General features: G+C 41.7%; 4 protein-coding genes across 10 annotated transcripts; 2 read left to right on the forward strand and 2 right to left on the reverse strand.

The window, feature by feature from the left end:
* Nucleotides 1-6336: 6336 nt before the first annotated feature.
* Nucleotides 6337-10988, reverse strand: copz1 (COPI coat complex subunit zeta 1). Its single transcript, XM_082518695.1, has 9 exons — nt 10856-10988; nt 10343-10411; nt 9643-9724; nt 9462-9553; nt 8046-8101; nt 7876-7953; nt 7737-7788; nt 7616-7654; nt 6337-6988 (listed from the first exon to the last, which is right to left on the reverse strand). Exons 1-9 carry the CDS (start codon nt 10871-10873, stop codon nt 6941-6943), a joined length of 534 nt encoding a protein of 177 aa, XP_082374821.1. The 5' UTR covers nt 10874-10988; the 3' UTR covers nt 6337-6940.
* Nucleotides 10989-15776: 4788 nt separating this feature from the next.
* Nucleotides 15777-21456, forward strand: nfe2 (nuclear factor, erythroid 2). Of its 7 annotated transcripts, none has more exons than XM_082519585.1 (5): nt 15777-15918; nt 16479-16544; nt 18086-18164; nt 18284-18421; nt 19852-21456. In XM_082519585.1, exons 3-5 carry the CDS (start codon nt 18117-18119, stop codon nt 21130-21132), a joined length of 1467 nt encoding a protein of 488 aa, XP_082375711.1. In that variant the 5' UTR covers nt 15777-15918; nt 16479-16544; nt 18086-18116; the 3' UTR covers nt 21133-21456. The 7 variants fall into 7 exon arrangements, with proteins under 7 accessions (XP_082375711.1, XP_082375712.1, XP_082375715.1 ...); XM_082519586.1 differs by lacking the exon at nt 15777-15918 and adding an exon at nt 15958-15979; XM_082519589.1 differs by lacking the exon at nt 15777-15918 and having other exon boundaries at nt 16285-16544; nt 19852-20057; nt 20139-21456.
* Nucleotides 21457-22200: 744 nt separating this feature from the next.
* Nucleotides 22201-24948, reverse strand: hnrnpa1b (heterogeneous nuclear ribonucleoprotein A1b). The gene is made up of 10 exons (XM_082519591.1): nt 24817-24948; nt 24175-24291; nt 23919-24065; nt 23630-23840; nt 23387-23539; nt 23259-23312; nt 23057-23173; nt 22839-22973; nt 22683-22750; nt 22201-22510 (listed from the first exon to the last, which is right to left on the reverse strand). Exons 1-9 carry the CDS (start codon nt 24829-24831, stop codon nt 22695-22697), a joined length of 1005 nt encoding a protein of 334 aa, XP_082375717.1. The 5' UTR covers nt 24832-24948; the 3' UTR covers nt 22201-22510; nt 22683-22694.
* A 544-nt stretch (nt 24949-25492) lies between these two features.
* cbx5 (chromobox homolog 5 (HP1 alpha homolog, Drosophila)) lies at nt 25493-29059 on the forward strand. The gene is made up of 5 exons (XM_082519592.1): nt 25493-25658; nt 26191-26367; nt 26720-26945; nt 27159-27259; nt 27836-29059. Exons 2-5 carry the CDS (start codon nt 26237-26239, stop codon nt 27975-27977), a joined length of 600 nt encoding a protein of 199 aa, XP_082375718.1. The 5' UTR covers nt 25493-25658; nt 26191-26236; the 3' UTR covers nt 27978-29059.
* Nucleotides 29060-51849: the final 22790 nt, after the last annotated feature.

A 51849-nucleotide genomic window follows, 5' to 3' on the forward strand; every position in this document is an offset into this window, starting at 1 on the left:
TGCTGTAAAAACATATTTCAGTTTCAGAGATCCTTGGCGATCACTGCCCTGAGAAAAGATATTGATAAGCCATTAACTTTATGTTCCAAAGACCAGAAACACATGGGAGATTCTGTAGTGTGAGGTTATCAAGATGCTAAGCTTCAACCGAACCGTTTCCATGAACTCCAAACTGTAGACTTGATAAAAGAAGCCTTTTACATATGTATATATTACAGAACAGACACAAATAACATGATCCTACAGAAAAGACCTTGTTGTTAACTCTATACAGGTATATTTGTCTTAACCCCTTCCAACACACACTCAAACAATCCATCACTCCTCTGAGTTCAGAGGGATCATGTCTCTTTAAAGATGTAAAGCCTGTTTTCTTTCACTGACATGGCACAATGTCAGAGGGCATGCTGTGTAACCCCAAGTTATCGAGTTCAACAGAAGGTCTTTTATGAAATTATGCAATCCCACTTGACAAGGCAAAACCAGGGCTTTCCTCAGTCTCTTTATTTTCCAACAATTTTCCACTTGAGCAGACATCCTCAAGTGTGAAGTGAGAGAGTAAAGAGAGGGATTTGATTTCCAAGGGAAACGGTGCATGAATTCACTAGAGGTTGATAGACGGAGCAGGGGCAGTCATGCTATTTACCCTTAAGAGATTTCCGTGGGTCAAGGCTGTTACAGGGCCACATTCTCAGTCTTCTTGATCTTGTCAGGATTGACTGTCAGGCTGATGAAGAGATAGGCTGCAGATAGATGACGGTGTTGCACGAACACTGGGGCTGCAGCGAGCAGATATAGTAGTCAGACTCCAAAGTGACTTTGGCAGTTTGCTGCTGGTGATCAGCTTAGCGATATAGTGATTTATTCCATCAGTTATGATCTTCTGACCCCTGAGTCACCTGAAAATCTGCTCATTATTGGATGTGAGAGATGTCTAATGAGAGTAGAAAGAAAACAGCTTAAACAAATGAGGTGAGAAATAAGTTTATTTATTCCATATTTGTTTTTTTATGCATATTCAGGTAGGAAAACATCAAATCAGAGGCAGGAAGATTAAACGAACACTTTACCTGTTAGCAGCCCAGTTTGGGACATACCAGTTATAGAGATGGCTGCCTTTGTTTTTAATATAACACAACCAGAGGGCACTCGCCTTGCTCAAAGCACTATGTCTAAATAGAAATCCTGATCCAGTTACTCAAAAGAAACCCAAATAGTAGCAACTCGCAAAGTAGCATGCAGCTTTCTAACATTACAGCTAAGCTGAGGGGGACACCCATCAATGTTTACATCCTGTCATGGTGTCACAGCCTCTAACCACGAGTCGACGCACCCTTCTGTCAGCAGAGTCATGCGGTTGATGGGTGTATTTTGGTAGAAAAGTAAATGCTCACAGCAAGATGTTTTGTTTTTTTTGACTAACTAGATCTATATTTCTAGAAAGAGACACAGTTCATCCATCTCTTTTGTTGCGCTTATCTTTGGCCAGTTCATGAGGGCAGCAGCCTAAGCACAGAAAGAGACGCAGTGGAATTCAGTTCCATTACATTCAATTCAATTTAATTATACTAATAAAATATAAATCATAATAAAAGGGGCCTCAATGTGCATTATGTTGTAGGGTAAAGATGCTACAATAATACAGAGAAAACCCAAACAAACAGACAACCCTCCCATTCTGCTTTTAAATATCCAGGAACCACAAGTAAGCCAGGAGTCTGAGGGTGAAATGCTCTACTGGGGTTGATGTGGTATTATGAGGTCTTAAGATAAGATGGGGCCTGATTATTCAAGACCTTGTTTATGAGGAGAAGGATTGTAAATTTGATTCTGATTTAACAATGAAGAGACGCCATTATGGGAGAAATATGCTGTCTCTTTCTATTCCCTGCCAGGACTCTTGGATCACCGCTGCTGGGTTTTTTCTTTCAAATGTATTTTATTGGAATTTGAACACAGAGGTATTTAGTTCACGCATTCATATTCCAGAGAAAGCAGAGAAATCTACACCCAGAACCAGGCCGACTCACAACAAAACAGTACACGGCAAAGGTAAAATATGTAGTTTCATTTTGGAGTGAACTATCCCTTTAAGTATATTGCTTTGTGATCTATGTAAATCATTTTCAATAGAAATTTAGTGGTCTTTTTTTTAACCATACCACACATTTCTCTGTTCTTCCTTCTGTGCTCACAAGAAAGTCTCCTCTGCTCTTATGATGTAAGGACTATTATACTCCAGTGCCACCTCCCTTCAGGGATAAGATTTTACGATTGCAACCTGACACCGTTTCTGTGTCCTATAAGCGACAGAGCTGTAACTCACTTCAAAGGCAGGAGGCATCAAATCACAGTGCACCTATAAATTAACCTGTCAGGTCTTGGCCAATAAGAAGGCAGCATTAAATCTCAGCTGTCACGCTGGCGGCCAATGGAAAGACGATGGCAGTAAATCTGTCAGGGCCGCTCTGTTAACGGTGTTGTGGTGTGGTTGGGGAATCCACGGGGAAGGGAGGGGAGAAAGGGTAGATGACAGAGGGAGGAGGGAACAAGCTGGGGGTTTAGAGGTATGCCACAGAAAATGCTTTTTCTTTACATTCTTGAGCTCCTGCACACTCACACACTTACACTGTAGTACAAGAGAGTGGATTATCCAGAGGATCCTCTTTTTTCCATGCAAAACAAGACTAAACATGAACTGTAAGCCATGTTTAGTCTTTGACGGATGCGGTGGGAGCTGAATAACACCAGCAGAAACGCTCATAAACCGTTACGGCCAGCATGCCGGAGTCCGATGTTGACAAGTGAAAATGACTGATGTTCCTTCTTTAGCACAATTTTGCATCATTTTTGGACCAAAATGTAGTGCTGACTGTTTGATAGCCGCAGTAACCCAGTAACCTCTGACTGGTGTGACACAGCATCACCAGAAGCATGTCCTCCAGAGTGCACCCTGCCTGCAAGGGTCTGGAGGAGGCAGTTGAGCACATCCTCTTACCAGATGTGAGCCAGCTGTGCACCTTTACAGGATGGCGGAGTTGACCCAGCCGCTCAACAAACTTGAACAGCCGTGCTTGAGGATTTTGAGTTTTTGTTGTGCAGCAACAAAGAAACACAATGCGATTGCTGGATGGACGCAGCAATCCTGCTGCATCCAGCCACTGGCAGCATTTTCGGAGGATTTTCACCATCACTCTTCTGAAGCATGCTTTCAGTAGAAGAGTAATGCACTGCTCTGGCACAAGAGAACTGTGGGAAAAACAACAGAGGGAAAACACATCAGGTGGAATATTTCCTCGATTAACAATGCCCTTGGTGGTGCACTTTCATTATCCTGTCAAAGTTGAACATTTTCATGTAATAAATCTTACAGGTATCATAAAGTAACCGGTCCTGCAAAGGCAATGCCATTCCATCCCCAAGAAAAAAAAGCTTTCCCTTAACAAACCTCACAATTTTTTCACCCAGTTGTAACAGCATCCAATAAAGCAGACACATTTGTGGTGACAGTTTTATTTTACATCAACAAAAAAAAAATTAAACATTAGCATCAGAATTTACCGTCATCTTATGTCATTACTATGAAAACTTTTTTTTTTTCCTTGGGAAACACAAATAGTGGGCTGACTTATGGCTAAAGCAGGCAAGAGTGCAATGGTGGAGGTGTTGTTTTTGGCTGGCTTTCCTTGAAGTGGCTATGATTCTCTGTTCTATGGGAATCCATAAACAGACCCGGAGAGGGCAACTGCGGTCATAAACCACACCAGGCTGCCACAATGCTGCTGAGGCAAAGGGAGCAGGCCCGGGCCCATACCTCCTCTTCTCTGCATGCACGCATTCACACATGCAGCCGCACGTGCTTCGAGCAGCCTTCGATGACCTATTTCTAAATGCTGCCTTTGCAGCGATGCTATAGATTTTTGATGGTCTCTTGTTATTATTTTAAACACTGGAAATGAAGGCATGTGAAAAATGAGCCAGCGAGGGAGTGATTTCCTTTCATATTATTTTATTTCAAAACACTAAAGCAGCATCATTATGTTAGTAATTTTATATACTGGGTGGAAATGTGAAAGCAGTAGAGGTAAAATGGCCTTGTTAATTTTAATACAGTGGGTCATCCAACATCATTTGGTCTTGCCCTTTGCTCCGCTCAGACAGTATAATGGCACTTCCTTTAATACATTTACTGTACTGCATCCAACATGCTGTCATTGTTTTCCCCTGTGTTGTTTCTGGTTAGCAGGACAAGCCATTGGATGGGTGCTTGGGCCTATTGACTATGACATAAAGAGTCTGTAAGCTTACAGATGATGATAATTTATAGACTCTAATTCAGAAAGTCACTCACACACACACACACGCTGAGCGACTCTTTCACTGTATGCATTGATCAATTACAAGGCTCTGAGCCCACACGTCTCTGACAATTTTACTGCATGTTATGTACAGCATGTCAAGCCATGGCGTTTCAAACTGTTATACTCATTCCTATATAATTAATATAAATTACCTTGCTGGTTTTTATGATGGTGCAACTGTAATTAGTGGATGAAATCGCGTCACTGAGCTGCCGATGGTGCTGCAGGGCTATCTAGATGAAGAGTGAGGGTCTGGACGGGCACCTTGGGTGGGGATCTGGTTTAACCCTCTCTTTTCCGCATTGTGCCCTCACTGGGATTTCATCTAATTACATTTACTGCTGTCTACTTCAGCTAACCTCATCCTCTTTAACCTTCATCTCCCCACCCCCTCCTCCTCCTTCAGTGAAACCACACACAGAGACATCAGCTGTCCTCATTATACCACCAAACCGCTGCGATAACAGTAAACTGGTGCAATAATGGAGTCCATTTATAATGATTACCTTTCCTTTTCTTACTGCTTTTTATCCAGTAAAACGCTTAATAATCACAAGTAGCATCATCATGGTCTCCATTCAGTCGATCTGTGCAGCTATAAAGAGCCACAGATTCAAGGACTGAAACAAACTGGGGCAAAGTCAAGACACTGGGACCACAGCTCACACCCAATAACCGTTTTCATTGACTGCACTACTCTGTTTAGTAAAGACAACACACATGCATGCATCCAGGCAAAAACACACGCACACTGTTGTTTTTTTAACAACCGCTGTCACGAAGCCTAATACACAGTATTTTTGATATGTTTCAGGTGTTTTTTCCTTTCGTTTTTTTGAGCTAAGGAAACATAAATATTTTATTTCTAACATTGAATTAATCCAAATATCACAATTGCTTCTCACACTCTCGGGTTATTTTCTCACGAGATTTTTTTTTCCACAGGAGGAGGTATAAAATTTTCCATGGGGCAAATCAAAGGTGGAACGCTAATTTACCTTCTGGATTCCAACATTACCACAAATGTGTGTGATCCTTTCAGCAAACTCCTCCAGGCCACAGACACCTCTACATCAAGAGCATTTGCTCTGTCAGTTTCTTACTTTGATGTCTGAGCAAAATTACTTAGATATCCAGAACAGAAACATTGGCAAACTTCTGACATATGACAGCTTGTGAAAAAGCCTACAAACAGTAGCTCGATGACCTGAGACCTGTCACAGCATGCAAAGGGCTTCAGGATAATTTATGTAATCTAAAGTACGAGGAGAGAAGAGACTCTAATAAGGCCTGCTACCAAACGTGGTTTGGATTAGACATGGATATAAGCACATGGTTTTCAGCACAGCCAACACAAATCTCTGCTCACAAAGAGTACTTTGAAAAGATCAGAATTGGAACATATGGGAATACCTCGCTGGAAGAATGCAGATATATCATTTTCTTGTAATATGCATCAGGTACCAATATGATCTAGTGCCTATACTCGTACCCATTCCTCTCTGGGGGGTTTCCTTCATTTGCATTCAAATGAGCACAAGCTCAGCATATGAAGGTGGTGGGGGGGTACATACATGGGAGCACACAATTCACGGTGCACATAGCAGCTCTCAGTAGTAAAGAAATGAATCAGGGGTTTCTCCATAAAACTTCTCATGTCACAGTACCGAGTACTATGCAAGTTCCACAACAGACCTGCATGGATGAGTCTCCTCCCGTTCACAGTATTTTTGCACTTTGTTGCCAACGCCAGGAGATGGAGCCCTTGAGCTTCTGTTATGTATTTAGGCGTTGAAGAACAAAGAACACTTAAAATGTTCAACTCTGAAATGCAGAAGCTGTTAAAAGCAAGCTAAACTTGAAGGTGTGAATATTTTTAAATAACAGAATTATGAATGTTAACAAACAGTTCGCGACTCTTAGTCTATGTGCAACAGAGTACTAACTAATATTAAAGCCACACCATACAAACAGGTAGTGTTTGGACACATCATGGCTTTTCCCATGCCAGTGTCAGATATTTATTAACTGTATCTGCTGATGGAAGATCCCATACAGAACTTAATGACTACAATAATACTTTAATCACAACACCCACGTAAATGAAAGGGACAGAAACTGACTGGATTGTTTTACAGTAATGTGGAGGAGGTGGAAGGATGCAGTCCTGAATGACACAACTGTTATTGTAAGGAGACACGTGGAATGTTGTCACAAGCTATGATGGTGTTTATTAACATCTTACATCTGTATACTGTTTTTATAAACAACCAGCTTCTTTGATGAAGACAAAAGAAAAGAAAAACCATAACAGAAATAAAAACAGGACAACCATTACTGGAATGTACAGCACATCTTATCCCCACATTGAGCATGTTAAACAATGCACGCCTGTGCAAGAAAAAAAACAGAAAATGAAACTTTGTCAAGTAGTCCTGGGAGTGTGACTGAACCAGTGGTCAGTACTGTCACAGCGTTAACTGAAGGAGTGGAAATCAGAGGAAAAGGAATATGTAGATCAGTGCTGTGAAATCTTGGCTATATAGTGGCTCGATGGTATTCTGGTGCAGCCATGACTCTTATCGCAGAAGGGACCACTTGATCTGTTCTTTGGCAGACTGAAGTACCTGTGGAAAAAAACACAAGCTTGACCAAAGAGATCACATTGACTAACGTCCGACTTTACTGGCCCAGAAAAGAACGGCTACCCTTAGGAGAAACAGTACCAAATAAAAGTAAAAGAAAAACACAAGTGGCACGACCAAGGAAGATAAAGTAAGCACAATTAAAATAAAGTTGAAATCCTGAGAGAAAAAAATGATGAGCAAGTGATATGAATGAAGGAAAATATGCAAGAGCTCATTAATCATCTTAATCCACTGAAGGAAAGCCGAATCATAACCATAAAGCATGGGGACTGGGCACAGCTATTAATCATGGCCAAAGGAGGGGTGGTAGTAGCCAGTCTCAGGCCTCTTAAATGACAGCATTAATCAAGAAGAGCTCACACACACATGTAAGAGCTAAAAGACAGGAACCACCGCTGGCTACCTACCACCTCACCACTGAACAAATGAGTAGTCATGTACCCTGACGTGCATATGACACAATGCAAAATGCGAGCATGGATGAGAATGAGTGCAATGACCTTGCATTTGCAGGTTTTGAAGAAATTAGTTTTAACAGTCAATAAACTAATGGAGCCTTAAAACTTTGTGGGAGAGAGAAGATCAGAGTTCGAATGTTTTTCTCACCTGGGTGACTGTCTGCTCTGTCAAAGGCACATCATCACCCTACAAGAACAATTACATTACTTTAGCAGCAGAAACAACCGATGTCAAAATTGGCTGAATGTTTCAGAGGAGAGCAACTTACTCTAAGAGCCACACGATGCACAACCTGCTGTGGGTCGCTCTCTAAGATCACCCTGCAGGAAATGCACAGGAGACAAAGTGATGTAAAACTCTAAAAGATGACTGACAAGAATCAGAATTATCAGGTTAGTTTTACTCACCCGCCATCTACAATTTCATCCACAGCCAAGAAGAGTCCCTCCATATTCTCCAACAAAGCTCTCCTCTCAACATTTTTTCTGCAGTTAAAAATATACACGTTAATTTTAGTGAAAAAAAATGTGCCTTAAAAAAGTTTGTATGTTTGTAAATAACTGCTGCAAAAACATACCTCAACATCTGACTGAGCGAATCAAAAAGGCAATTTAGAACAGCCATAAGCATGAGCTGTTGAAAACAAAAGAACACATCAGAATCGGTGCACTATATAAGCAGTTCTTAAATTACAACAGTGTACAAATAAAAGCCACTTTTTATTGAGGCTAAAACACTTGATTCGTTACTAAAGGTTCAACAGTTTCTTTTATTTATATTGGTTTACTTAGGACATATTTGCTAGAGTCGCATATATCGTGTGAGAAAAAACAGGGACACAAAATACTACTAATACATTTGAAAAGCAGCTTATAGCCAAATCATGATAGCAAATTATACGCTTCTACAATTTGCTTTAAAATTCTATTCGGTAAGACAAATACAAAGTTACATATGAGGAGGGGGGGGGGTTATCCTGACACCAAGTTGGAGGGAGTGAAAAACTTAAAATTCAATAATTTACTATATAACAAAAGCTGAACTACAGAATGAAGATGGAAATTAAGGCTCAGCCTCACACGTGTGCTGTAGCCTTCAACTTTTCTACCCTGCGACGCGCACAAGTGAACGCAAATATCACGTCATCAGACGATCTTTACCCACCAGGTTACCCACTGAAGTCTGTGTCAGAGTTATTAAACTTTTATATTTTTCATTAGTTTTAATTTTTTATTTCATTTTTATTTTCAATTCAATTTAAATAGATTCAAATCTATTTAATGTAGTTCTTTTGGTTTGTAAATCTTCAGGTTTGTTTATCAGTTTAATAACAAAAAATAAATACAATTAAAAGATTAAATAATAATAATAATAATAATTCAGGGGTAAGATTTATTATTTTGGGTAAGATTTAAAGAGTACTATTGTATTGTAATATTATCAAGTTGTTAACTTATTAATATTACAATATTAATAAGTTAACAAATAAAATGTGACTACCCTTAAGAGTAAAGCTGACTTTTTTAAGTTTAATTTAGTTAGCTTTGTAAGCAAACACAATTTTTTCAGTTAGTTTCTGTGTTTTTCAAAAGCCCCCCTCCCTTTTTTTTTAAGTTAACTAAAACATTTTCTCCATGCGTAGTTTTAGAACTGTTTCAATAATGAGGAACCAAATGACTGTTTATTTCCAGTTGTCTGCCACGTGTGAGAAAGGGCAGCGTTTCCACTGGACTCACCTGGAATTTTATGGACTTTACTTGTGAAAACTTCTTATGTGGTTTAGTGCAATTATAAGGTTCCAAGTGCAAAACAATAATAGTCAAAACTTGCTCATGTACCGTGATTCACACCATTACTCAGGCTATCACAGACTGGATGATGAGGCAGGATCCATATTCGGCATGTGCTGTCACTTTCCTCAGCACAACATAAGCAAGTTTCAACTCCTACTTAAAAAGGATTCATTACAAAACTTTATGGTCATTAAACTTACCTCATTTTCATGTGAACTTCCAATCACGTAAAAGAAAAGGTCTATATTGCTCTTGTAGACGACAGTGAGGCCTTCAAGTAGTGCTATCTCACCTAAAGAGGCATAAAAAAAACAACCATGCTCGATATTAGGTATGCATTGAGGCAAAGTAACTGTTTTTAACAGTGTAAAGACGACTTACTGTCTGTTCTGTGCGTTTTGTTGAATATGTTCTTCTCAAATGCCTTCTGCTCCTTCACTGTCGGGTACGTGTCATCATAATACTGCAGAAATTAAGTCACATTTAGATATTAGTCTAAAAATTACATCCTTTTCACTAGTTTTCATTTTTATTATTAGATGATGACATTTTCTTGCAAACAATCAACCCAAAATGAGAAAACGAGACAATAGTGAGTCATACATGTTTTAAAGGTTTACACTTTTCTAAAGTAACTGGGAGCTGTTTAGCACATAATTTTTAATCAGGAAAAAAATACAGCATTTGTTATGGACTGAATTTTGTGTTTAATGTAGCTATGTGAGAATTTACAGAATCAGGCAGTGTTTTTGTTTTTTTTGGTGGGGTTTTTTTTAGGTGGCAATTAAAAATTAACTTCAAAGCAAGAGTGTTTCCATGATTTTTCTTTGAGTTCCTGTGGGCCCCTCCGCACAAACTCAGAATATTTAATCAGAATTAAAATTAGTGCAGTCTCAAAATAACTTGACACCATTCACAAGAGTTTGACAGATTATAGGCCAATAATTAATTTACATGCGTTTAAATATCAGCAGTGATTTTTGTCCAGTATTCACTGTTTCGCAGAAGATCACTATTTGGCATTTCACCGGCGTTAATAATAATGAAGTATCATGATGGCACAGATGTCTGAAATTCATACCTTGGCGTAAAGCCGGTCTCCATCGTTGTCCAGAATGAGAACAGCTTTGACCGTGTATAAGGACGGTTCCTGTGAAGACAGCACACGTTAGGCATTGTTTATCCTACCCAGGAACGAATTCGCCTTAATTCTTTAAAAATGTGGCAACTCGTATGTTAAATAATAAACATGAACTATCAAAACTATGCAAGTAAATTGAATAAATTGGGTGTCGACTGGCGTCACAAAATCAGTCTAAATGTTATTTAAAAGACTTCTAAATCACCAAATCGTGAAGGAGACATGACAGTTCCACATCATCAACAAACGCATATACGAGCTAACTTTAAAGATGCTAGCTCCTTAGCTAAAACGGCCAACCCGTTTACTGTAGTTAGCACTGGGATTATTCGCCTGACTCTACAAAACAAAACCGCGAGAAACATTTTGCTAGTAAATACTTATGTGAAGTACCAATGAGATAACGCTGGTGGCTTTTACATCGTCAGAAATGAATAAATGGGCTAACATTACCAGTATGGGAGAATCCATCTTCTTTCCTGTTAGCAAACCAGCTACCGGGCTAGCAGCATTAGGCTACGTAATACGTACAGTAAATGAGTCTCTTTCCTATTGGCTGACGCGGTGCCGTATGTTGTGCGTGCAGGGCAAAGATCAGTTCACTGCAGAGCAAACAGCCTCAAAAGCGATGTGGTTAATAAAGAAGTACTTTCAGACTCGCCTGTAGTTATAACACATTTGCCCTTTAAGTCGGAAAAGTCTGAACCGTTTAATGGCCCAAACGTAAAGCTAAACAATATATTAACTAACTTTATTACTGTAATTTCGGACTGTCTCCTGTTACTGTGTAAAACTTCAAACTATGAAGATTACTAACTACAATAGAACTTAAAAATTCATTTGTGGTTGAAACCGTAAATCCAAACATGTAAATGCATTTAGTAGCTCGTATGAGCTTCTTAAAAAACACGTGTAAGTCAGGATGTTTATTTTAGAGTTCACATCCCTGCAAAGCTTACTGTAATTAAACCTAATGACTAAAGGTGGTTGCTGTTTTTGTAGGACTTAGTGGTAAATCTCTCGTTTTACAAGCCATTTTAGCTTGCTCGTACTCATCAACATCTTTTTTCAGTATCCTCCTACATTTAACCAACTCCAATTATCTTAGTTCCCACTTCTGGGAAGCATTTGGAAACACAGGCTGATGGGGATTTCCCTCTATCTAACTCCATAAATTACATCATTGTTTGGCCTTACTGTAGGATATTTTTGGGCTTCAAATATCACTGAAAAGCAAATAATGTCCAGCCATTATTTAACTGCAGAACGTGTATTGTGATGAGATACCAACTATTCTTATGCGTGCTCACAAGAGGACTGTGGGAAACTATGAAATGTTGCAACACTGCAGTATGCTTGCACAAATTTAGCCACTACGATTTCAAAATTGCCTTGACCAGAGAGGAAACTGTATACTGCCTTGAACTAGCTCATACTAAAAGGTTAAATATCGCCTGATATTGTCATGCCATCTCATCCGCAAAGTTAAACTTATTTTTATTCTTTTGTGTTTGAAAAGCATCACAGTGGTGACGATGACTGGCAAAGCTGGCTGATGTCTGAAAGTTGAATGATGAATCAACACATACAATGAATAAACAGAAACAAAATACCTACTGTATATAATGACTGTAAGTTTTCTGGATGGCATATGGTACTGATTCAGTTTACCTAAAAAAGAACTGGATTGATTATTACAAAAAGTAAGTGGTATTAAACATATACACCACTACTCTGTCATGAAAACATCCTAAATAATAAAGTCTGCACCGGAAAAGCATGATGTGAGGAAACTGATCGCTAATAATCTCTCTTCAGGAGCTTTTTTCGAGTTTCATCAAGTATTTACCTTATTTTTTTAAATTATCAGCAGTGTTTTTTTACGTAAAAGATTAAAACTAGAAAATAATAACATTGCATTATATAAAAGTGAAGTATTTTAATAGTATGGGCTGTTTCCCTCTCGCCACAACATGCCAGCAACCACAGCAGTTAGCAGTTCCCTTCCTATGAATCAAGTGCTCCTTTTATCGGTGTAAAACAGAGCTTCCGCCAACCAACATCCTCCTTTCCCTGCCCCCCCCCAATATGTGTTCATTATCAACCAGACTTGACTTTCATTCTGAAGAGCACATTGACCGAAAGAATACACAACCTGTTTCCAGAGGAATGTGATGCACTGCCTAAATAAAAAGAAAATTGCAACCAATTTAAACATTATAATGAGTCGAATATTAGAAGTTAAAAATGAAAAATGCTCTTATGCTTATTTTTTAAAAACAGATGGAATATCTCACAACTCACACAGATTGGTAATAAGTAAGCAACATAGAAGATGCTCCCAGAGAGTCTGAGTGTTTAAGATGAAAACTGGAGATGGATTCAACACTCTGTGGAGGCTCAGTAGGCATTTGCTTCAACAGTTTGAGAATTTCTTTTGTTTAAGAATTTGCATATCTCATCTTCTACCATGGTAGAGATCATATAAAAGAATCAGAAAACTCAGAGAAAGGCCAATATTAAAAATGACATTCTGCAGTGGATATCACTGGATGTGCTTGGAGAGACTTTTGAAAAAACATTTCCAGTAAAGTCAGCTTGTTGTGCATCCAAAAAATGGAAGTTAACATACTACCATTCAAAAAAATAAATAAATTTTAAAAAAAAATCCAGAAACAGCAATGTGCACCATTTTCTTTCTGCTTGTTATCAGCACACAGTTCAAATAGATATATGCAGGTTTTGGAGAAACATATACGGCCAGTGCAGCTCCGTTTTTCAGGTACATCTTGTTTATTTCAGCAAGACAATGCCAAATCACATTCAGCAACTATTACAAAAGCATGGCTCCATAGTAAAAGAGTACAGTTGCTAAACTGGCCTGCTTGTCCATACATGGCACATAAAATACTTACTGTATTATTAAACAAAGAATAACACAAAGGAGGCTCCAAGCAATTGAGCAAATGGAATCATATATGAAGTAAGAATAGAAAAGCAATTCATCCCCTCCGTTCCCAAGAGCTTGAAGAATCTCTTGAAGAGACCCGGTGATGCAACACCCCGTCGAGATATTTTTGGAAAAGCGTTGCTTTGTATTCTTCAGCAGTAACATTTCTCGGGTTTAGTACTTGAAACTATGTCGTTTTTGTAACGTTTTCAGTCAAATATAGATGTGTACAAAAACTGCAACACATTGCATTCGCTGTTAGTTCACACTGTACAGGGCATGTCAACTTTTTTTTTGAGAAACACGCTTGCACAAAAATAAAAGAGGCTCTCAATAAATAATCAGGCAACGCAATACTGCTGTTGCAAAACATTATCTTTATCTGAACATCTTGAGATAAGCACAGGCACTATTGAGACATTCAGAAGAATGATGCTGCATGTTCAGGTTCCTCATTTTCTCGTTCTTATGTCTGGTAATGTGTGACCATCGTGACAAACAGAGCTACTGATGCTGTGTGAACGACAGACCATTGCGCTTCCAGTTAATTTCCAAAACGATTATTAATCTTTCAACTTTCATGCACATTTTTTCATTCTGTCTGCCACATCGGTATCAGCGATACCTGTGTAACAACATCCTATAACATGGGTTGCATTTTCAGTCAGATACCGATCTGCATATTCCCACTAACGGCTGCACACATTACCTGATACATGTCACCCCTTTTGTAATTTTTAGCTTTTTAGTTTTTTCTCAATCAATATAAAAAAAGAAAAAACTTAAACTGCCCTCTCTATTTTTTTCCCTTCCCAGAAACTGCCTCCAAAAATATTCCCCTTTTGATACCACAACCCATTGCACACATCCATTTTTTTTTTTTTTTTTTTTTTTTGGTCATGAGGCGGTTTTTCCCACTCATGTTTGCTAAAGCTTTCTGAATACTACAAAAAAACCAGAGATACCACAAATCCTTAATTTTTAATGAACATTTTAACGACCACGTAAAGAACAGCAGACAAATCATTTCAGATTAGCGTCAATACAAAACGTAACACACATGAAGCAAATCTAAGCCTGAGCGACTCAACTGTGGGCAGTTCCCAGCCAGCACCTCTGGCCTGTTTTTTAAGCACAGTTGTTTGGAGAACTGAGCTACACAATAAGTAAACTCTGACAGCCATGAAAGGTTCAGGCAAGCTGGAAAGCAGAGATGTCAAAGACTAATTGAAGCAAACAAACACAAACAGGGAATGTGGGCGTTGACCTGGGAACTGTGTCCAGATTCAAAACCACTGTGGTTGCAGTAATAACAGGGTGCTCTTTGGCATGCTGTGGCAGTGGTTGAGTCAGGGGCTGGGTGCTAGGAACTTGGGTTGGGAAGTCCCTTCTTTGATTCCTGGTAGACATTCACCTTTCTTGACTTAGTCAGCCACCTAGTTTTTCCATCTTAGAACAATGAGAAAACACTGTGATTTATGTCTCAGTGGGATGTGATATTATATTGGGCCATACAAAACCATCCATGTTCCCAAAGCTTGTGAATGTACAGCTGAATAAAATTTGTAACTGTAGCCCATCAGTGTATATTTAATGTTATATTAATTAACTCAAATGTAGTTATCATCACATTTACAACTTTTCTCTGGATGTTTGTGCAGATGTGTAAAATTTTCATTTTCATTTAAAATGTTTTGTACGATGATAGATAGACGTGCGTGTGCATGCGTGCATGCGTGTGTGTGTGTGTGTGTGTGTGTGTGTGTGTGTGTGTGCATGCGTGTCTGTGTGTGTTTTCCCGCTTTCTGTTTAACAAGTTAATTCAGCGACTACAGTTCGAGGAAAGAAATGACTGTGACATCGGTTTTCAGATTCACATTTCTGAGAAATTCTGCGAGCAGTTCTCCAAGCATGTGTTTACTTCTGCTTGCTTTAACAAATACTTGAATCCTATACAAAGTATTAACATATGCGTCTGACACAGAAGCTGAAATAACAGCTTCAAGTGATTTGGTGCCATCGATGAACGAGTGAATCTAACCATTGTGTTGTACACAATGTACGCGGCAAGGGGTCTGCAACAGAGGAAGAAAGATGCCAAATATTTAATATGGCCCAGATTGGTTCCAAAATCATCATTGTCACTGTGAGGCTGCCAGTGCTGTACACACACTACAACACAATAAATATGAATTACTCTACAACACAATAAATATGCATCTCTATCATCGGGAATTGTGTGAAAAGTTTTGCACAATGGGGCAGTTTCTCTATAACACACAGCCTTTGTGAATTCACTGTTCACAGTGCTGCAGATCAGGGCAATGAGGGGATTTTTTGTTAAGGATTGTAATGGTCACTTGCTATGTAAGACACGCTCCCCTCCATTCTCCCCCGGCTCCTCTCTCTCCCTTGGCGGTTGCTCTGCCAGATAGAGGAACAATGTAGTCTTTCTTACCTGTTGGAGGGTGTGCATTCCATCTCTGCTAAACTAAGTCTCAATCCTGCCTTCAAGCCCACCCCTGCTTTAACAGGGCCCTCACTGCAATGCCGGCTCTGACTCCAGGTGCTCCACATCACACTCCTCATACCTTTCCTTTGGGAGGATTTGAAAGGACATTGTTCTTGTACGGTTTGGCCGGGACAGAGATAATCATACGGCTAGTTTTTCTCTCACATTTAGTTGTTTAATCGGATCCTTTTATGTGTATTGTCATTACACAATTAGAATCAGAATTGCTTACATTGTTTAGATATATATTTGTAAACATCTACCTACTCCACTGTGGACTGACAGAATGATTGCCGTGTTATGTGCCAGACTGTTGGTTTGTGGTTTGTCATGTGGGCAAAAGGGAAATTTGGAGGTTGGGGTGCAAGTGTGCTATTAAGGATACAAGAGTGCAAAAAATTGTGGTGTGGGTGCTTTACAGGAAGATTGCGTTTGTCTGCACTGAGCCATCCCATTTATGCCGGTGGCTGTATGTGTAGCTGAACAGAAAGAGAGACTCACAGTTGAATAAGAGATAGAGCGGGAGGCCTCATGTGTTTTACTTCTTGTGATCTGTTAAAAGTGAGTAACACCGCGACAGCAGCACTCAGTACTTTTCTTGCCTGTAATTCCAGGATTCTTCTTCACATCTGATTTTTTTAAACTCATCACCAGCTGAAGTCGCAGAGAATGTTGCTCAGGTAAGTTCATTCATATCTTCCTTTTGTTGATTTTTTAGACTTTGCTTTTTTAAAGCTTTTTCAAAGCGACGTTTGGAGGCTGTAATTTTCCTACTTATATTTTTTGCGATTTATAAAAAGCCTAACATAAAAAAGTGCTATGAGTGTATTGCATTAATGGTAAAACTAACATTCATTGAAGCAATAAAGAATACATTTACAGTAAAATAAAGGTTTTTCTTTATTAGATTTTATGTTTTTGACATTTTAGATAATATTTTTGCTTTTCATTTAGTTCTTAATCTTGAATTTAAACTCCTTCTGTACATGAAGGAGCCTTAAGCAACTCACCACCAACAGAGGACTGGATAAAGCAGAATACGATACTTATAATTCCATGTTGCAGGACATTTACGCAATTGCAAACAGACTTACTCAGACTCTCCAAACATTTTTTTTTTTTGCATGTTAAATGCATGTGGTTTGATTTTGAAGGTCAGAAACATTATATTAGATGTTTCATTCAAATAAAAAAAGGAAAATGAAGAAAAGTCCAGCAGATGAAGAAAACTATGAGATTATATCACATTTGGACTATCTAAGTAAAATTATTTAATGCAGGGAATTGCAGATCCTTTGAAGGCTATATCTAAAAGAAATAAACTGTGATCTGCGGAACCTCAGACACAGCCTAACTTTTTTCATTTTAAATTATTTAATTTTAATTAGTAGTATAATTTCCTGACCACTTTCTATAAGGATGTGAGGATGACAAATGGATCTCATGTCATTCTTTAATTGATGAAAAAACTGCTGCTTGCTCAAAAATACTTATTTTTATTCATAAAAATGACCTTTCAACCGCATGGATGAAATAAGATGATTATCATAATTTTCACCCACAAAAAAAGCCTTAAGTCATCAACCACAATGGCAAGGAATATTCCCACTATAATTTCAGTATTTGTGTTTTAAACAGGGTCAGCACAGATACAGATTGTTATATAAAAAGTCTCAGTCAACAGATAGAGACTATAGTGGTCTAACAGAAGTGATGTCCCATTCAGAACCCTAACTGGGTTTTGAATGACTGAGCAAACAGCTATGAAACATAAAAAATGACCACAATGCTGTCTATCCTAATTAAAAGAGTTGAGAGAACCATTACTGGAAGCATGTTAGCCCTGCACCAACATTTCCAAAGCTGCCACCAGGCCCCCGTTACTCTTATAGAGCACGCTGTTTTCCCGCAGATTGTCTTATCAGCAGTAGGCATAGCTGCACCCTGAGACAGCTGATGGGAGGAGTCATCTCAACTGAACTGAACCTTTTATGTAGCCCAACAGAACCTTTACAACACCCCAACAGTCGTCTGTTTAGCACATACGTGTAATGTGCTAAAGACTCATCGGGAATTTGTGTTTGAAGGAGTGGTGTGACTAAACGGTTCGCCTGTACACACGAGTCAATGGAGTAAATGCGTTGTTTGTAATTTTTTCTGAATTTCCTTCTTTTTCAGTGTAATATTTCTTTCATGACATGCTCTTGTCTTTCTCTGCCAGGTTGAATTTTTGCAACAAAAGCGTCTCCTGAATGTGTTCCACAGCCAACTATGTTCTCCCTCTGAGGAGACCCTGTGAGGTAGGTCTGTCTACAAGGCATGAAAACACAAACCTCAACATGTAAAATAGATAGGTCCATATAAATATAATTTTTTTTAAATCCACAAAACAAATCAGAAATTCTTATTTTTCTAAAAGGTAGCAGCCACATCAGGCAAGTTGTGTGGGGGAGTGCCCATGCCAACTAATTTCCCTGGAGTGAGATCTCATGGAGCTCCTCAAGACACAGAGATGGATGTGGCTTGGCAGGAGCTGATGGCCATCACAGAGCTGCAGGTAACTATAGCACCAAATACACTGGGAGCACTGCAAAAAACAATGCTAAATTTTACTTTACCCATTGCGGATGTAGATTTCATCATCACAACTCTTTATGTTACATTATCATAGAGTTTCGGGTTTAATTTTAATAAATCAGTCACTGAATAAATAAATAAATGAGAACATGATATAACAGAAACTCTCACATTATTTTGCTTTGATTATCTTCTCTTATTAATTGGTTGTTTAAAGTGAAAAGAACCTGATGAGATATCTGAACTCAAGAAAAGACCAAAATAGCTGAACAGTCAGGTTCACTTATTTGTTAAGCTGTAGCTGATACAAGCTCAAGCTGTAACCTTTAACAGTATGGGCTATTAAGTGTCTACAAGCAGATAGCTACAAAGATGTCAGAGGAAGTCAAGCCCACAGCTGTGTTTAGGGATTTACAGTAGCTGTGAAAGGTAGAGCAATAAAAAAGAAAGTGAAAACTTTCCGCTAGAACGCCTCTTCTATTGAGTACAAAATTCCCGTATGACTCTGAAGAGGGTGCAAGCTTAGCTGTTGCAGGAGTGGTGGTGCAGCATTACACTTACAGTGTTTAAAAAAGGGCCTTGGCAGAGTCATCAGGAAGGAAGCATTACCTGCAACCTCATCACAATGTCTCAACTCAGTGTCTATAATGTACAGAGCAACATCTGGAAAAGCCAGAGTTGTTCTTAAAACAAGTGCTGTGGAAAGATGAATTCAAATTGAGCTCGTTGGCCACAGTCGCCAAAGGTATATTTGGAGAAAGTGCTGCTTCAATGAAAAAAATCCTCTGCCAGCTGTTTAGCTCTGAGGAAGGAAAATATATTTTGTTGAGGCTGTGTTGTAGTCAGTGGCATAGCAAGCAATATAAGGATCCCACTGCAACTCCGTGGGTTAAGAAAATAAATAATAACCCTCTCACTACAGGAACAAGTGTGCATCTTTTCTCATTGTAACACACGGACGTTATTCTCTGTGTCTAGTTGAAAGTAGGACTAATGTGATTCATAGATGACAGAATATCTTTGTTTGAACAAATTTCATGTGACACTTGTTGAAAAACTAATATACATCCAGGTGAGATGGGCAACAATGGTCTATTTGAGTGATGGCAGGATAGGAGGATTGTGAAAGGGGGCATGCTGTGTATTGCTAGTGGCCGCCTGTACTGCACAATAGCCGTTCTGTTTCCAGGTGGAACCTGATCACATCTTTAAGAGCCCTTCATATTCTATGGGTGGTAGGTTGAAGTGGGGGCAAACTTTCTTGTATAGCAAACCAGATAAACTTTAAAAAAACAGACAATGATTGTCTCATGGGGTCTTATTTAAATTTAATTGGTTTTAGTCATTTCACTGTTGTGAGTGTGACATATCTTTGAACCTGTCAGTCATGAGTGGGTGTTTGTCTTACAGGAGTTCGAAGTCCCTACTGAAAACCCCTATGAGACAACACAGTACCAAACCATGGAGCCCATGGCTTCTGTGGGAGAGTATGGGATGGCTCAGCCCCACTCGGAGCCCCCTGCTGCTTGTGAGCTGAGAACCGCTGAGGCTTACAATGGATTTTATTCCGAAGAGGTGCCTACCTGTCATCGTCTAGGCACCTCCACAGAAACAATGTATGGAAACTCTGAACCTCAGCTCAATCAGAGAATACTCCCGATCTCCTCTCACCCACAGCAATCTTTTGTGCCCCTTAGGGAGCAAACAAATATGTCAGGTGTCAATCAAGGGCACAGGAGAACCAATGCGTGTCTCACTCAGGGACTACGTGGGCACATGCAGTGGACTGTACATGGACAAAATGCACACACTCGCTCCGGTGATGACCTGGAGTCCGACTCTGGTCTGTCACTGGGTTCCAGTCCACCTTTGGCCTCTCCAGATAATCCTGTTGGTGGCGCACCAGGTTACCAAAGCGTAGACATAGGAATGGCATATAGTGATGGCGAACCAGACAGCATGACTGAGCACACAAGAAGATCCCACCTCCATTACTCAGCGGATTACCAGAATCATACTCACTCATATTTACACTCAGGTGCACATCCATCTTATTTTTCAGCCCAACCCATTTTATCTCAGCCACAGCCGAGTACTCCAACTCCTCGATCAATGAAACACCAGGGTTCAGCTGCAGCCTTGAGTGACCTATACAATGATTCTGCAATGTCCAGCAGAGGAAGCTCACACCTTAACATGTACATAAAACCCCAAGGAAGCATCTCTACCCCTCCCCTGAGCAGAGATGAGCGGCGGGCCTTAGCTTTGAAGATCCCCTTCCCCATGGATAAGATTATCAATCTACCTGTCGATGACTTCAATGAGCTCCTGACACAGTATACTCTGACAGATGCTCAACTGGCACTGGTCAGGGACATTAGACGAAGGGGGAAGAACAAGGTCGCAGCTCAGAACTGCAGGAAGAGGAAGCTCGAAAGCATAATTCACCTTGAAAGAGAACTGAATCAGCTCCAGGCCCAAAGGGAACACCTGGCACAAGAAAGGCTCGAGTTCCAGCGCAGCTTGGCATTCGTTAAATGTCGTCTTACAGATCTTTACACCCAAGTATTTTCTCATTTGCGAGATGAAGATGGACAACCATACTCGATAGATGAATATTCTTTACAGCAGACACCAGATGGTAAAATTTATCTGGTACCTCACACAATGCAGAAGAGAGAGCCATGCTGAAGAATTGGGTAGTTTCCTTACTCTGGAGAACATTCGACCCGATTGTACCGACGTTGACCGAGTCACACAGGAAGTTGTCATAAGAATGACGTTAAGCTTCACATAAATGTATTAATGGACACTGTTCATGTTCTTTTAATGAATGAAACCAGAGATTTGTTTTTATACAAACACTTTATTAAAAAAAAAAAAAAAGGTTAAAAAAAATAAAATCTGCACAGCAGCCTTCTTAAAATATTTTGAGCACCAGCATGAATTTTCAGCCAACCTGTGGGGAGAAGAGAAAACTACATTAATTCAAATGTATTATTAAAAAATAAAAAATAGATGTGTCTAGAAGTAGTAATGTTAGTACCTGGCAAAAACCATTGTCACAGAAATGAGGCCAGGTTTTGGGGTCCATGTCTCGTTACCTTACCTACCTACAAAATAGAAATACTGTAAGTAAAACAATACCCCAAAAATACAAAATATTTGCTCATTTCATAGCATGCAATATGTTTGGGCCTCAATGCACAATTGGAGGCCAAATTAAGTCAAATAGTAGAATGGTCATAAAACTTGATTAAATTATTACTGGGCTACATATCTCACTACCAGCTACATGACAAAATGCAAGATATACCATCAGTAGTTGAGAAGTCTGGTCTTACCTACAAACAGCACTTAAGCCTTTTGGTAGCTGCTGCCTGCTAGACTCAGGCCTCTGTTCTCACTCTCCCCTGCTTCAATGATCCTGGCGATGGTTTTGCTACTTCTCTCCCTCAGCTTGCTTCCATGGCTAGCCTCATAGACTTTGCATGTAAGCTAGCATTCTCCAGGTGATCTTTGCAGAAATCAGGGCAGAGCTTGTACCAAAGTGATGGGCTTTTTCTGATGATGGCATTTGCGCACCATTTCTTTGCCCGCCCTTTAACCAGTATTGCATATGCACTGACCTGAGCCAGCATGTAGGAGACACTGATATTGACTTTCCCCGGCCACCTTGTGATGTATATGGCTGAACCCATTTTCACCTAATAGTAAACCCTCCCTTTCCCAAAACCACTGAAAAGGCTAACGAGACTGTTAAAAAAACTGAAAGGTGTTTATTTCAGCTTGATTTGATGCAGTTACAAATAAAAACCAGACTTGAAGATCTACACAAAACCTCATTGGAATGCTTGCTTTCCATTAACACAATTGACGAAAAAAGAAAAACATAAGACAAAATGTTTAAATGAAGGCCCTCCATGATTTATCTACTGTACATCTCTTCTTGCAGCAGCTGTAACCTGCCACAACTCATAGGCTGAGCAGATTTAGGAGGTAAACCTGCAGTTGCCCTGTCACTTCGCTTGCTCTCCTCTCCTTGCTCTCCTCTCCTAAGTACTCAGTCCTGTTGAACAATACGGAACAACATTGTTAACTGTGCACTGACTTTGTGACCTGACATCCAGAGTGAATTTGTTTAAAGGTTATCTGCACTCAATGATTCCCTGCTCACCACAAGCTGTTGTTTTACATTAAAAAAAAAGAGAGACTCTTAAGGCATGCTCTCAAGCTCTTACCACTTTGTCATTTTAAAATCGTCCTGGACGTCCACCATAGCCGCTGTTGTTTGAGCCTCCGTATCCACCTGGAAGCAAAAAAAAACAAAAAACAAAGTCAAAACAAGAGGTCAGCATACATAAAAGCATCTACTTGTGAAGTCTGGGAACTCATACCAAAGTTCCTGCCGCCGCCGCCACCACCACCAAAGTTGCCCTTCATGGGGCCAAAGTTAGAGGCCTGGGGGTCGTAGTGGCCCATGTTGTTGTAGTTATTGCCGCCACCGCCGCCTCCACCACCACCACAATTGCCTGTGATTACAGAGTTTGTAGGATTGGTCAACCTCAAGCAAGTTACAATTCTAGTAAAAGGCAGTGTAATGGCATTATCTTACCATAACCATTGCTGTCATAACCGTTTCCTCCATATCCACCACCCTGGTTGTAGCCCTGATTGTAACCACGGTTACCTCCATTATAGCCACCAGGACCACCAGGTCCACCTCCATAGCCTAAAAATATAAGACAGCCTTAAAATACACTGTGGAATTTAAGAAATGCAAAGAAAATAGGAAGACACGACAAAACCATGCTCACCACCATCACCCCCGTTGCAATTGTAAGGACCATCTCCATATCGCCCCCTGCCACCTAAATAAGATAATCATATGGTTTGCTATCGCACAGTATAACAATCACTCCACTATCAACAAAATAAGCCGTACCTTGATTGAAGCCCCGGTCGTAATCATAGGGCCTGCCACCAGTGTTGCGACCTCCTCTCATTCCCATACCCATTCCTGCACTCTGCATTTCCTGCTTTGTGAGGGCCTTCCTCACCTCACAGTTGTGAGAGTTGATAGTGTGGTATTTCTGGACTGTGGAGAGAATTTTTTGTAAACAAGCTAGCCAACAATCAAAAGTCTGACAAAACAGTCTGGGGGAAAAAAGTCAACTTCTGCACTTACTGACAATCCGATCAACTGAATCGTGGTCGTCAAACGTAACAAAGGCAAAGCCCCTCTTCTTCCCAGTGTTGCGGTCAGTCATGATATCAATGACCTCTATTTTGCCAAACTGCTGGAAATAATCCCTCAGGTGTGACTCCTCTGTGTCTTCTTTGATGCCTCCAACAAAGATCTTTTTCACAGTTATGTGGGCTCCTGGTCGGTTTGAGTCCTGGAATCAAAGACATTTGTTATTGTTATGCGCCTTTTGAATGCAAGAACAATTGCACCTCATCCAGTTGTTACACACCTCCCTGGAAACAGCTCGTTTCGGTTCTACCACTCTTCCATCGACCTTATGGGGACGGGCTGACATGGCAGCATCAACTTCCTGCACTGATGAATATGTTACAAAGCCAAAACCCCTGGATCTCTTGCTGTTGGGGTCCCTCATGACCTGAAAGACAAATGCTTTTGGATTAGCCAGTAACCAACGTGCTCTACATTATTGCAAAACCATGACCACTGAAACATCATGACTACATCTTTAATGAAACCCGACTTACCACGCAGTCTGTAAGAGTCCCCCATTGCTCAAAATGAGCACGCAGGCTTTCGTCTGTCGTCTCGAAGCTCAAGCCTCCGATGAACAGCTTGCGGAGCTGCTCTGGCTCACGTGGGACCTATACAATAGACAAAGCAATGCAATAACATCTGATTAGCTTCTCCAATGTCGGCTTTAATGTAATACAACCATAACTTTAATGTGATAGTAGTATTAATTAATGCTGTTCACCGTCTACATACATCCTTCCCTGCTCCCCTTATTTATATTCAGGGCGTGTGGAGGAGGGACACACCGCCGCCATTAACGTTAGCAAAGCCGCTGAAAGACCAGCGAATAGGGCAAATATTTTAAGTACTTATTTGTCAGAGTAAGCCGTGATTTAAACGAGTGTTGCATTTAAGCGTGATTTCCCATCGTAAATGTTGATTCAAAGTCCTAAATTTCCACTGCAGCTCACCCGCAGGAACAAAAGGCCACGAGGCCTGGCTGCTATAAAATGGCGGCGTTTCAATACAGCTACGACCCAAACCGGAGACTGTACTACGAATCAAAAGCATGCCGCAACTTCATATTTCCTACCTTCTCTAACATAAAACAACGCATGCAATAACAGAGCAGTAGTCCCGAGCCCAGTACTCACACTCTCTCTCGACATGTTGCAGATTTAGCCTTGAAGACGTGTTGTGTAACTTGCGAAGAGCCGAGATCTGCGTCAGACGAGCGTAGCCTGCTATTCAACAGTACAATAAATAGCAACGGTACCGCCCCTGTCGCACGGCAATTGGGCAGCTATTCCCGCTGCAGTTTGTCGTCCGCAGTGATTCAATTTTGATTGGGCCATATAGAATCAATCATTACCAACATCCAATCACCTGGTGTACAATGACGACAATGAAAAAATGGATTACGGTTGTTGTATGTGAAAAGGAAAATTTGAAGAAGGTATCGAGTCTGTCGTGTATAACGGCTTTAAGTCAGTAAGCATACAGTGGGCACAGCTCGCTAAGTTATGTTCCTGGAAAACACAAGGAAGATGGTCAGTTTTTTAGATTAAACATCATACGAACCGTAAATGATTCCTTTTTTGATTTGTGGGCGGAAGCACAGCAGCCTTGTACAGCAATAGCCCTACCTCCCACATTAACATACACACCTTCTTATCAAAGAAAAATATTTTCTATACAGAGTGCACACGTATTAAGATAAAAAAAAAATCCAAATTGTTACAGAATAAACTTAAAAACACGATAGAAGCACATTCAACCACTTTATATGAAGATCATCAGCTGACTGAGGGGCGGGTCAGTTATTGTGCGCTTTAACGCGCGCTTTTTTGCGCACAGCACCTTTGTGTGTATGTGTATGTGTGTGTGTGTGTGTGTGTTGTGCTAGCTGCTAAAGTAGCTGAAAGGTTGGCCTCGCCGCTCCTCCACAAAGACAGGGTTTGACGGGTACAGATCGACGGTTGGGACCTCCAGAAGAGTAAGACACTATTTTTTGCAGTTTCATGCCGCTGTAGATATGGGCGCATGGTTTGATAGCATAGTAGTTTAGCTCGATTTAGCGGTTGCTTGCAGGCTACCTGCTGTAGCAAGTTTTCATTTGCTTTGCTGCTAGCGCCATTCAGCTAGTAGCCGTCGTCCTTGCTATTTGTACGTTTTTGTAGTAACAGTGACCGACTTTTCACCGATTTAGCGAGTAGATTGCGATCTGGATATTTAGCTGCACTGTTTAGTTGGTCTTTTTAACGTTGCATGTTGCAATTAAACAACTATAACGATATTAAGCCTCTCGTTGAAATATGATAACAATCTTGCTAGCTGTGGCTAATTAGCTAATGTTAAAGTGTTACCGATCTGTAATTTGTAGCTGCTTTGCGATTGGAGTGATGTGGCTGTGTAGCCATTATTCTTTTTAAAAATTGGTGCGGTTTTTTTTTATTAACTAGAGCTAGTGGGAGAGCGATCAAAACTCAAATATCTTTAACGCGAGCTTTTCCGTTCTTTCTAAACAGGGAAGTGTCACCTGCAACCGCGTTGTGTTAAGCACCAAACTTTACCATGGGCAAAAAGTCTCGCGGAGAAGAGTCTTCATCCTCTGATGAGGAAGAATATGTTGTGGAAAAAGTGCTGGACAGGAGGGTGGTGAAAGGAAGGGTTGAGTTCTTCCTAAAGTGGAAGGGATACTCGGAGTAAGTAATTAAATAAATGTACTAACAACGGTCATAGCTCCCATAGTCAAAAATCTTTTGAATCTCTATTAAAATTAAATGTTGTAAACAGTTGGTCACATTTTGGAGTAGGTAGGTTATTGGAGATTGCTATTCTAACACTCGGGTCCAAGATGCACCCAGTGCACAACAGAACAGCTCTCTTAGACACAGATGCTGTCATCTAAAGCACAGTAATGACCATGAAAGGAACATTAGATTATAGTGTTTTAAACATTGCAAGATATCAAATTTTTTAGCATATCTTGCAGTTTCCAATCCAAACTGGTGCATTAAGGCTGCACTGATTTTTCTGTTCTGTGCTCTTTCTCAGCAAGCACAACACATGGGAACCAGAGAAAAATTTGGATTGCCCTGAGCTTATTTCAGAATTCATGAAGACCTACAAGAAAAGCAGTGGCGGGACCTCCACACCCAGCAGTGGGGCCAGCAAATCAAACACGGCCGCCTCTGGACGCTCCAAAGATTCTAGCAGCTCAAAGAAGAGGAGCTCGGATGATGACGAGGAAGGTGGAAGTAAGCCCAAGAAGAAAAAAGAGGTAAGAACTATTTTTGGCTGCAGAAGCAGGATGTCTAGAACTTGAAATGTGCTGCATTTGGCTTCCTTTTTCACTTGACATTAAGTTAGCACAACACATTTATCTAAGGTGTGTGGAAACTGAGACTGTTTACATTTAAAGACAGCTGGTGTAAATTCAAGAGTTTAATACAAAATCCAGATTTCTAAAGTAATTTTGTTCGGGGTCTTTCAGGATGACATTCTAGTCGCACGCGGCTTTGAGAGAGGACTTGAGCCGGAGAAGATCATTGGAGCAACAGACTCGTGTGGAGACCTCATGTTTCTTATGAAGTGGTAGGTTCTGAAAGTCTTGATTTAATTTTGCCTTTAGTTTTTGTGTGAAATCGATCAATAAATGCACCTAGTGTTAGAAATCTTCTTATATGCACAACCATTCAGATGCAGGCAGTTCTTCTGCTGTATGCAGGCTGTACTGACATAATTCTTCTTACACTCTGATATTTCTATTTGTAAATTGCCTTTAGCAGCATTTATAGCTTAGCTGGCCTATGGTATGTAATTGCATATTATCTTGAGGGATAAGGGTAGTACACTGTTGTTCATCCTTGGTCAAGCCCCGTTTAAGGGTTAATGTCAGATAATAGTTGTAGTAGTTTAATTTATCACAGAAAGCTGTACAGTTCAAATTTCTTTTTCTTTTAATTTCTTGTAAGTTATTTTAAAAATCACTTGCAGCAGATGGAATTTAAATGCACTCCATGTAATTAATGTAATGTGTGAAATCTTATGCTACATTTTAACTAGTTGGACAAAATTTGCATGTTGCAAGTGTTTTGAAAACGGAGATATTATATCTTGGTTGTGCAAAGACACAAACCCAAGCGGTAATTTTAAACTTTCTCTTTCCAGGAAAGACTCTGATGAGGCTGATCTCGTGCTCGCAAAGGAGGCCAATCATAAGTGCCCACAGATTGTCATAGCCTTCTATGAGGAACGTCTCACCTGGCATGAAGACAGTGACAAGAAGGAGAAGGATGCAGTCAGTGCGTGAGTGTATCGCCTCAGGAGGAAACGGGACCTCTTCACTGCAGGGACAACCTTGAGTCGGACATTTTTCACATCCTAAACTCCCAACCTTCAATTTTTACCATGTCCAGCAATGACACACACAAATTTTGGACACTGTGTTATCTCCATCCAAGCCTCATTGGAGCACACGGGCCCAGACTACTAAAAAGGATCCATCATTCAGGAGGAGAAGCTGTAGTTGACATGGGTGATATGCTACTGGGGAGAGTTTATACTATTCTGTCTTTGTATTCTTTACTTTCTTCAAAAAAAAAAAAAAAATTTAACACATTGTTTTAGTGCTTACAGGATACGATTATGTTAGTGTTGAAAATCAGAGTTGGTAAAGGCTGTGTTAACCCAGAGTGTGTTCCATTGTGGGTTCACAACTTTTAATTTGCTATAAACGGTGTACCTCTTCTTTTTAAGAACCCAGCTGACACCACAAAGATGGAAACATTTTTTATTTTTTAAAGTCAGGAAGCCGCCGCCGCACTTTCCTGACTGCATAATCGCTTCCTTTTAAAAGGAAAAACTTCGATATCATAGGTTTCTCATTTGTCTTGCTGTAAAGCCTGCCAGGATGGATTTACTCAGTTTTTTCATAATGTAATTCATAATGTAGTGGTGGGTTGTTTTTTGTCTTGTGTGTGGGTGGGTTTTTTTTTTTTTAAATAACAAAGTTTTATTTTCACGTTCAAATATACCGGTCTATACAAATATACATTACCACATCAACAGCTAACCCAAAGGACAGTAAAACCAATTATGCACATTTTTTTTTTCCCTTTTAAATAAGCGTTTTTGTTTTGTTTGTTTGTTTTGGGGTTTTTGTGTGTTCAAGTCTGACAATCTTCTATGTATCCAAGTGAAATGAAGCCAGGGTTGTGCCTGTCATTAGGGTCTGCCACCTTGTGGCCAAAAGATGTAAACCTTGAATGTGTGACCAATCCCTATGACAACCCTGTGGTTTTAATAGTTGTTGTTAGTCATCTTTTGATTTTTATGTTAAATGGTTATTGACATTGCCATAATTTCAAACATTAAAGCAAGCTTTGAACTGAATTGGTCACATCCTGGGTTCTCTTGTGTTGACTCTATTTGTTCTTAGCTTAAGATTTCTTTTATTTTACTTACATTTTTTTTCTCTTTCTTTTCTGGGACCTGAAAAGCACCTCCAAGCTTTTATACACTAGATGGATGTCAGCTTTGCAGTTTGATCTGTTGTGCTCCAGCGTGGACTCTTGGGACCAAATGTTTCGTGTCTACCGAATAAAATCTGTTTTATTTTTGATTTAAATTTTTTTTTTATCAATGTTTTTAGCTTTAATTGGCATTGTGAATGAAGGCTGTGCACCTCTCCCCTTTTCATATGTACCATACACAAATTATGTCCCTTGATATTAACTTAGATGATCCTTCTGGTGTCGATTCCTTTAATAACAAGTATTCGGTTCCTGAATTATTATTTTTTATTTTCTTTTATTTTTTTGCCAGTGCAGAATTTTTAAAATGTAGACTATTTCTTGTGTGAATGAAATGTTGTGAGTATGTGTACAGTAGCACCCTTTAATAAACATTTTCAGTGTTAAAGTTGCTGTCGGTTTCATTTTAGACTGAATATTCCATTCACAAAGCATTTAAGTCAGAAAATAGTACTAGAAATTTCTTGAATATAATTCGTAAGAACTGTTATGGAGGCAAACTGTAACTTAATATCTGGAAGTTTCCTACCTGAGGGAAAATCACCATCTTGGCCGGATAACATATGATGGGTATCATTACATGGGCTTGTTTCTTTTCAAAGTGAAACGACTTTTTATCCGTTAAAGGTTTAAAGCGCAATGGGTGCTCTTCCCCAGCAGATGGTGCTGTTAATCAATAGCAATCCAAAAGTAAAGGTATTTTTATGCAAGTCATTCACAGTTCAAACTCTTAAAGTTGCTCACATGAACAAGTCATAAATGGGTGTTTATGGATTTTTATGCAGCTTTTTGAGGTCCAGGGATTCACAGTGTGTTTACCATTTCTGCTGAAGCCATCCATATCTCCCCAACTCATAGAGCTGATTAAAACATCTGTTAAATTAAATTAAGATACTTTATCTATATCTAAAGTGGCTCACGACACATAAAACAAAAATCCAATACAATTAGTCATTTTTGTTTTGGTGCTCATATTAATGTTCAAGAAAGACAGATGAAGGAATAGCACACAATAAAGGTTAGATAGAAACTTCAGTTATTATGGCTCATTCATGGTTGGTGCCTTAAACCCTTAGGCCACTGAAGCAATCCACTTCAATTTCATGATGCAGCCATAAAAACAAATATGCATCGCTGCAATATGTGGGTTTTTTTTCTTCTACTTGAAACTCAAAGAAAAACACAAGCAGGGAGTTGAAGCTATGCTAAAACCAGACTCTAAGCATGTGAGAACAAATTATAATTCCCTTTATCTGGCAACCATAACAAATTATGAAATAACTAAGTGCATTACAATACGAGTTGTTAATTTTTATTAAAAAAAAATATATGGTATATAATATAAGGTAAGAATAATGTCGCTCCTATACGGACCAGCTGCAAGATTAGTCATAAACCGCAGTGAAGGTGTAGTCTTGTTCTTCTCGCACCACCATCTTTTTCTTTCTTGCTGCCCTTTATAGCAACTCTTTTTTACATGCACACACACACACACACACACACACACACACACACACACACACACACACACACACACACTGTGCTGCTTGGCTACGTCTAAAGTGATGGAATTTTCCTTGCAAAAAGGCTTTTACACTCCAAATGGAATGCAAAGGTCACTAGTAAATATCCAGCCCCTGGGACCATTAAGCTGGGCAAAGAGAGGGAGCAGCAGGCTGTTTTATGGAGCCTGGAGCTGTCTGCTCACAAACCCAGGCCAGTATGGGTTTGGTTGGGAAAGACACTGTGCATTAACAAGAGGCTCTGGTGACTATGTGTGGCAAATGCAGTACAAAGTAAAGGCGGCGTAGAGGGTATTTGATCAGAAGGATGTAAGTGTAAAGCTCCATCAAAGCTTGAAATGCTTAAAAAGTGTTGGCTTTTCAGGACACAGATTTTTGACGCTGCAAAGAAGTACAACTTGACATTTGTAATATATAAAATTTATAAAACCCTTAACGCTGTTTTTTGCCATGGGAATCATATTCTGGTGTAAATGTATTTATTTATTCGCAGCAGCCTCTCTGCACTTCAAACATACTTCCCCCCGCTAGTAACTTCTAGTGCAAATGAGTTCCACAGGGTACTGTCCACAGCAGAGGTGGGCCGTCTTGCTGCACACTGCACAAAATGAGCGTCGGGGGAGCTACTGTGCAGCTGTGGTGAGGAAAGGGACTGCAGCAGTGGGGCCTCATCAGAGTTACAGCTTGCTCAGGGATGCCACAAACAAATAAACATGCGCTCGTGGAGATAACGTGAGCACAAAAAGAGGAAAGATTCACCTTCCTCTGTCAGTCTCAGCAAAACTACGAAAAATTGTGGGAAAAAAGAAAAAGCGTCGTGAGTCACAAGTATCACACAGGCCGGTGTAATTTGATGTGGCCTTTACTTGTGCTGTGATCATGTAGACACAGCTGCGCCTCCTTGATCCAATCAGATAAAAATGTCTGCGGCGACGACTGCATCGGCGTCGTCTCGAAGCGCACTGATCTGTGTGAAGGTGATTGCGGCGTGATGCTCTAATTTGGGTGCCCATCACACTTAATGCGCAGTAAAGCACCACAGACAAAGCTTCTTCCTTCTAAATGCCCCCCCACCCATTTGCTGCTCCACAGCTCTCACCACCAACCTACTGCTGGCTGTGTTTCCCCTTCACCGCCACCACCACCCCTTCACATCCCCTCCCCAACACTCCTCCCTTCATCTCCTCTCCCCACCAGGGGGAAAGAGTTATAGCTGCCATAAAAGGCAGGTAATGCATTGTTAACTAATTCTGTCTGCTCAGAGCTGATATATCCTCTGCTCTAAATCTCTGTTCCTCCAATAAAATGCAAATGCTAATGCTTGCCCTCCATGAGCTGATATCATTTTTAACAGGCCAGAGGTAAATGCTGGAGAAGGGTGGGGTAAGCCAGAGGTAGTCAGTGACATGGCAGGGCTTTGAGCTTTCAGGGTACACGGCTTGTTATAAAGGAGACCTGCTCCGCATACCTCCGACCAGCAAGTATGCTGCACATGTGGCCACAGGTACCACTGTAAGACCGCAGCGGTGTGGTGCAGTGCATCGAGAGGCCGCGTGCACGCGTCTAAGCAGCAGCAGCAGCTAAGCTTCTAATAGTTTAAAGCTAGTGTTGCATCTTTGTTATTTAGAAGCTTATCAGTCAGTACTCACTCACCGTCAAATAGAAAGAGGAGCCAATTTGCCTGTGGATGTAATGCATCATATTTCCATGTTAATAGTAGTGTCATACTTCGTGTAACCTTGGGCTTCTAAATATTGATCCACTTCTAGATTTTCAATTATCCTGTGCCGTTTTTCTGCCATCTGGTAAGGACCAGTGATTTGTGTTCCTTCATATCTGGAGGCTTGTCCTGTAATCAGACCATAAATTAATTTGCAGAGAAGAGAGAGAGAAAGAGAGAGCACAAAAGATTGAAGGCATTACGTGAGGCCTGGGTTGTTGGAGACAGAAAATCATAGGAAACCACAGCACAGTGTTTTATCCACTATAGAATAAGATTTTTTTTTTTTTTTTGGGGGGGGGGGGGGGTTCAGGCATGTGTCACTTTTTTTTCTCAGCTTTTTAAAAACCATGCTGCTGCTAATGATTGCTTGTAAGTCACTCCTTCAGTAAACTGCTAGAGATCATCCACTGACATAATTATGCCTAATTGCTCGCAGTGCAATAGCAAAATAATAAGGAAAAATTGAGAGCATTACTGTCAAAATGGATGTGAAACTTTGAAGTGAAATCTGCTGTGAACCCATCAGTGGATTGAAAATGACCCCCTCTGAAGGCAGGCAACAGTTACGTGCTTCGAACTGAGTTCTTATTTACAGCACAGCTTAAGTGGAGCTCCTAAAAAAAAAGAAAAAACTGTGCATTTTTACTGATTTTAAATTGGTAGTATAGGCTCTCCTGCAAGATTATCTCATTGTCCCCTGCTGCTAAATTACACATAGAGATTGTGGCTGTCGCTGCAGAGTGTTTGAGCAGTGCAACAGCAGCTCTCTTTGCCGTGCAGAAATTCACATTAGACAAGCCTAAGTTACTCGCTTGAAGCAATTAAGAGAAAAATTGCGTAACACAATGGGCTTCACTAGGGGTGCAAAGTGCTGAATCAGCAGGGTCTGAGTTTAAAACACTGTATGAAGACATAATCTTAAGCGGTTAAGGGTAATGTGACAGTAGGCTGTAGAATACTGCATTGCTGTACCTGCTCTACATGATACCTTGGGTGCTTTAAAGCAAGGCCACAGCTGCCGGCATGCTCTGATCATATCTTGCGGGGCTCCAGAGGCAAGGTCAGCCAACACAGAGCCCACCTGCTCCCCCATTCTCCATCACGGAGTCCCTCAGCCCTGGCCTCCCGGAGGGAACATGCCTGACTGCCGTGGTCGTACAGACAGCATGTGTCCCTGAATTTATGATGGCGACTTATTGGCGGCCTTTCACGTAAAAAGTCATCTTGAGTTTCCCAGTCTGGCTGTATGTGTGGTGAGCGTTAATCCATTAACATTCAGGGCAAACACGTACTGAGCCTGGCTTTCTGCCAGCTCAGAGCCCTGACAGTCTTTGACCCACCGCTGACCACAACATTCTCCCAGCCTTAGCCAGTCTTGACATAATACAGAGCCATAAACTATCTAATGTTACCATGTATATGAATGTGAAGCATTATATGCCTGAGGTAATAGAATGCAAGGCTTATAACCAAGTGAAAAGGGCCCAGCTGCAATAGGCTCATTTTCTTAGAGTAAGGAAAAAAATCACATTTGTCTACCGTAGAAGTTTACACATATTACAGTGAGCCAAATGATCATGAAGTTTCAGTCCTTTCTATTTCCATCAAGGATTAGAGTTCAGAGAGGCCATGAAATCCCCACAGTTTCCACAGTAGTATTTATTTCAGCAGGAGATGTGGAGGTTCATATTAACTGATCCACAAGGAACAGTTCTGGCAGAACTTAAAATGCTGCGAGGCTCAGGCGGGCCTTAGAATTGAGAGCTTTCAACAACACGGGCTGCTCTGCTGCTGGAGGTGGCTCCTGAACTGATTGTAATTTTAGTGGCTTATAAAGGCTCGATAAATACTTTATAAAGCTGCGTTCCATAACAAATCTAACATATAAAAGAAGGCATAGATGTTACGCCACACAGGATAAAGGGGCTCTTGACAGGTTCTTGAATAGGTTTTATAATTCAATATTACAACCACCATCCTTGTAAGGACCCTGTCATCTCCCAAGGCTCACAGAATATATAAGTTAAACACACATTCAAGTGCTCACGGTCCAGTCCATTACACTGATTAGCAGTAAACACATTTGTAATAAAACTAAGTGAAATAGAGGTGGACGGACTGCACACTGATTCATTGCAGAATCTTAGTGAAATATAATGTGTCCCGGATGTCGTACTTCTGAGGGCGCAGTGATACAGGGCTTTACTTGCGGGATCTGTAACGCGCACGGGACAATTTATCCTAACAGCTCATGTCTAAACATTGAGTCCTTCATCTCAACTGCTGGCCAGAAATAAACCCAGGCAGAGCAGCGTGACGGGGGTCCAGTCGATGTGAGAGATTCTAGAGTGCAGAGCAGACCAAACAGATGTCTCTCCACAGCATAGGCTGTTTGTTCTGTCTCCCTACTTTGTACTGTCTGTCCACCACTTTACCCCCCCCCCCCCCCCCCCCCCCCCCCCCACACACACACACAAATTCATTGTGCTTGTGTTGCCTGGTTTGAAATCTGTTTGCCATACACTGAGCTACACATTACATAAGTGTTATTGGAAGGTTTAATGGTCTATTTTAGTGCAGATGTTTTTTCTTTCTTTCTTTCTTTCTTTCTTTCTTTCTTTCTTTCTTTCTTTCTTTCTTTCTTTCTTTCTTTCTTTCTTTCTTTCTTTCTTTCTTTCAACCAGGCAGCAATCATTAATGGAAGAAGAGCAGGAAAAAAGAAAGAAGAAAGAGTGGATCATGTGTTCCCACTTTTTGACCTCTCCACTGCAGCATGTGCACACCTGGTTCAGTTTAGATTGCTGTTTCTGTGGAATAGCTGCCGGCTAGTGGTTTCATCTGGGGAGCGGAGGTCTAAAAGTCTACAATATGCTTGCTCAGAGGTTATTTTGTGAAATGTTCAGTTGTCATGTCTGACACGACCTGAGGTGTAGGTGCAAAATCAAAGGTGTGTCAGTGCTAAGCCACGAAACCAGTGGTTAAGCGTCAAAGCTGAACTCTGAAAAGAATGGCTTCACCTTAGGTAATCTTCTTTTAAAAATGGTTTTGTTTGGATTTTAACATTCCATGAAAAATAACTTTTGATAATATTTGTTAATAAGGCTGCATTACTTAAAAACAGCATCTTTAACGGCATGTTTTAGCCCCAACTATGTGAAAATCTATGTCAGATGTGTTGCCTTGATTATGGGAAGGGCAAATCACGGCCACCTCAGACTCTGAGCAACTCATCTGTTTCCTATTGGAGGAAGTGATCCTGGCAGGAAGGTAGAGGCAGTAGATGAAGGCAGGCTGGGATAGAAAGACAGTAAAAAGAGAGCAAAGGGGTAAACAGGAAATGACAGTGTGACCCACAGGGCCCACTTACTACCTTGCCAGAACCCCCTGGCCACAGCTAGCCTACTGGGCCAGTGATTTCCATCACCTGCTGCTTTTGGTTCCTCCACATAAATCCAGGTGCTCCTAAATAAAGCTCTCTTTCTCCAGGAGCCACGGGGAGCCAGAGAGGAGGCTGAAGGCTGGAGGGGCTGTACCACTGAAACAATGAAGCCCTGCCTCCCTGTGAGAACATGGCATGGAAAATACTGCTCCAAATAAGGCCAGGCAGAGAGAAGTAGGGAGCTGGGAATTTTTTTTTATCGGTCTCCTGCAAGTTAAAAGCTCCATTTCATTAAAGCTGTCTTCTAATTAAAAGAAGGGGGACCATTCAATACAAAGTTGCTACATTTTGTAATTTTTTATTTATTTATTTAAATACCTGCCCGATTATTAATATAAGCCTAGTCCAGTGGGAAGGAGAATCTCAGCACTTTCCAGCTCCTCACTGCCCCCTGGCAAGCTGAATGGACGCTGCAGCCACTGAACTGATAAACCTAGAAATCATTTCCGACTCCAGCCAGAGCTCTTTACAGTACCTTCAGCGCTCCCTGGTGATGGATTAATGCACTGTTGTTGTCATTTTATTGCCATTTTATTGCCCTGGTGCAATTTACCAGGCTTTATGCGCCTACGATGGCCGGAGAAGCAACGCGCAAGCGCAGGCGACCGACATTCCGAGACAAAAGGCCACCTCTCACCCGATATACGCGCATGCGCATTCTCCTCGCCATGGAACACACACGCGCGCGCGCGCGCGCACACACACACACACGCACAATAAAAATAATAAATAAATAAAACACAGTTCATTTGTACCTCACATGTGTGCATCACTATGTGAATCATTTGCAGCTTCACATTCACTGCTGCTGTGTCCTACTCTCACCAGCTGGGGGCAATGTCACTCAACAGCTTCGACGTGAAGTAACAGCACCCCTCCGTCAAACAATACTATGCATTAAAATATAATAAGAATAAATGTTTCTGTGATTCAGAGCGTCTCTGTGCTTTCCATTGGTGCAGATTTAAGCGTCACTGCAAAAAATGCAAACAAAGCCTCAGTTAAGCAGCTCAGTTTATATGAAGGAAATTTTGACGTTTCAAAACTCTGCAGTGATTTTTTTAAGCTGTTAACATTTTCATCGGCCACCATTGTGAAACACAACAAAACACTTTTCACGTGTTATTGCTTCCCAGCTTTTTAAAGTAAACACGCTCGCCCACAGACGCACCGCACAGCAGCTGCTGATCGTAGGTCCTTGTTCAAACATGTGGAGAGAGGCTTTGTGAAGTCTCCTGCCAAACTATTCAATTATCTCTCACGCCCTGGAAACCAGCCACAGCCAGGTCGCTTGGATGGGAGAGGCTCGTGATTTGCATTCTGTCTCGTCTGTTGTTATTATTGGTGTAATTACATTGTTGTTGTTCCACTTCTAGCAACGGTCTTAAATCAGCACTAGATAGATTTTAATAGCTACAAATTGTTACATTTGTCACCTGGTTTGTTGGTATTGTCACCTATTGTTTGATACAACAAACGGGTCGAGTGTAAATCAAAATTTTTAAGAGCTACTTTTGAAAAAAAAAACCCAGAGTTGCACGTTGTTTCAGAGTAAACATTATTATGCGACCATGGCAGGTAGCGGCCACCAGAGGGAGCACGGATGCTGTCAAATTTAGGGGGGGGCTACCTGACAAATAAGAGCATGAAACTGCAAGAAAAGTAAATGCATACTATTACTCCTTTAAATCACTGTCAGGTGTTATAAAAATATTTCAGACACTTCCATTTCCCCCCCTTCTGTGTCAATCTCTGCCGTGAAAATTTACTCATGTTGCATGTTTGGTGTAAGGTTGTGTCTATGCCTCTCACATTTACAGCGTGGAGCACAATCTACACAAGGACCTGTAACCTCAGAGTCTCGAACGCCTTGAGAGCTACTGATCCATCACCCTTAATGGAAGAGGATAAGTTTCAGCCAGTGAAAGAGAGATCAGACAAAGGCAGGACGATTTATGAGAGACGCAGAAGTGGAACTCCTGACTGTGGGCCTTGATCTGAGCTGGGGTGGCTAGGCTAGTTTAGGCTACGCCCTAGGCCAGGGTCACACACACACACACACACACACACACACACACACACACACACACACACACACACACACACACACACACACACACATTAGTAGAGATCAAGAGAGCTTTAGTCTCCATACCGCATCCCCAAATCCAAACCTTTCTCCTCGGCTTTTGAAGTTCTCTTGCCCCCTTCTTCTGGACTCACTTTTGCATGTCCGTCTTTCCCAGTGAATGTCGAGCTCTGGGTGGTGAAATATGGAGTGGAGACCTGTTACATGTTAGCTTAGGAGATAGCCAGGGTATAAATTATGTGGGAGTCTCTAGTCAGCTTTATTTATGAGAGGCCTGTCAGGTGTTTAGGTGTTGGAGTGAGATGTGCGGCTTAAATCGTTTACTCCACTGTAAATCAGGTCACACAGGCCACATCTTTTTGGACAGTGTATGTTTACGTGTGTGCGCCTGTGTTTGAGTCCTTGTTTTTAGCCAGAAGACCAGGCTGCGTGAGGCCCGGTTGTGATAATGTCAAGGCATAGGTGTTAATGTGTCGTTGTGAACGTGAGAGTGTGCGCATGTGTTTTTAAGTCTGTTTTGTCTGGAGGCCATCGGGGCTATGGTACAGATGGTATGAAGCACTTGCTATTGTTCAAGTTATTAGGCTGTCAGACTAACAAAGATACCTTTTATAGATCCCCTCAATACACACACCTGCTGTTGCCATTTTTAAATTGTGAGCAAATATGAAACCTATTCAACACGTTTCATGCTTCTTTTGTGATGTCCCCTGTTTGCTTTTATCCCAGACATATCATGTAGAGGTGGATAGACCATGTGAATGTAGCCCATCTGAGGACATCAGGTATCACTCAGCAGGTAGTTAGACCTGTCACCGGATGATGTATACAGGCTCTCAGACAGAAGAACTGCAGCAAACAGGTTGTATAGACAGTGTATTCATTACCATTATTCCCCCAAAAGGCGATGCATGGGCAATGCAAAGCGAGAGATTTGTGTACCCCTCTGGTTGAGCTATTGTCTGTCTCCTGAATCAGTCTCGTCTCAGCCCAACAATGGCGTTTGGGCTTGGCTGAAGGGTTTTGTTCATCCTAAGTGGGAAGAGATTCGCTTCTTAAAGTGAGACCAAAGGGGAAGGGAGTGTAGAAAGTAGAGTGGAGGGGAGATGAACTGAGTTAAGGTTGAAAGGGGTTAAGAACATGAGACAGGGAACTCTGGAGAGAGATCGAGAGGATAAAAAGAAGGGGTGGAGAGGAGTAGAATGAAGGAGAGGAAGAGGGACAGAGGATGATGTGCTGGAGGCAGGTACATCTGCATTCTCTCCAAACACAGCATAGGCCTGTCTTAGGTGTCTCTATCCCAGCAGTGCTCACTGGCAGATTTATGGCATCCCCTTGTGTGTGTGTGTTGTGTGTGTGTGTGTGTCTAGCATGTGTGTGTGTTTGTGTGTAGGAGAAAGAGAGATAGGCTGTGTGAGCAGAGGCGAAGGGCGGCAAGCAAAATTTCAGCAATGTTGCATTCCATCGATATCGCAGTCCCGGTTTCTGCCGTATTTCATCCTTCCTCTCTCCCTTTATCCTTCCCTTCTTTCCCTCTCCCTCTCTGTTTCATCACCCTGGTCTCCACTCACTGCTCTTGGACCCTTCCATAGCTCTGCTGGGTCCCAGGCATTATAGCCTTCTCAGGGGGAAGGGTGTAAATCTGTCTCCCTGTCTCTGGAGATTTCCTGGGGCTCAGCAGACTCAACAAAGCCGAGCCAGTGTGGAGGACTAAATGTTACACAAACACACACACACATACGCACAAACGCTCGCACTTCCATCTTTTCTCGTTGACATAAATGCATTCTGTATCCCCTTACCCTAACCTTAACCTAAATGTAATTCTATCCTAAATCCTATCACCTCAGACAACACTTTGAAGGTGTGTCGCACAGGCAGGACCAGCCTAAAATATCCACACAAAGGCCTCACTCCCACTATTTCAAACTCAGATTGGTCCTCACTGAGACATGCACATACACAAACGGGCAGAAAATGTGATATTTGCTCGGACAGGCTTGGCCTTGTTTGGAGGCTCCCTTGATAACAAACAGGCATGGCTCTTTCTTGTCTAGCTGAGCGCCTGGGAAATCAATGTTTGTGTTTGTGTGCATCCACAGCAGGCCCAACCCCCCCCCCCCCCCCCCCCCTTGCCCCCCGAAAAAAAAAAACCCATTTGTTTGCAGGCGCTGTCCAGACGAGCTTGTTGTCTCTGCATTTTGTTTTTCTCCCACCCCCCTTTAGTTCCCACTTCCCTCCCTGCTTTATTGCACTTGATTCTAAGCGCGTCCATTCCTGAGATGGCTCAGATAGCAGCTGAAGCTAAATTGCCCATCATAAAGCATCTGCAATAGCAATGGAGCTCTCGGGGAGGGACCACTGCAAAGGGGGTACGAGGCGGTTAGGGCTCACTATGAAAATACAAGGTCCTCTTTTTAATCTTTAAATGTGGAATATGAACTCTGTTTCAACATCCACAAATCATAAGGCCCTTCCTTAAACATTAAACGATTCTGTTGCATGATCGATTTCCTGAGTGCCTCCTAAATCAGTTTTATGCATATAATTTTCAGGAACATTTGGCCATTTGAGTGTGTGGGTTTTGGAGAAAAGTGACTGAAAATCAAAAGGAAAATGATCTAATGGTATTTCGGGACGCCAAAATGCTTCTGCATGATACTACTAATTACTCATACAAGACAAGCTAGTTAGAGTGAGATGCAGTGATTTATGGGAGAGCCATATATTTGGCTGTACTGTGTTCCTGTCAGATGGTTGACAGATAGATGACTGCTGAGCCGTAATTGGCCTTCCTGTTTGTATCTTTTCTCATGTAACAACAAAGGCACTTCCCGGCCTTGACTGTAGAGGGTGCACATGTGAAAGTGCAGCCCTGTGTCAGTGTGACAACAGCAGATTTTTTTTTTCACAGGAAGAAGAAACAAAAGAGACAGGAAGGATGAGGAAATCGCGTTTAGGTGGGGAAGACACAAGGTTATTGGAGTTCTTTTTCTCCCTTGCCTTCCCTGCAAGCAGTGTGTGTGTACAAGCAAGTCAGATCAGCTATGTTCCTGCAGGCCTTTGTATTGAGTCATATCTGATACAGAGCATCTGTGTGTGGCATTTGTAGTGAGAAATGTCTCACCACCGAGCCAAAAATAATCTCTAGAGATGCCAGATTGATATTAACAAAGACTTTAATTTTGCAGTCAACACAGCCCCGTGGCCAAAAGATGAAGCGATAAACACGGAGAGTTGCACTGTAGGCATATCGAAGTGGGAAAATCCCTTTCTTCCGCATAATGCCTTGTATTCTATCACAGCTGTACTATTATTGCTTCGTGAATGACAAGAATTCCGTGGGACCACACGAGCAAGACAGGGCCAGCAGCCTGCCTGGCATGAGCTCCGGTGTGATCATCATCTATGGGCGGAGTGCCGCCCCTCACTCCTGCCTCCCAGCTAGCCCTGCCCTGTGACAGATGAGCCCAATGACAGCAGGACGCAACAACCTGCAATTGAACATTCCCCTGCGATCTGTCAATGTCCATGGCGGTGTTTCACTCTCAGGAAAGCACACACGCACTTTCACACACGCCCTGGCATTAAGTCATGCCGCAAGTATTAGAAGAATCAGCGCCAGAAACGCCTCCTGAACGGTTGTGAAATGTTTGAGATACCTGTTGCAGGTGTCTTTTGAGGTCTGGGTAGTGGCGTGCACGCCTTATTTTGCTGATCTACATTAGATTCTTTTGCTCTGTCTGAATTTTCCGATCTGTTTCTGCAGGACGGAACTGCCCGGGCTGCACATTATATCAGCTGACCTTCGTTTAAAAAACAAATCTCAGTTGAACTGGTGTTGCAGTTTCCAAGTTTGACCACAAGGTGGCACATTGCTCACAAAGAGCACTGTAGCTTCAAGCCTGATGGAGGGTTTATTTTCCGCTTTGGTGGCAGTGCCGTGGTGTATCACGGCAAAATGAAATAGGAAAAATGAAAATAGGACATAAATGTGTTTGCCGCATACAGAGCTTAATGAAGTCAGCCGTGCCAGTACATTAGGAACAAAGGCAGCAAAGAGAAAGGCACTGAAGGACAACTCACAAACAGGTCCAAAATAAAAAGGGAGATAAAGTATGAATGGTGAGTCTCCTCAATGAATAGTAGCTTAGTGCTTGTCAGAAGTGGAGATTTATTTTCCAAGCAACTGGCTTTTTATGGTCAAGCTCCTCCATACTGGCGAACAGCAGTGCGTTGTAATATGGCATGTAAAGAATGGTATTCAATAGAGGCAGTCATACATTTGTCATATTTAAGGGCATAGAATAATGACCATTGGCTGCTTTGTGCTTGAATCGCTCAAGTTGGCTTATTTTGTGTGTAAAATGGCGGATGAAGACAGATGGACTTTATACATGACAGTCTGAGTTATCATATTATGTATAACTTAAACCAATAGCCGGTAGCTTATCATTATCCTAAGCCTGGAGCAGTAGCTGGTTCTTTGCAGTGTTTCTGTGGAAATTATGAAACACTCCAGCTGTCCTCACTTGCTTGTTGCAAACTAATGATCACTTGGCTTCTCAGCCATAAAAGCACTGTGCAAAATTAATTGTTTCAATCAATCAATTGGTCAATTTCATAGCCATCAAGCTTTGCCCAAGATCATGTGCATTCTCTACCCTTCTCCTTCAGGATGGGCCTGGAGAATGCCAGATAATTTATGGCCTCTGCGTGTGCTGCATACATATATGAGTACTATACACACACACACCGACAAACGTACACGCTCGAGAGGCAAACACACAGAAACGGATGCACCCACGCACACATGCCACATGTGCACATAAACATACATGTTAGCACGTACATACACACATTCCAAGAAGATGACTCACAGCAGGGGGTGGATCGTGTGAGGAAGCACAGAGGATGAACACAGAGGGAACTCTTCACTGTATGCTAAGTATGCTGCTGACACATACAGCTAAACATAGCACATGGAAGACAATCAGCAATATGAGAGAACGCTCTTCAACGTATCATTGCATGTGGCTCACATGTGTGAAGCAACAAGCTAACAAATATACTAAAGCGACACATCCCTCTGTCTTAAGGCAGACAACTATGCATGCCACCTGATGTTTCTGCATACATGCATGAAGTTTGCACATGTATGCAGATGGCTGCATGTGTACAAAAACACGCTCATGCATGCATGCACATATATGCATGCACAGAGCCGAGTGCAGAGGCTTGTTGTTAGCGTGTTGTTCCTGTGCTGTGGCTTGTGGGCCTGTCTGCAGGGCTGATCGATGGTCTTTTACTGCTTCCCCAGGATTATCGGTCGAGTTCACCGGGAGGGGAAGGCAATTCATCAGAACACAGCGGAGAGAGAGAGAGAGAGAGAGAGAGAGAGAGAGGAGAGCAAAAAAGAGAGGGGACAAAAAGAAAGGGAGAGAGGGACAGAGGTAGAGGTGCGGAGGGGGTGTCAGTATGAAAATGGAAAGAAAGATAAGGGAAGACAGAGGTAAAGGTGTGAGGAAAAACATAAGGAGGGGGAAAGAGAGAAAGAGGCTGAGAGAATAAGGAGAGCACGATGAAGACAGGAGAAAGGGAGGAGATGCACAGATGTGATACTGCATCATCTGGAAATGTATGAAAAAGATAGAGCGGCAGACATAGATGAATATCACAACACAGAACGATGGAGTCGCGGGGCAACCTCAGATTGAACCCTCCTTTTACTGTATATTCAACATCAAGCAAATATTTGACAGCACACTGTCTGCAGCTATAAGAACCAGTCGCACAAGTAAAAATGTGAGAGCTGTTGTGCTTTTATTGGAGTCGGATGCTGTGTTTTGCCTCTCGATTTATTTATTTCACAGTGGAAGAAAAATGGTCATTTGAAACCGCAGTAGCTTTTCGTAGAGTTATTGTTCTTCTGGTTCTTGAAAGATTGTGGAAATAATAATAGACTATGTAATAGTCTTACATCACGTGTATCAAACCCTAAATTAAACAATCAACCTATAGCTGGCACGACATGCTGTCATTTAAGTTCACATTTAAAGCACTACTGGAATCACCCTGTGGAAGAAATATCACACAGATCAGCCCTGTGCAGAATCTTGTTTTGCTTGATTAACAAGGTTTCTAAGAGGGAATAATCTTGCCACACTGGATGACCTGCAGGAAAAAAAATGTGTAGCCTTCTGATCCAGTTCACTTCATCACAGAACTGCATTACTACTAATCACATTACTAACCGATAACAACAGTAGGGAGCATGTATATACGCATCAGTAACACTGCATAGAGAGTACCATTTATTCCTATATGAACCTCAACATGTGCTTGAGCCGCCTACGTGCATGTGCTGTCTAAGACAGGTTTTTAATATTCTTCTCTTTGTGCCTGTCTAATGCCTCTTTCCCCTTTGGTTTAAGAGGTTCATGTTTGCAAGTGACGACCCATGCCAATTTTTCTCCTTCTCCTTGCGTCTCTATCTCATCTCTTCGCAGATAGACTGCCATTTCTCTCTCTTTCCCTCTCTCTCCCTCTCCCCATTGATGGATGGACAGATCATGTATATCCAATCTAGCAGTGCTCCTGATGCGGTTAGGGGCTGTGACAAGTCTCCGGGCGGGGGAACCGAGTAGAGCGGAGCAAAGGAACGGGGTGACGAAGAGGACACGACATCTGGAGAAAACGCAGAAGAAAAAGAATGCAGCAGAGAGGGGGACTGCATGAAGTGTCTGCATAGCGCTGTGAGTGTGCGGAAAAGCAAACATACCCTGCCTTCTAGGCAACAGTGTAAGTCTCTCATTGACAGTACTAAAAAGGCTCATGTGCTTCATGGTACCCAAAGATAATGATGGACAAAAAATGAAACAGGCCGCTTGCTCCTGATAGCATTGACATATTGCATCTATCCGATGGAATAGGCAGAGTGTTAGATCCTCTGCTCCATAGCTACTGTACGGACCACAAAGTGTTATGGATGGAGATTGATTGTGCTGGTGTCTGTTGACATTCACTCATGAGTTTCAAAGTGCAGTTGCAAACATTTGCCACTGGGGGGTAATGTTATCCTCACAGTATTCAAAGGAACCACTCAGCTCTCCAGTGAAACCATGGCACTTATCTGAGGCAGAAGTGATTTCCTGGTTCATATTGGCAGCAGTGTTGATGAAAATGTATTACCACAGGTGGCAATATTGCAGCATATGGTGATGTGCGCCTGGGCGGTGGTGGGTGGAGTGGTCATCTCCTCTGGTCCTCTGTTCAGTGTGCACTGTACTGTAACAGCATGCCAAATCTGAAAAGTTTCTTTAAAAAGAATTCCTCCACATTCAAACTTAGGTCAACATAAATAAGTGTAAGTCAAGGGAAGTTTTCCGGTTCAGTGTAAAATGGTTAAATGATGTCAGCAGATTTTTTCACACTGTTGAGCAATGTAAAACAACTGCCCCTAGGTATGAAAGGACACAACTCATCAAGGTGAGGAAGTGGTGCTCTGAGCTAACCTGTCTGACCTCTCAAAGGCAAAAAGGCCAGGGGTCAACTCACTTGACCTCCCCAAACCATATCAACCCCTTTGACTACATACTACACAGAGGACTCCTTTCCCGCATATCTTTACTCTCCCCACGCGGGTTGTGCACAGTCAAGGAGAGAAACACTTTCTCCTGTGACCCCAACACACCCACAGAATCAATAAACAAAAAAAAGTGGAAGCATGTCAGACTTTCACCTCCCTTCCCCTCCCTCGCCTCTCTCTGTGTCCCCCAGCCCCTGTAGCCCCATCACCTCAGAGCACACTAATAAGAAAAACCCACAATAAACAAATGCTGTATATTTCAGAGCAAGAAAAGTCAACGTCATTTGTATTCCAACTCCATTTCAAAGACACTGGGCAAAAACAGCAGTCATTTTCTAAAATGTGGAATCGCCACCCCACCCACCCCACCTCTTGATACTAATCAAATTTGGTCTCATCTTTTCATTTTCTCATCTCTCATCCCCATCTGTGTGGTGTAACTCCTCTCATTCTCATTCTCTCCCTCATCATCCCTCACTGTCACTCTGCAGCTCTGAGCCATTGACCTTCGACCCCTAGGCAGGTTCACCAGCGGGTCAGGAGCCAGGCGGGGGGAGACAGGGAGAGAGGAGGGGGCAGGAGGTCTGTTAGTGGGGGATGCCAGCTTCCTCCTTTGGCCATGGATACAGCCTTCACTGCTGCTGCCATAGCAACGGGACGAGACGGCAGAGAGAGCAGACTGCAGAGAGCCGCTGGGATGGAGCTCTCGCTTCTGTGATCTGGCTGTAACCTCCATGGGCACTTGCTCATGTTCACACACACACACACATAGACACTCTCATATTTTTCTAGACATTATGACAAACTGGCATGCGTACACAATCCCATACGTGCCTGCAAAATTTAATCAAATTTCTTATTTGGACTGCCAGGCTGTGCTGCTGGAAAAGACTTTTTCAAGTTGGAAGATTGATGGGCTTTCTATGTTGGCTGCAATTAATTGCTGCATAATTAGACTTACAAGTTATTTATTGAAGCAATTTGGAGAATACAAGAGCCTGGGGATATATAAAAACCATTTGATCACGAGCCGCATAAACTTTAAAGATGTCCTCTTACAAGCATTATTTGGATAGAAATTAGCGATTGGATCTCCCCAAAAATGTTTCCCATGTTAATAAAAAGATAAATGGTAATAAATCTGGAGCGAAGTGAATGGCACGCCCGAAGTCTCAGCAGGTCAAATAAAGGTGAAAGGCGAGCGATGCAGATAATAAAAGTAGTGCGATGGAAGAAGAAAACAGCATTTTTCTGCACATTTTTGGTATAGGCAGTTGTGTCAAGCTGTGAACCAACATGCTAAGCTTGGAGAGCCTCGGGGGCTACAGGGCCTCGGTCCAGGTGGTGTCCCACTACAAACAGAGGTGCTAAGAATCTCTGTTGCTGCTTGCTATTAATTTTCCCTCGTTTGGCACGACTACTTTTTACACATCCACACCCTCTCTTCTTCTCATCTGCCTGTCGCTTATATTTGTACACTCGTCTGTCTTTAATGTCTGTATTTCACTCTGTTTATTTTCTATATTTTCATTCCGTTAAAGATTAATTTACTTTGCCTAACTTTTTCTCACAGCCTCCTCTCTCTCTCTGGTGTCTTGCTTCTCTCTTTCCTTGCTCAAACAAATATGATAAATGAGGCTATCGGTGTCTCTTTCAAGAATGAGCTGTGATCAGAGAGCCTTTGATGTTTGACAGCTTAAATGATGTATCTTGATGAATCGATATACAGTAATTTTCACATCATGTGACACACTGTTTTGCTATTGAGCACATTCTTGTTCGGGGGCTGTGAGTGAATCTCATTTGTCTGTGAGTGTGCGTGTTTTTTCACCATTTTTCTTGACTTCCATTCCTGCGCCTTGCATGTTTGGTGACAATGTCAGCGCACTTAAGCCAGCAAGCTTATCTCAAGTGCTTCAAGAGGCTCTTATCAGTTTTCTTTGTAATAACTGGATGAATTACTTTCAGCGGCGCGCGCACACTCACTAACATACAAGCTGGCTGGGTACATACACACACTCACTTGCTCAACAGCATACCTCTAGCTTTATGCAAATCATTGTAAGTGAATGTTGGCATTTTCTCACACGTATCTAAATGCATGTTAAGACATAGCATGAGAAAAAAAAATTATGAGATACGTCCATTTAAATCTTTCCCGTTTGACACATGACAAAAATGAAAAGCATTTGGATAATTGTATCAGCAATTTCCATGAATACCGTGCTACCTTTCACCTGCACAGAAGAGCGTACGGCATTAATGGGAATTGGTGTGTGGTTCAACTGTGGTCTGCTTTGTTAAATGTTGTTTGATCTGGCCCAGAGGCTTGATCCCAAACAAAATGTGAGTCATGGAAGTTATGTTTGTTCTGCTCGCTTATGTGTTATGCGCTGACTTCCCCAATAGGTGGGGCTATATACAAGAAACAGATGAGGTTGCTCTGGTCAGAGGCCCTCAAGCAGCAGGAAGAGCTAATCAAATTGCCAGTGTGTCTGTGTCAATTACAGGAGGTCAACTTCATAAGAGGAACAGGCCAAAATCATATTTGCACCTGTATTCTCCGAGCAGTTCCCGAACCAGAAGCAGAATAGAGACAGAGAGGCCAGACAAGCCTCTTAGTATGGCAGTCAGATGCTCTGGTTGGTAATGATATGGAAATGCTGGGTTTCATAAGCACACATTCTTATGAGATATTAGCCATTTTTAAAATTCTTTAGATAAAGATTCTGTGCGGCTGCCTTGAGGGATGAGCTTTGCCATTTGTAGATCTTGGTGAGATGAATAGCGGAGTGAGGCTGATACTCTTACAGTGCCAAGCCACTATCTTATCACTTCCTTTTATCGGACTGATAAAGTAAATGACTTTGCTATAGGTGTGCAACTCTTCAAATTCATTATGAGCCTGCTCAGCCAGGCGACTATCGACATGGCTGGGACTGTGTGATGAATGCGCGACTGTGAAATGTGTGTGTAGGCCGCGGTAGTGACACACTCCAAAAAGAGAGACTGATAGGAGATAAAGATATTTCTAGGGGTGTGAAGTGGAATAGGCAGTGGTGGCTGGAGATTCCTTGAGCCCCCTCAAATTGAATGAAAATGCAAATTTTAAAGACTTGTTGAGGTTAATATAATGCTCAGGGAAGCTGGGATGTTAAACCAGTCATTTACATGTTTTTAATCAAGGAACTTGGAGGGAAACGTGCATAAATGAGCAACAGGATTTATTTGTGGAGCATCTCAGGAGGGAAAACATCACTTGCTTTTTAGTTAGAGGGAGAACAGTTTGGGGGGGCAGATTGGTTCCAGGCTTTCTAATTCAGTACCAATACTTAGTAGCACCCATGAGGGTGTTTTGCAGGTACCAAGGGAGTGAGAGCTGTAGTCACCGTTTGGCACAAAAACGCACATGAAAACACTGACGTTGCCCCTCTTTGAAAGCGCACGCACTCACCTCAGTGTTGTTTTCAAAGGTAGTTAGATCAGCAAAACAGCTTAGTCAAAGAACAAGGTTTGGAGATGTCCCAGGAGAAGCATCCATCTCCATGGTGAGTGGCAGGTCTGTCAATGATCAGCAGGGCAGTAATGCACTGGTATTTGGAGCCCGGGAATGTGTAAGTGTGTGCATCTTCACCATGCAGACATTTGGCTCTTTAAACTGAGGGATGCTGTTATGGAGGATGTTGTTAAGTATAGCTGAATGAGACTGTGTTGCACCCCAATTAGAGCTCTGTCTCCTGTATTAACATTATGTGGAGCCTGATTGCACTTGCCTTCCCTGCCTCTCCACTTTCCCTGCTCTGCAACTTGTAGAGAAGGTATCTCTGTCTCTGTCTCCACTCTGCTGATAATGGTCCATAATCCCTGCTGAGCCGACCTGGCGGTATTGCCGAATTTACAGTAATAATGAGGACTAATAGAAGCAATATCCATCCATTTGACCACTAAATCAGAAATGTAGCTGAAGCAGGTGATTAATGTTGTGTCCCCCCCCAATTTTCTGAAGCATAGATGATGGAATAAGTCTCTCAGATCCAGATTAAGCTCCAGTATGAGCTTGAAATTCATGTCCACGTGGAATCCTTTTTGAAATACAGTCTTGAATCTTTCAGTTTGCCTCACATCTTTTGCATTTTGCTGACTCCTGCCATCACTAAGAGTAAAAAAAAAAGCAATAATGATTATAAAAACTGAATATTTGACAATTTATTTTTGCTTGGATTGTAGCAATCTCAGAGGTGGCAGGGATTCAGTGCTTTGCACAAGAACATACCAGAGGATGTTTATTAACACAAAACCTTAGGTTCAACGTGTCTTTGTGCATTTGGTAAAGTACAGTAAACGTGTTTTTTGGAACACTTCAATATTCACAAAACTATAAGCAGAAAAAATGATTAATTAAATACTTTTTAGGCATTTATATTTATACTAATACCCAGAGTAAAACTAGACATTTAAAACAGTAGACAGATGCTTGGTATTATTTAGTCAGTCATGAATTTTAATCTTCAAGTTTAGTGATAAAATATACAGTAACTTTGTTCAACTTCATAAAGCCTATGGAAGAAGGCCTCTTCAACAGAGCGCTTTGCTGTTGGTGCTGAAACATTTAGTTGAGTAGAAAATTCTGAAGTCAGGCCTTTTCTTATCTTCTTCTTCTTTTTCAGGCTCTACTTTAGAGATTATCACAGTGGATCATCTGTCTTCATCTAAGCCTATCCTCTCCATCCTCTTCTGTCACAACAACCCTCTGAATGTCCTTTTTTATTACATCCATGAAGCTTCTCGGTGGTCCTGCCTGGCAGCTCCAGCTTTCTCCTATCCTTTGTCCACTATATCCACTATTATATTCAAACCATCTCAGCCTTGCTTCGGTAACCCATTTCTGTTTTTGCCCAGTCTGCTCTGCCATCTCCAAGTCCACTTTGTGTCCTGTTTCCCATCTCCGTCTCACCACCATCTTGTGACACAGATCTTTTGTTGCAATGAAGCATCTTTTACAAGGAAGAATTTGTAATTATAGATGAGTGAAGGAATGAACCCCTGCTAAGCTCTTGGCACTCATTATTACATCTTACTGCCCAAAATGAGGGTCAACAAGTCCTAATTCACATGAAAACTGCATTCCATAATGGATGCATGGTACACTTTTGTAAACCTCTGCAGGAAAGTCTCTCTTGCTGATTATTTTCTTGGCTAGCACTCAGACAGCAGAAGTGCCGTGCCTGCAGCAGAATGTGCCCTGCAGTGTAGAAATCCCAGCCAGCCTTCTGCATTAGTGGTGCCCCTCTGCCCTGTGGCTCCACTAAGGGTTAGGGAGGAGACAAACATGGCCATGGGTTTTGCACGGCTGTCTGCAGGCCGCAGCCACATGGTCGCACTGTAGACGCTGATACTTCCCAATGAGTGAGTGAATAGGAGACATTAGTGTAGAGGCAGACACATAAGTGGCACCAAGATGAAATCAATTAGACTGAGAGGAAGGTCATTAGGCTCCTATATGGCTAGTGGTCCAAGTGCGATGCTTGAATGCTGTGTTGTGTCAACTGTCAGTGTGCCAGTGTGTGCATTTGTCTTTACTGTGGCTCTAAGAGCAAATGCACATGTAAACCCCAATGATATACAGTCACTCAGCACATCCTGAAGTGAGTGTAAACTTGGCAGGGTCAAACCTGCTGTAATACCTTGTCGTGTTTGAGTCCCCGGCGCTGTGACGGTGGTGGTGAGTAATCACGCCGTGTCTGTGCATGCGTTGCCATTGATTTTGTCTCGGCTCCTAGCTCCCCCAATTACCTCCTACTCCAGGCTGCCAGTCCCTTTGCTGTCAGGGGGGAGGCTGGAGACTGGGGCCTCAGCGAGCTGTTTGTTTACACTGCTAATTGCTCCTGTTGTTTCCTTTCATTAGCCCAGGCTGAGCTATTGGGCTGCCTCACACAACCAAGTGCTCTTAGCCTTCTGGTCCCCATGTCTATAGTAAATATTGGTGATGTATACAGCGCCTCCTAACATATGGCTGTAAACTGGAAATGATAGGCTCTCCTGGTGCAGTAGAGTGTTTGAAACAAAACCCCCATGGAGCACTGTGCTGCTCCACTTGTGTCTGACTTACAGCGTGGTCTAACTGGAGAGCAGAGTTGTCTTTATTGATGTAAAAAGAGGCAGGGAAATCCTGCTTCACCATACTCTGGATGACCCTTAAAGAAATTCCACAGAGTATACCTGCAGGAAATTATGGGACACATTTGGTGTACATGCATTTATAATCACACTGTATGCGTGTTTGCATAT

This window comes from Aulonocara stuartgranti, assembly GCF_965226115.1.
Source record: "Aulonocara stuartgranti genome assembly, chromosome: 20".
Lineage (NCBI taxonomy): Eukaryota > Metazoa > Chordata > Actinopteri > Cichliformes > Cichlidae > Aulonocara > Aulonocara stuartgranti.

Bases quoted from the DNA above. Each gene is read 5' to 3' on its own strand.
- nfe2 (XM_082519585.1), top strand. From the start codon at position 18,117: ATGTGTTCCACAGCCAACTATGTTCTCCCTCTGAGGAGACCCTGTGAG. The intron at 18,165-18,283 runs GTAGGTCTGTCT...TTTTTCTAAAAG, and splicing joins CTCTGAGGAGACCCTGTGAG to GTAGCAGCCACATCAGGCAA. The intron at 18,422-19,851 runs GTAACTATAGCA...TTTGTCTTACAG, and splicing joins TGGCCATCACAGAGCTGCAG to GAGTTCGAAGTCCCTACTGA.
- hnrnpa1b (XM_082519591.1), bottom strand. The intron at 24,066-24,174 runs GTAAGTCGGGTT...TTTGTCTTTCAG, and splicing joins GGACTCTTACAGACTGCGTG to GTCATGAGGGACCCCAACAG. The intron at 22,974-23,056 runs GTAAGATAATGC...CTGTAATCACAG, and splicing joins TTATGACAGCAATGGTTATG to GCAATTGTGGTGGTGGTGGA.
- copz1 (XM_082518695.1), bottom strand. The intron at 8,102-9,461 runs GTAAGTTTAATG...TGTTTTCAACAG, and splicing joins GAAGTTCACATGAAAATGAG to CTCATGCTTATGGCTGTTCT. The intron at 6,989-7,615 runs GTGAGAAAAACA...TTTTTTCCACAG, and splicing joins CAGAGCAGACAGTCACCCAG to GTACTTCAGTCTGCCAAAGA.
- cbx5 (XM_082519592.1), top strand. From the start codon at position 26,237: ATGGGCAAAAAGTCTCGCGGAGAAGAGTCTTCATCCTCTGATGAGGAA. The intron at 26,368-26,719 runs GTAAGTAATTAA...GCTCTTTCTCAG, and splicing joins AAGTGGAAGGGATACTCGGA to CAAGCACAACACATGGGAAC. The intron at 27,260-27,835 runs GTAGGTTCTGAA...TTCTCTTTCCAG, and splicing joins CTCATGTTTCTTATGAAGTG to GAAAGACTCTGATGAGGCTG.